The 72,089-nt window shown below is 43.5% G+C and overlaps 2 protein-coding genes across 3 annotated transcripts in view; both read right to left on the reverse strand.

Annotated features, from left to right (window-relative positions):
- The window catches only part of LOC124003202 (deoxynucleotidyltransferase terminal-interacting protein 1-like), a 13,106-nt gene extending 10,961 nt beyond the window's left edge, over nucleotides 1-2,145 (reverse strand). The window contains exons 1-2 of one of the 2 annotated variants that reach the window (XM_046311279.1): nucleotides 1,752-2,145; nucleotides 1-45 (exon numbers count right to left, since the gene is read on the reverse strand). The exon at nucleotides 1-45 is cut by the window's left edge and continues 26 nt beyond it. In XM_046311279.1, the coding sequence (XP_046167235.1) occupies nucleotides 1-45; nucleotides 1,752-1,829 (123 nt within the window). In that variant the 5' untranslated portion in view covers nucleotides 1,830-2,145. Of the gene's footprint in view, nucleotides 46-680; nucleotides 739-1,751 lie in introns of those variants that run through there. The other variant, XM_046311280.1, reaches the window with a different exon arrangement.
- A 2,123-nt stretch (nucleotides 2,146-4,268) lies between these two features.
- LOC124003468 (mRNA (2'-O-methyladenosine-N(6)-)-methyltransferase-like) lies at nucleotides 4,269-57,850 on the reverse strand. Its single transcript, XM_046311747.1, is given in 17 exon segments — nucleotides 4,269-6,908; nucleotides 14,101-14,276; nucleotides 22,698-22,791; nucleotides 23,110-23,294; nucleotides 23,538-23,624; nucleotides 25,958-26,127; nucleotides 28,860-29,022; nucleotides 29,361-29,460; nucleotides 30,008-30,091; nucleotides 30,537-30,669; nucleotides 30,672-30,683; nucleotides 31,196-31,350; nucleotides 40,784-40,926; nucleotides 41,194-41,325; nucleotides 41,535-41,659; nucleotides 44,385-44,528; nucleotides 57,699-57,850. Coding segments are annotated over 16 exon segments (2,235 nt in total). The 5' UTR covers nucleotides 44,509-44,528; nucleotides 57,699-57,850; the 3' UTR covers nucleotides 4,269-6,556.
- Between the last annotated feature and the right edge of the window lie 14,239 nt (nucleotides 57,851-72,089).

Here is a 72,089-nt window from a genome sequence, read left to right on the forward strand (position 1 = left end):
CCTGCGATGGACCTGTCTGTGTTTTATCATGATGTTCCATGGATTCTGGAAGAAGAGGCAAAGGATGCACAGAGTCAGCAATAAAACACCATAATAGAGACATTTTAATTGAGTGAGGCGTCAACAAGCACAACTGGCCCGCCCGGCTTCAGTTGTGTTATAATTCAAAACACTGAACACTAATTAAGCAATAAGGCACCTCAGGGGTTTGTGGTATATCCCCGAGGTGCCTTATTGCTGAATTAGAACAGCCATTAGCTGTGGTATATTGCGAATATACCACAAACCCCGTTGTGCCTTATCGCTATTATAAACTGGTTACAATGTAATTAGAGCAGTAAAAAAAATCAAATGTTTTGTCATACCCGTGGTATATAGTCTATTATAAACTGTGTGGTTCGAACCCTGAATGCTGATTGGCTGACAGCCGTGGTATATCAGACTGTATACCAAGGGTTATGACAAAACATTTTTACTGCTCTAATTACATTGGTAACCAGTTTATAATAGCAACAAGGCACGCGTTACGTCGTGCCTCTGAACAGCCACACCCCCTTGTGTCTTATTGCTTAAATATACAACAGCTTTCAGACAAAACGCCCAGTTTATAAATACATTTGACAACCAACAACTACTGCTGTGCACTACACCACTTAAAATCTTAACTTTGACGTGCTCACATTTTCTGATTTCCTTCACCCAAATCTTTCATTCCGTCCATTCTCAACCGGACGTGGGTGCTAACGTTACACGATTATGAATTCCCTCGTTGTTCCTGCCCTGAGTTTGTTGGTTGTAAGGAAAAATATGCCGACACTGAACCAGTGAGCTGCATTATGTGCAGATGTATACTTTTTGTAAAAAAAAAAATATTAAAAAAGGACACGGAGACGCAGACTTAATATGAAATAACAATATGAAATTATATTTTTGGTTTATGTCATGGCAGGACGCAGATGTAGGCCAATGTTGAAGGATTTAGTTTAGCATAGCCCGGTGCACCGAGTGAGGACAGATTTCACTTAAGGACCAATGAAATGGTCTAAACAAAAACAACGATCCACTCAACAGCGGCACCGGGCCATGTAAAACGAACTTGCACATTGCGAAGGCAGCCGCGTTCTCTCCACAACTCCACCCACGTTGATGCCTTCCTCTTCGCCATCATGGTTTTGGTCTCACGTGCGGAATGCTCATTGCCTAATTCTACAGTAGTCCTTTCCCAATCGCTTCGTAGCACTGCTCATACTACAAGATGCACGACCAACATTTCTGAAATGTCAGAAAATTATCGGGACATCCGACAGGGGTCTGGAGAACGGAACACTCATCATTGGTGCGTCCTTGACCCACTCAAAACTACGCTAGTCCCGATGTACTGATCCTAGCCCAAATTCATAGGATTTCACCCAAATTATGAAAATTCGTCTGGGACGGCAAAAACGTATAGCGTACGCCCGGCCTATAGACTGTTGAAATGACAATCGCAAAACACAATTGCCTCGCTTCCACGCAAAAATTAAGGAATGAGCTCAAACTGTCAATCTGCGATAGCTAGCTGTCATTGACAGATGAGAGATGCTAATTTAAGGACTATCAATTGTCCACTTTCACTGACAAATACAAAACTATTTAAAAGGACTATCAGTTGTGCACTTTATCGTAACATGACTGTGTAATCACAGTTCGTAAGCAATCACAGTTCGTAAGAAAGTATTATGTTATGGAATTTTTAGATGCTTAGCGCTCACCATAGTTTGTATGGGCGGCTGTTCAACAGCATCTTGTTGAAGCCAATCCCTCCGTCCCTCACTTCGATGAGCACCCATTTAGCAAGTATTAATTTGAAGACAACAGTCTGGGGTGTGATGATTGAATAGATCCTCGCGGTAGCTCGCGACCAGGAAAACTATGTTCCGTCTCGACGCTTTTGCAGAAGTGGGCAATGGTCAAATTGCGAATAGATCTTAAATAGATTTGTACAAAATAAGACTTGGTTTTCTAAATGCGTGCTGTCAAATTACTTCCTTGAGTAACTTTACAGAATATTCCAGCAATCAAAAGCAACAGTCTCATTTTCTAACCACACAATTGTTCTTTGACAGACGATGTTGTTTCTAGAAACCAAAACGAACATATTACTGCCATCTATTGTACGGGAGGTACCAAAATGTATTCAGCGCACGCGTAAACGCGTCTCCGTGTGACGAAACCTTATGAACCATTGCAGCCGCCATCTTTGTAGGGGCTTTCAGCAGCAATTTGACCATCAACAAACATTTTGGAATATACTGACTATTCCGCGCTGCTATCAGCATACTGGGTTGTAGTTACTAGCATGACAGTATACGTTTTTATTTCCCCAAAGTAATATCACAGAATGAGCCAGATGTTTCCCCGAATATATAAATATGAAGCATCCCTTTGGCGTTTCCACTCACCACCAAATATGGTGATGAGAGGAAGCCCGGTAGTGGGAGAAGATCGCGCGAGGTGGATTTTGGCCGACACTATGCACATTTTCTCATCGTTGAATCTCTACAGTTTTCTGTTCCTAAAACAAAAAATTGACTTTACCCTTAGCCAACGTGTAAAAATTGCATTGTTTAGGAGTATAAGGCCGGATTGAGTTATTGCACTTATTTCACTGCATCTCAGTGCTAGAGGCATCACTACAGACCCTGGTTCGATTTCAGGCTATATCTAAAACGTTCGTGTTTGGGAGTCCCCCCCCCTTATCAATCTACCAAAATGCAAAAACAGGTTTAGACATGTTTTCAAATTAGACATTTTTATTAATTTAACTAGGCAAGTCAGTTAAGAACACATTCTTATTTACAATGACAGCCCACCCCGCCAAACCCGGACAACGCTGGGCTAATTGTGCGCCGCCCTATGGGACTCCCATTCACGGCCAGATGTGGTTCAGCCTGGAATCAAACCAGGGACTGTAGTGACGCCTCCTGCTTTGAGATGCAGTGCCTTAGACCAAATCTTGTTTCTTATGATCAGTCTTTAAGTGTCTTGGTCAACTCCAAGTGGTCTGTTGTGCCTTTTGCTGAGGAGTGGCTTTCGTCTGGCCACTCTACCATAAAGGCTTGATTGATGGAGTTCTTCCAGAAGGACTCCACCATTCTCCACAGAGGAACTCTGGAGCTCCGTCAGAGTGTAGAAAAATCTCAAAGATGATCAATGGAAACAGGATGCACCTGAGCTCAATTTTAAGCATCTTAACATATTTGCATAATTATTTTCTATTAAAACAGTTTTTTTATGTTTACAAAAATGTTTAAAAAAAACCTTTGACATTGTCATTATGGGATATTGTGTGTAGAACAATTTTATTCAACTAGGAAAGTCAGTTAAGAGCAAATTCTTATTTATAATTACGGCTTACCCCAGCCAAACCCTAACGACGCTGAACCAATTGTGCGCCACCATATGGGACTCCCAATCACGGCTGGTTGTGATAGAGCCAAGGATCGAACCAGGGTCTGTAGTGACGCCTCTAGCACGGAGATGCAGTGCCTTAGACCGCTGTACCACTCGGAAGGAAAACCAGTAATTTAATCAGTTTTAGAATAAGGCTGTAACAAACAAAATGTGGAAAAAGTAAAAGGGTCTGAATAGTTTCCAAATGCTCTGTAAGAGGAATGGAAAAACTATGGCAAAATGTATCTAATATTTTAAAGTCTGTGAGAGCTGTTCAAATTATGGTTCAAAGCCCAAAACATGTGGTATCAGCAGATAAGTAAGCATCTTGAAGAGAGCCTGAAAACTTACTATGGTGTTTTAGTTTATTAGAAATCCAAGACACATTTTACTGGGAGCAAATGTGATTCGGCGCATCTCTATGCTGGTTCCAATGGAGATCATGTCACAACATTGATCATTTACTCAGAGGGAACTAGGAAAAATAATGAATTCAGCATTTACATTCTCCTGATTCTTGCCCATAGGAATCACATTGAGAAAAACATTTATGGTATTAGATGCTCTACAGACAATAAATGGCCATAAGAGTAAACCGATAGGGATAAATTAATGTATTCATACTCATCCTTTATGTAAAAAAGTCTATGAACGGATTAAAGAATACAAATATATTTCTTATGATTTAAGGTGTGAGAAATGTCATGCAAAATCAATTCCAAACATAAAATATGCTCTTACCAGAACAAAAAAAGAGAATTATACACATAAAACTCTAGTAATTTTGCTGGTTACACCTTAAGCATTAATAACGCAATCATAGACACGTCTACTTTTACATACAATATATATATTTATTTTAATAACACTTTGGTTTAGTTTAAAACAATGTATATGTAATAAACTGTATAATACAAACAGATTTCTTAAATTATGTTAAATTAACTCAAATAAAAAAAATAGGGATAAACAGACAGCACAATTATTATTTTTGCTATCAGAGTTCAATACAATTGTGTAGCAGAGAAAAATAACATACTTCATACCAATTTTCTCTACAATATCTACACTTTGTTTTGCTGGTGACAGAAACATACTAGGATGAGGGTATGTGACTGGTGCTTCATGCTCAAATGACAAAGAACGAATGGCTAGTTTATGTCCAGGTTCTTGGGCACGATGCCAGACTTACTGTAGTAAGTATTATGTTCAAAGAGCAAGACAACCATCATACATTTGCAACAGCATAAACAGAACCTTGCCTTAACCTCCAGCCCCATGCCTAATTAATTCTCTATAAAAACCAAAATCCTAAGTATATACAAATGGGGCAAAGGCAATTGAAGATTTCTAGTAAGAAACTTATGCCTAAACCCATTGTACAAGCATTCAGGCTATAGATAAGAATATATGCTGAGATGGCATAGTAGTGCGTGAGGATCATAGTTTACAAGGACAGAGACAATTAGTCATATAATGACGAATTGTATAATAAACATTTGTATCTTCTCGTTTATTTCTCCATTTATTCTCTCGGCTAGATGACTGAGGCCGAGGTGAGTCGCTTTGGCTGCATCCCTAATGGCATCGCTTTGGATGCATCCCTAATGGCACCGTATTCCCTATATAGTGCACTACTTTTGACCAGAGCCCTATAAGCCCTAGTCAAAAGTAGTGCACTACATAGGGAAGATAGTGCCATGTGGCACGCATCTGAGACCTTCCATTTTGTCATTTAAAAATGTACATTCATTGTGCTGCCCAGTGATGCGTTCTAATGTCATACTGGTGTAAACATGTAAAAATTGAGATCGGAGGGGTTAAAAACAACATAACTATTTTATGTTTCCATGCCATACCACACACTACAATGTGAAAATAAAGCAACCAGGTTGAACACAATCACAGAATATGTTTAACGAGGGTATAATTTACATCAGGTATTATTACATTTAGTACTTTACCATATTTTAGAGACGTGGATAGGTTTATAAGCAAAGGCACGTACTGTATTTTGCTCAACAAGCCAGGTCAACAAACACAGCGCAGGGGGAAAGGCATAGTAATTCAGCTGTTGCTCGAGCCAACGCTTACCAATGGTTTATAACATTTTGCCATTGTAAGATGTATTAATGGCCTGTATTTGCATTTATTGATTTTTGTATTTATTTACTTTTTACAAAATTCCTCTAACTGCAGATATGGAAATGGTGTATTGGCCGATATGCAACTACTACTCTGTGGTATGTGTGACCTGCATAAAAATTGTCCACAAAGAAATGCAATGTCTTCAAAGCCCTCAATCTCTCTCGTTCAGTACCCTGAGGGTTTCCCAAACTCGATCCTGGGGCCCCCCTGGGTGCCCATTTTAGTTTTCCCCCTAGCACTACACAGCTGATTTAAAACATCCAACTCCTCATCATGCTTTGGTTATTTGAATCACTGTGTACTGCTAGGGCAAAAACCTATCTTGGGAAACCCTGCTCTAACTTACTGATGGCTGTCCTATGTATAATGATTGCCTCTAAATTATTTGTAGGCTTAAGGGGGTTAGAAACATAGCTGCCTTATCACCCAATGACACATCTCCCTTCTGTACCTATTAAAGGATAGAAAGGATTTTGGACAAACAAAACAAATATTTTCCAAGGACCCACTTTTCAAATCCACACGTCAAAACCGACAACGAAATCCTGCTGTCCGGGAGCAGATCACAATGTATGTCCCAAATGGTACCCTATTCTCAGGGTCCCATTTTGTACGCACACTGCGGCAAAAGGCCAATGAACAAGGTATAGAATTACCCAATAATTACTGACAATGACAGCAACAATGATGGAAAAATAAATCCTAGTAAACCGCTACCACCAGCTACATTGATAAAAAGCAACGAGAGATACTATAGTAAATAACGACCAGAATCATAAAAACCTAGTAGAACTAATATTAAATAGTCGAGCCAGAGAAAGTAAACCTATTTTAGGGGAGAGGCCCTCCTTCGTAGGCTACCCAAGCCCCTGAGTAGTCCAGGGCCAAATCCTCACCCCACACTCTCTCAGCACCAGTTGTAGGGTCCCCATCCCCAAAACGCACCTTACTCTCACCCATGTCCCCTCCCTTGCTTTTAAAGGCTGGCTGCCTCGGAAGGTGGTGTAGTATTTTCCAGAGGACTACAAGAACTACTGCTGTTTTCCTGGCTAGCGGGTGATGTGTCCAAACTGGCCGATCGCTCAGGTGCCGTCTTGGCGGCAGTAGAGTCTGTGTTGCCCGACAACCCCGCACTGGCTGGGGAGGGCATAGTGGGCGCAGAGGAGGTGGAGGAGGGAACTGGGGAGCCGAATGTTCGCTGGGAGACCTGATAGGCTGCTAGCAGCTCCTGGATACGCTCCGGCGTGGGCTCCCACTTAGTGAAGCCGGCGTCATTTTGCAGGAAGATGATCACCGTGCCGTGAACTGCCTTGTAGTACATCTCCTCCCTGAGAGAGGAAGTGAGAAAGACATTTAAACTCCCTTCATACAGTGGAATTAGACTGCAACTATGCTAGTGTCCTATTCAGGGTGCATCCTGGAGTCCTTTTCGAAAGGGTACTGGGGCAGTGCCAAGTATAAAATGTGACTCATTTACCCAGCACAGGACAACGATTTAAGATCAAAGGCCTGATTACCTGCATGTCCACCAATGTTCTTTACATGTTGAAATGTCCCCGCGGCCTGTGTTACATAGGGAAAACCCGTCGAAGCCTTAAGACCCGGATCAGTGAGCACTGCAGCAATATACGGACAGGTGAGACAAAAAAACTACACTACAGGCTGATCCAACTTTGATGTAATGTCCTTAAAACAAGTCAAAATTATGCTCAGTAGTGTGTTTGGCCTCCACGTGCCTGTATGACCTCCCTCCACGCCTGGGCATGCTCCTGATGAGGTGGCGGATGGTCTCCTGAGGGATCTCCTCCCAGACCTGGATTAAAGCATCCGCCAACTCCTGGACAGTTTGTGGTGCAACGTGGCGTTGGTGGATGGCGCGAGACATGATGTCCCAGATGTGCTCAATTGGATTCAGGTCTGGGGAACGGGCGGGCCAGTCCATATCATCAATGCCTTCCTCTTGCAGGAACTGCTGACACACTCCAGCCACATGAGGTCTAGCATTGTCTTGCATTAGGAGGAACCCAGGGCCAACCGCACAAGCATATGGTCTCACAAGGGGTCTGAGGATCTCATCTCGGTACCTAATGGCAGTCAGGCTACCTCTGGCGAGCACATGGAGGCCCCCCAAAGAAATGCCACCCCACACCATGACTGACCCACCGCCAAACCGGTCATGCTGGAGGATGTTGCAGGCAGCAGAGCGTTCTCCTCGGCATCTCCAGACTGTCACATGTGCTCAGTGTGAACCTGCTTTCATCTGTGAAGAGCACAGGTCACCAGTGGCGAATTTGCCCATCTTGGTGTTCTCTGGAAAATGCCAAACGTCCTGCACGGTGTTGGGCTGTAAGCACAACCCCCACCTGTTGACGTCGGGCCCTCATACCACCCTCATGGAGTCTGTTTCTGATTGATTGAGCAGACACATGCACATTTGTGGCTTGCTGGAGGTAATTTTGCAGGGCTCTGGCAATGCTCTTCCTGCTCCTCCTTGCACAAAGGCGGAGGTAGTGGTCCTGCTGCTGGGTTGTTGCCATCCTACGGCCTCCTCCATGTCTCCTGATGTACTGGCCTGTCTCCTGGTAGCGCCTCCATGCTCTGGACACTACGCTGACAGACACAGCAAACCTTCTTGCCAGAGCTCGCATTGATGTGCCATCCTGGATGAGCTGCACTACCTGAGCCACTTGTGTGGGTTGTAGACTCCGTCTCCACTAGAGTGAAAGCACCTCCAGCATTCAAAAGTGACCAAAACATCAGCCAGGAAACATAGGAACTGAGAAGTGGTTTGTGGTCACCACCTGCAGAACCACTCCTTTATTGGGGGTGTCTTGCTAATTGCCTATAATTTCCACCTGTTGTCTATTCCATTTGCACAACAGCATGTGAAATTTATTGTCAATCAGTGTTGCTTCCTAAGTGCACAGTTTGATTTCACAGAAGTGTGGTTGACTTGGAGTTACATTGTGTTGTTTAAGTGTTCCCTTAATTTTTTTGAGCAGTGTATACACACACACACACACACACACACACACACACACACACACACACACACACACACACACACACACACACACACACACACACACACACACACACACACACACACACACACACACACACACACACACACACACACACACACACAGTTGAAGTCGGAAGGTTACATACACCACATTCTTTTGGAGAGATTGGAAACCCATATTGGTCTACACGGACAAGTTCTGGCCTGGTTTAGATCTTATCTGTCGGAAAGATATCAGTTTGTCTCTGTGAATGGTTTGTCCTCTGACAAATCAACTGTAAATTTCGGTGTTCCTCAAGTTTCCGTTTTAGGACCACTATTGTTTTCACTATATATTTTACCTCTTGGGGATGTCATTCGAAAACATAATGTTAACTTTCACTGCTATGCGGATGACACACAGCTGTACATTTCAATGAAACATGGTGAAGCCCCAAAATTGCCCTCGCTAGAAGCATGTGTTTCAGACATAAGGAAGTGGATGGCTGCAAACGTTCTACTTTTAAACTCGGACAAAACAGAGATGCTGATCTAGGTCCCAAGAAACAAAGAGATATTCTATTGAATCTGACAATTAATATTAATGGTTGTACAGTCGTGTCATATAAAACTGTGAAGGACCTCGGCGTTACTCTGGACCCTGATCTCTCTTTTGAAGAACATATCAAGACTGTTTCAAGGACAGCTTTTTTCCATCTACGCGCTCTCACCACTGGTGTCCCCCAGGGCTCTGTTCTAGGCCCTCTCCTATTCTCGCTATACACCAAGTCACTTGGCTCTGTCATAACCTCACATGGTCTCTCCTATCATTGCTATGCAGACGACACACAATTAATCTTCTCCTTTCCCCCTTCTGATGACCAGGTGGCGAATCGCATCTCTGCATGTCTGGCAGACATATCAGTGTGGATGACGGATCACCACCTCAAGCTGAACTTCGGCAAGACGGAGCTGCTCTTCCTCCCGGGGAAGGACTGCCCGTTCCATGATCTCGCCATCACGGTTGACAACTCCATTGTGTCCTCCTCCCAGAGCGCTAAGAACCTTGGCGTGATCCTGGACAACAAACTGTCGTTCTCAACTAACATCAAGGCGGTGGCCCGTTCCTGTAGGTTCATGCTCTACAACATCCGCAGAGTACGACCCTGCCTCACACAGGAAGCGGCGCAGGTCCTAATCCAGGCACTTGTCATCTCCCGTCTGGATTACTGCAACTCGTTGTTGGCTGGGCTCCCTGCCTGTGCCATTAAACCCCTACAACTCATCCAGAACGCCGCAGCCCGTCTAGTGTTCAACCTTCCCAAGTTCTCTCACGTCACCCCGCTCCTCCGCTCTCTCCACTGGCTTCCAGTTGAAGCTCGCATCCGCTACAAGACCATGGTGCTTGCCTACGGAGCTGTGAGGGGAACGGCACCTCAGTACCTCCAGGCTCTGATCAGGCCCTACACCCAAATAAGGGCACTGCGTTCATCCACCTCTGGCCTGCTCGCCTCCCTACCACTGAGGAAGTACAGTTCCCGCTCAGCTCAGTCAAAACTGTTCGCTGCTCTGGCTCCCCAATGGTGGAACAAACTCCCTCACGACGCCAGGACAGCGGAGTCAATCACCACCTTCCGGAGACACCTGAAACCCCACCTCTTTAAGGAATACCTAGGATAGGATAAAGTAATCCTTCTCACCCCCTCCCCCCTTAAAATATTTAGATGCACTATTGTAAAGTGGTTGTTCCACTGGATGTCATAAGGTGAATGCACCAATTTGTAAGTCGCTCTGGATAAGAGCGTCTGCTAAATGACTTAAATGTAAATGTAAATGTACGTAACATTGCAAAAATCAGAAACTTTCTGTCCAAAAATGATGCATAAAAATTAATCAATGATTTTGTCACTTCTAGGTTAGACTACTGCAATGCTCTACTTTCCGGATACCCGGATAAAGCACAAAATAAACTTCAGTTAGTGCTAAATACGGCTGCTAGAATCCTGACTAGAACCAAAAAATCTGATCATATTACTCCAGTGCTAGCCTCTCTACACTGGCTTCCTGTCAAGGCAAGTGCTGATTTCAAGGTTTTACTGCTAACCTACAAAGCATTACATGGGCTTGCTCCTACCTATCTCTCTGATTTGGTCCTGCCGTACATACCTACACGTACGCTAGTCACAAGACGCAGGCCTCCTAATTGTCCCTAGAATTTCTAAGCAAACAGCTGGAGGCAGGGCTTTCTCCTATAGAGCTCAATTGTTATGGAACGGTCTGCCTACCCATGTGAGAGACGCAAACTCTGTCTCAACCTTTAAGTCTTTACTGAAGACTCATCTCTTCAGTGGGTCATATGATTGAGTGTAGTCTGGCCCAGGAGTGTGAAGGTGAACGGAAAGGCTCTGGAGCAACGAACCGCCCTTGCTCTCTCTGCCTGGCCGGTTCCCCTCTTTCCACTGGAATTCTCTGCCTCTAACCCTGTTACAGGGGCTGAGTCACTGACTTACTAGGGCTCTTTCATACCATCCCTAGGAGGGGTGCGTCATTTGAGTGGGTTGAGTCACTGATGTGATCTTCCTGTCTGGGTTGTGCTGTGGCGGAGATCTTTGTGGGCTATACTCGGCCTGGTCTCAGTATGGTAAGTTGGTGGTTGAAGATATGCCTCTAGTGGTGTGGGGGCTGTGCTTTGGCAAAGTGGGTGGGGTTATATCCTTCCTGTTTGGCCCTGTCCGGGGGTGTCATCGGATGGGGCCACAGTGTCTCCTGACCCCTCCTGTCTCAGCCTCCAGTATTTATGCTACAGTAGTTTGTGTCGGGGGGATAGGGTCAGTTTGTTATATCTGGAGTATTTCTCCTGTTCTATCCGGTGTCGTGTGTTAATTTAAGTATGCTCTCTCTAATTCTCTCTTTCTCGCTCTCGGAGGACCTGAGCCCTAGGACCATGCCTCAGGACTACCTGGCATGATGACTCCTTGCTGTCCCCAGTCCACCTGGCCGTGCTGCTTCTCCAGTTTCAACTGTTCTGCATGTGATTATTATTATTTGACCATGCTGGTCATTTATGAACATTTGAACATCTTGGCCATGTTCTGTTATAATCTCCACCCAGCACAGCCAGAAGAGGACTGGCCACCCCACATAGCCTGGTTCCTCTCTAGGTTTCTTCCTAGGAAGTTTTTCCTAGCCACCGTGCTTCTACACCTGCATTGCTTGCTGATTGGGGTTTTAGGCTGGGTTTCTGTACAGCATTTTGAGATATCAGCTGATGTACGAAGGGCTATATAAATACATTTGATTTGACCTTCGCCAAATATATTTAAACTCAGTTTTTCACAATTCCTGACATTTAATCCTAGTTATAATTCAGGTCAGTCTCAGGTCAGTTAGGATCACCACTTCATTTTAAGAATGTGAAATGTCAATAGTAACGAAAATAATTTCTTTCTGCTTGTATTTCTTTCATCACATTCCCAGTGGATCAGAAGTTTACATACACTCAATTAGTATTTGGTAGCATTGCCTTTAAATTGTTTAACTTGGGCAAACATTTTGGTTAGCCTTCCACAAGCTTCCCACAATAAGTTGTGTGAATTTTGTCTCATTCCTTCTGATGGAGCTGGTGTAACTGAGTCAGGTTTGTTGGCCTCCTTGCTCACACACGCTTTTTCAGTTCCGCCCACAATTTTTCTATAGGATTGAGGTCAGGGCTTTGTGATGGCCACTCCAATACCTTGACTTTGTTGTCCTAAAGCCATTTTGTCCACAACTGTGGAAGTATGCTTGGGGTCATTGTCCATTTGGAAGACACATTTGCGACCAAGCTTTAACTTCCTGACCGATGTCTTGAGATGTTGCTTCAATATATCCACAATTTTCCTTCCTCATGTCATCTATTTTGTGAAGTGTACCAGTCCCTCCTGCAGCAAAGCAACCCCACACCATGATGCTTTCACCCCCATGCATCACGGTTGGGATGTTGTTCTTCAGTTTGCAAGCATCCCCCTTTTCAACCAAACATAACGATGGTCATTATGGCCAAACAGTTCTATTTTTTGATTCATCAGACCAGAGGACATTTCTCCAAATGTGCAGTTGAAAACTATAGTCTGGCTTTTTTAATGGCGGTTTTGGACCAGTGGCTTCTTCCTTGCTGAGTGACCTTTCAGGTTATGTCGATATAGGACTCGTCTTACTGTGGATATAGATACTTTTGTACCGGTTTCCTCCAGCATCTTCACAAGGTCCTTTGCTCTTGTTCTGGGATTGATTTTCACTTTTCACACCAAAGTACGTTCATCTCTAGGAGACAGAACACGTCTCGTTCCTGAGCAGTATGACGGCTGCGTGGTCCCATGGTGTTTATACTTGCATACTATTGTTTGTACAGATGAACGTGGTACCTTCAGGCATTTGGAATTTGCTCCCAAGGATGAACCAGACTTGTGGAGGTCTACAAAGTTCTTAGCTGATTTATTTGGATTTTCCCATGATGTCAAGCAAAGAGGCACTGAGTTTGAAGTTAGGCCTTGAAATACATCCACAGGTACACCCCCAACTGAGTCAAATGATGTAAATTAGCCTATCAGAAGCTTCTAAAGCCATTACATAATTTTCTGGAATTTTCCAAGCTGTTTAAAGGCACTTAGTGCATGTCAATTTCTGACCCACTGGAATTGTGATACAGTGAATTATAAGTGAAATAATCTGTCTAAACAATTGTTGGGAAAATTACTTGTGTCATGCACAAAGTAGATGTCCTAACTGACTTGCCAAAACTATAGTTTGTTAACAAGACATTTGTGGAGTGGTTGAAAAACGAGTTTTAATGACTCTAACCTAAGCGTATGTAAACTTCCGACTTCTACTGTATATTAGGACCTTCCCCCCGACTGGGATATGGATGCCTGATGAAGACCTGAAGGTCGAAATGTTATAATAAAATCACCTGGCCACATGACCAGCAGTGTGCAGCGTTTTCATTTTTATTTGTATAATAATATATAATATAATAATAATAATAATAATAAATAATAGTAATATAATAATATATGCCATTTAGCAGACGCTTTTATCCAAAGCGACTTACAGTCATGTGTGCATACATTCTACGTATGGGTGGTCCCGGGGATCGAACCCACTACCCTGGCGTTACAAGCGCCATGCTCTACCAACTGAGCTACAATTCCAGCACCTGCAAAAAGTACCTGGATGTACGCATGTTCTTCAGCTTATGTATCACAATACAACCATACTTGATTTTCCATGGCATAAAAAGAAGCCATGAAATAGACAACACCCTTTGGTTCTGTCAAATGTTGTGTGCTATAGGTTGGAAAATAAACAAACGTGACAACACAAGACTTTGTTTCCAGCATAAGGACAGTTTTCATCAAGAAATTAAGTCTGCTTCATATTTTGTTTCCTTGCCATGATACTTCTAAGTAGCACAATACTGGTATCTTGACAACCCTAGTCAGAACAATGGAAGTGACTCTACGGTGTTGGACACTCACTTCTTGCAGATGTGCTGCGAGCCGCTGCGGTACTCGTGCTCAAAGGCGGGCACCGACATATGATGGCGGAGGAAGGCGCTGGTCTCCATGCGGTTGAGGGCCGGGGTCAGCGGATCTCGCCACTCCGGGACAAAGATGATGAAGGACAGGGGCTCACTGGACTTCTCCAGTAGTTCCTACAGGACACAGTACATTATTCAATAAAATCTGTCCCTGGTATTTAAAAGGAAACTGGAAAATGAACGTCCTGCAGATTTTCTCCTTATACATAGTGGGATCTAAACAGATGGCGTGGTTCATGGACTCAACACTTTTGAAGTACACACATATTGGAAAACTTTGAGCGGTGAATGTTCAGTTTAAATGCGTTTCAAGTTCTAATGTCACATGCACAAGCACAGTGAAATAACTTTCTTACAAGCGCTAACTTCAACAATGCAGCATTCAATAACAATGTAATACTACATTATAACAAGGTGGAACAAAAAATACACGAGCTAAAAATAAAGAACAAGATCAAGTCAGGTCAAGACCCTTGTGAGGACAATGAGCATGCAGAAGAGCTTCCCTGAGACGGTTTCTTGAGAGTTTGCGCAAAAATTGTTAAGTTTCAAACCCACAGTTTCATCAGCTGTCCAGGTGGCTGGTCTCAGATGATCCCGCAGGTGAAGAAGCCAGATGTGGAGGTCCTGGGCTGGCATGGTTAAATGTGGTCTGTGGTTATGAGGCCGGTTGGAAATACTGCCAAATTCTTTTAAACGATGTTGGAGGCAGCATATGGTAGAGAAATTTACATAAAATTCTGGCAACAGCTCTGGTGGACCTTCCTGCAGTCAGCATGCAAACTCCACGCTCTGTCAAAACTTGAGTCATCTGTGGCATTGTGTTGTGTGACAAAACTGCACATTTTAGAGTGGCCTTTTATTGTCCCCAGCACAAGGTGCACCTGTGTAATGAGCGTGCTGTTTAATCAGCTTCTTGATATGCCACACCTGTCAGGGGAATGCTCCCTAACAGCGATGTAAACAAATTTGTTCCAAAAATTGGAGAGGAATAATATTTTTGTGCATGTGGAACATTTCTGAGATCTTTAATGTCAGCTTACGAAACCAACACTTTACATGTTGCGTTTATATTTATAAAATAAACAGTAGTTGCAGTGTATATGATGATTGCATGTCAGTGGGTGTGTGCAGAGTCAGTATAATTGTATCTGCATATTATGTGTGTGAACACATTATGGAGTGAGTGTTTGTATGTGTGTTGGAGTATTAGTGTGTGTCGTGTGCATGGAGACAGTGCAAAAATAAGACTAAAACACAAAAGGTCAACTCAGATAGCCAATGTATACATTCTGTTAGCTATTTAGCAATGTTATGGCATGGGGATAAAAAAAAGCCGTTCAGGAGCCTGTTGTCAGACTTGATGGACGGGTACCGCTTGCTGTGTGGAAGCAGAGAGAACAGTCTATGGCTTGGGTGGTTGGAGTCTAACGATTTTCTGGGCTTTCCTTGATGGCAGGGAGCTCAGCCACAGTGATGCGATCGAGGGCAGTGCTATTGCCATACCAAGCAGTGATGCAGCTAGTCAAGATGGTACAGCTGTAGAACTTTGAGGGCCCATGGCAAACCTTTTCAACCTCCTGAGGGAGTTGACTGTGCGAGTGGGCCATTTTAAGCTCTTAGCGATTAGGACAGAGGAACTTAAAGCTCTCGACCTGCTCCACTGCAGTCCCGTCGATGTGGTAGAAGCGTGCTCTCCCCCCCTTTCCAGTAGTCCACGATCAGCTCCTTGGTCTTACTGATGTTGAGGGAGAGGTTGTTGTTCCGGCTCCACACTGCCAGGTCACTGACCACCTCTCTGTAGGTTGTATCGTCTGCGCCAGTCACAAAACCGGTGATTGTCAAGCAAATAACCGTCGGTCTCAGAGTAATTGGCCGTCAATTAAATACATTTAGCATCTCCTTGCTTCCACACAGCCTACAAGCCACTGATGCAGACCTTTGAAACATCTACATTTTAAAGTCTAATACATCCATATAATATAGCCTACACCTTCACAATAAATCCATTATTTATTTTAGACCAGTCTAAAGAAGCATGATATGAAGAAAATGTAGTCTATTTCAGAAGAACAGAATAGCATAATCTGAGTTGTCCTTATGTTAGGTCCTGATCTGGCAATGCCATGTGGCTGTGGACTACACTAGTTCATTTAGCAGACACAATTTGGTTAGAATTCCGTGGCATTATTTTTATAGTATGAAGAATACAATTGAACAAAGCTGAATAAAATAGAAAGGATATTTTCTCCAAAGGAAATGAGGGAGTGTGCACATACGGCTATTCTGTGTTGAGCGGTTAACAAAGAAATAGCTATTACAATATACTCAATTTAGAGTTATTAATGTAACTTTAGTTGTTCTGCAACTGTTGGACTATATGTTTGGATTTTTAATACATCGTAAGGCTGCATGATGCGACTGAATGTTTGAAAAAAGTTGCTTGAAAAGGTATGAGCTATGCTTTGTTTTTTTACGCAGGCTGTACACACTACATCAGTCTCTCATTCACAATTTGACAAGCACATGATAATTCATAGAATTTCACTGTGACATCCTGTGTGTGGCAGTAATGCACCCTAAAAAAAGTGACCAGTGGCCGTTGTGCCCTTCTCCCCGAGTGCTCCGAATCACCTCTCACTCACATGGCTCTCCACCATGGGATCGAGTCAGCCAACAAGATGAGTAGGCCTAATGAACAGCAAAGCACTTGCCTATGTCAATCTACCATCGCCCATAATACAAAAGTCAACCTATTCTATTCTGTGCGAGAAATAAATATTCCAAACATAGTCTGGGACAGTTGTGGGATGCGATAGATCCAAAATGAATACAACCACTTGCATCAAAATACCTTTTTTACGCAATGTGGCTGACGCAACAGATCAGCACGTTTAGCTTAAAATGTTGATAAACTATTAGGCTATTTCTTCAAATTATAATTGCAGCATTGCGCACATGGCAGTAGGCTAAAAGCGCAAATCTTCCACTGACGGAAAACATCCATTATCTAAAGTTACTGCAAATGTAATCATGCATGTACAGTGGTTGCTCCACTAAAAGATTTGTGATTATGCTGCGGGACTTAGACGTAATTTGTGGTTTGCGTCACAACTTCATTGCTCCAGACCAGCGCAAGGGGGAGTTAGAGCACTGACTATGCTTTTGGATCCTACTGTGTCTCTGACAACGAATGCATTTAAATAGAAACTGACAATTGTGCATGACTTCAGTATTACTTACTAAAACGGTTGTTACACTAAGTTAAACATTTTTTTATTTTGTTAGGATTATTCTGCTCTTACTGTAGTATTGAAGCCCACTCCCGACCGGTCACGTTGTACAGCGCCTGAGTGGTGCAACGGTCCAAGACACAGCATCACAGTGCAAGCTGTGTTGCTACAGATGCTGGTTCTATAACAGTGCCGGTCTCGACTTGGAGACCCATGAGATGACTGTAGGTTTTGGATTCTCTCCATCTAAAAGCACCAGTGACTAGATCAATAAAAAAGTGGTCAGATGAAGCAGATGCTAAGCTACAAGACTGTTTTGCTAGCACAGACTGGAATATGTTCCGGCATTCCTCCAATGACATTGAGGAGTACACCAAATCGGTCATTGGCTTCATCAATAAGTGCATCGATGATGTCATCCCCACAGTGACCCCACAGTACGTACATACCCCAACTAGAAGCCATGGATTACAGGCAACATCCGCACTGAGCTAAAGGCTAGAGCTGCCACTTTCAAGGAGCGGGACTCTAACCCAAGAGCTTATAAGAAATCCTGCTATGCCCTCCGATGAACCATCAAACAGGCAAAGCATCAATACAGGACTAACACTGAGACGTACTACACCGGCTCTGATGCCCGTCGGATGTGGCAGGGCCTGCAAACAATTACAGACTACAGAGGGAAGCACAGCCAAGAGCTGCCCAGTGACACGAGCCTACCGGACGAGCTAAACTACTTCTATGCTCGCGTCAAGGCAAATAACACTGAAACAGGCATGACAGCACCAGCTGTTCCGGAAGACTGCGGAGAGCGTGACCACACAGTTGATGTGAGTAAGACCTTTAGTCAGGTCAACATTCACAAGGCCACAGGGCCAGACAGATTACCAGGACATGTACTGTGAGCATGCGCTGACCAACTAGCAAGTGTCTTCACTGACATTTTCAACCTCTCCCTGTCCGAGTCTGTAGTACCAACATGTTTAAAGCAGACCACCATAGTGCCTGTGCCCAAGAACACTAAGGTAACCTGTCTAAATGACTACCGACCCATAACACTCACGTCTGTAGCCTGAAGTGCTTTGAAAGGCTCACATCAACACCATCATCCCAGAAACAAGCAGGTTGAGAGCTTCAAGTTACTTGGTGTCCACATCGCCAACAAACTAAAATGGTGCAAGCACACCATGACAGTCATGAAGTGGGCACGACAAAACCTATTCCCCCTCAGGAGACAATATTTGGCATCGGTCCTCAGATCCTCAAAAGATTCTACAGCTGCACCATCGAGAGCATCCTGACTGGTTGTATCACTGCCTGGTATGGCAACTGCTCGGCCTCCGACCACAAAAGCTCTACAGAGGGTAGTGCAAATGGTCCAGTACATCACTGGGGCCAAGCTTCCTGCCATCCAGGATCTCTATACCAGGCGGTGTCAGAGGAAGGCCCTACAAATTGTCAAAAGACTCCAGCCACCCTAGTCATAGACTGCTCTCCCTGATACCATGCGGCAAGCGGTATCGGAGCACCAGGTCTAGGTCCAAGAGGCTTCCAAACAGCATCTACCCCCAAGCCATAAGACTCATGAACATCTAATCTAATGGCTACCCAGACAATTCGCATTGCTGTCCCCACCCCCTCCACACCACTCTCAGATGTCATCTACGCACAGTCACTTTAATAAACTCTACCTACATGTACATACTACCTTAACTAACCTGTGCCTCCACACTCTGTACCGGCACCCCCCTGCATATGTTGTTATTTTTTTACTGCTGCTCTTTAATTGCTTGTTACTTGTATTTATTATTCTTATCCATTTTTTGAAACTGCACCGTCGGTTAGAGGCTCGGAAGTAGGCATTTCACTGTAAGGGCTACACCTGCTCTATTCGGCGCATGTGACTACTAAAAATATATTTGATTTCTCCAAAATGTTATTTTTTAAACAAAGAGATTATTATTATTATTAGAATGATATAAAAGCCCCTTGGATATTGTCACAATAAGCCCACATGCCACTCTCCAAACATATGGAAGAAGGTACTCAGGTCAGGTGAGACTAAAATTAAGCTTTTTGGCCAACACCGCTCATCACCCCGAGAAAACCATCCCCAGTGAAGCATGGTAGTGGCAGCATCATGCTGTGTGGATGTTTTTCCATCGGCAGAGACTGGGAAACTGGTCAGAATAGAAGGAATGATGGATGGCGATAAATACAGGGTAATTCTTGAGGGAAACCGGTTTCAGTCTTCCAGAGATTTGAGACTGGGGTGGAGGTTCACCCTCCAGCAGGACAATGACCCTAAGCATACCGCTAAAACAACACTCGAGTGGTTTAAGGGGAAACATTTAAATGTCTTGGAATGGCCTAGTCAAAGCCCAGACCTCAATCCAATTGAAAATCTGTGGTATGACTTAAAGATTGCTGTAAACCAGCGGAACCCATCCAACTTGAAGGACAGCTTGACATCATGGGAAAATCAAAAGAAATCAGCCAAGACCTCAAGAAAAAAAAACTGTAGACCTCCCTTCGTCTGGTTCATCCTTGGGAGCAATTTCCAAACACCTTAAGGTACCACGTTCATCTGTACAAACAATAGTACGCAAGTATAAACAACAAGGGACCACGCAGCCGTCATACCACTCAGGAAGGAGACGCATTCTGTCTCCTAGAGATGAACAAACTTTGGTGAGAAAAGTGCAAATCAATCCCAGAACAACAAAGGACCTTGTGAAGATGCTGAGGGAAACAGGTACAAAAGTATCTATATCCACAGTAAAAACGAGTCCTATAACGACATACATAACCTGAAAGGCCGCTCAGCAAGGAAGAAGTCAATTCTCAAAACCGCCATAAAAAAAGCCAGGCTACGGGTTGCAACTGCACATGGGGTCAACGATGGTACTTTTTAGAGAAATGTCCTCTGGTCTGATTAAACAAAAATATAACTGTTTGGCCATAATGACCATCGTTATGTTTGGAGAAAAAAAGGAGGCTTGCAAGCCGAAGAACACCATCCCAACCGTGAAGCATGGTGGTGGCAGCATCATGTTGCGGGGATGTTTTGCTGCAGGAGAGAATGGTGTATTTAAAAAAATAGATGCCATCATGATACAGGAAAATGTATGTGGACATATTGTGGCCATCACAAAGCCCTGACCTCAATCCCATAGAAAATTTGTGGGCAGAACTGAAAAAACGTGTGCGAGTAAGGATGTCTACAAATCTGACTCAGTTACACCAGCTCTGTCAAGAAGAATGGGCCAAAATTCACCCAACTTATTGTGGGAAGCTTGTGGAAGGCTACCCGAAACCTTTGACCTAAGTTAAATAATTTAAAGGCAATGCTACCAAATACTAATTGAGTGTATGTGTTAATTTGCTAAATTGTAATTATTTCGCTATTATGTCCTATTTATTGCCTTACCTCCATTTGCACACACTGTATATAGACTTTATTTTTCTATTGTGTTACATTTACATTTAAGTCATTTAGCAGACGCTCTTATCCAGAGCGACTTACAAATTGGTGCATTCACCTTATGACATCCAGTGGAACAGTCACTTTACAATAGTGCATCTAAATCTTAAAGGGGGGGGTGAGAAGGATTACTTATCCTATCCTAGGTATTCCTTAAAGAGGTGGGGTTTCAGGTGTCTCCGGAAGGTGGTGATTGACTCCGCTGTCCTGGCGTCGTGAGGGAGTTTGTTCCACCATTGGGGGGCCAGAGCAGCGAACAGTTTTGACTGGGCTGAGCGGGAACTGTACGTCCTCAGTGGTAGGGAGGCGAGCAGGCCACTGTTTATTTAATGTGTAATCTGTGTTGTTGTCTGTTACACTGCTTTGCTTTATCGTGGCCAGGTCGCAGTTGTAAATGAGAACTTGTTTTCAACTAGCCTACCTGTTTAAATATAGGTGAAATAAAAAAAAAAATTTAAAGGCCCCTAGGCCTTGACCTGATTAAAGACTTTACTTACATAGGCCTCCGCGAGTAAGATCACCAAATCTTCTGTGTTGTTGGCAGCCCTCACACCCGGCAGAATGTTATTGTCAAAGCGTGCATAAAATGCATCGAGTTCGTCTGGTAGTGAGTGATGCATCTTTGGGGAGATCACTGCTGTGTCTCCCTTTGTAATCCACAATGGACGGTAGCCCCTGCTACATGCAGAGTGTGTCGGAGCCTGTGTAACATGACACCTTATTCCTATATTATCCTTTTGCTCGTTTGAAGACTCTGTGGAGGTCATAACGGGACTTATTGTACTTGTTCCTGTCCTCAGCCGTAGCCTCAGGGTTGTTTGCGGTAGCCCTATTATTTAGTTTAGCGCCAACCTCTGTGTTAATTCAGGGCATTTGATTGGGGAAGCAGCGAACCATAACTGTGAAAACATCAAAGATGCATTTCCTTATAACGCCGGTGACGGAGGTGGTTAGCTTGTTGATGTTATCAGCGGAGTACCGGAACATATTCCAGTCTGTAGCATCAACTCTGATTCTGGAGACCATTTTCTCAGAGCGAGCCAATGGTAATTCCTATTAGAGCTTCTGCTTGTAAATGTATGGATTTAAGTTTTCCTGCTTGGCTATAGCCTAGTACAGTTTGTTAAGTGCCAGGTTGTTATTTTTCTAGTCCTGAGGTGGAATGTAATACAACAGTCAAAATAACAGCAGAAATCTCCCTCAGGAGGCAAAAGGGTCAGCATTTGACCATCAGGTATTCCAAGACGAGTGAACAATGGGTTGAGACTTCTACCGCGGTCGAGTAAGCACACCAGTTGTTGTTTATGAAGAGGCTAACCTCTTCCCCCCCTCGATTTCCCAACTCCACTGTCCTGTCGGCACAGTGAATGGAGAACATTTGTCCGAGAGCCATGTTTCAGAGAAGCTGAGAATATTGCAGTTTTGAGAGTCCCGTTGCTAGCAAAGCAGCTATCGGAGGTAATCCATCTTATTATCAAGTAGAATGGAGGGAAGAGGTGGTCGGTTCTCCCTTCACCTTTATCTCGCCAGGATCCCCCTTCTCTTGCCTTTAATGTCAGCATTTCCTATTGGGTAGCCCGAAAATTTTGTCAGATTTACAGAAGGAGCCCAGGGCAGAAGAGTCGAGGTTAAGCGGGAATTGAGATAAGTAACTGCCGATCAGCTGTTCAAAAGTTATAGTCGGTTGTAAGAAATGATAGCGGATACATTAATAAAATTAAGTAAAAACAAATAAAAAATTGCCATGTTAGGTCGGAGATCCAGTACGGCGCCATCTTTTCAACTAGTGATGAGGAAGAAATGACTAAGGAGGAGCACCTCAAAGTGTGTCACCATGGCATCCATCAGCTCCTCACAGAAGGGAGGGTTGGCCTCGAAGGAGCCACTAGCCGGTGAGAAGTTCAGGAAGGGCCTTGGAGGCAAAGAGAATATTTTAGAACAGTCAAACTAGAAACCCATAGATTTTAACAAATTACTAAAAGTAAACGGCCCATGCCTCAGTGGTTTCTGTTAAGTTGAGATGAGGTAGACCAGTGTTTCTCAATCCTTTTTTGTGTCAGGAACTGGTATGCTATAGTGTCAGGGACCTTATATTGAAACAAGCATTGTAAATCTGACCGAATTTGACTCTCTGGGAATGTTCAGCAACATGGACTGGAGGTTGAGAAACACTGGCGTAGACCACATATAATGATGTATTGTTTGTGATGAGAAGTAAACCTAAACCTACCCCCTGGACCCAAAGAAACCGTCGGTGTCAGGGAAAGCCGAGCAGAACTGCTTGAAGTAGGAGTTGAGCGGCGAGGCGAAACACTCAAAGCTCACCCCAAACTGTTTGTTGAGTACCTCGAAGACAGGCACAGGGAGGGCCCCCTGTAAGCCCATCCCCTCATTCACCCCAGCGCCAAACATCACCTGAACAAAAAACAGTGACATCATCAGCACAATAAACGATGACATCAGCACAACAAACATCAGATGTAGCCAGATGCAGAGGAAAGAGCAACAAGAAGTTGAAGGGGATGGTGGACTATAAGAGCATTGCCTCCCAACAGATTCATAACAATGTTACTACTTTGGCAGTGAAAACAGAGGATAAGACAAAGAAAAATAGAAAGAGGCATCGTAGAAAGTGGGGGAGGGGGGAGTCCGATTTACCTGGTATCTCTTGATAAGGCACCATATTCGTGACAGGAACTTTTCGAACCTGGGATCATCGATGCAGCTGTATCGGTATAAGAGCTCCTGGATAGACAGGTGAGTAATTACGCAGAGATGCTAGTCAATTATATCCACCACACCTTCCAGGAGTAGTTCCTGGCAGTTTCTCAGACAGTGCAAGTATCAACGCACCTAAAAATGGTATGAGTGTGAGTGTATACTTAACGTCTCGGGACATTTTACTGATATCGATTATTACGATAAGTAGAATACATTAAAGAAATGTGAAGTTTGAAATGAAATAATGCTGCTAATATGGGCAATTTCTAATGGGGAAATCTATAGCTACAATGTTCAAAGTAATAGTAGTAGTTTGAAGGGTAATGTAAAAAAGTAACTTGTCATGATGATGTTTCCCTGTTGGTGAGGTTTATGACCTCCATAAATACCTTTGCCTCTTTATGCTCTCTACTCTATAGATTGGACTCAGAGAGAGTCTGGTAACATCAAAAGTTTGGGGAACGGAACCATATTTCGGTAATTCAACCAGTTGAAAATCGTTGGTGGAACAAACTCCCTCACGACGCCAGGACAGCGGAGTCAATCACCACCTTCCGGAGACGCCTGAAACCCCACCTCTTTAAGCAATACCTAGGATAGGATAAGTAATCCTTCTCACCCCCCCCCCCCCTTAAGATTTAAATGCACTATTGTAAAGTGACTGTTCCACTGGATGTCATAAGGTGAATGCACCAATTTGTAAGTCGCTCTGGATAAGAGCGTCTGCTAAATGACTTAAATGTAAAATGTAAAAAAAATCTCCGTTGGTACTTAAAGAATTTGTCAGATCAGTTATCGTCTGAGACATTATTACTGATGATAGGATGACAAACTGTATCTTGTAAAGTCTACACATCCTAGTTATCAGATTCACATGGAATTGTTGTGCAATTTAAATGTTTAAATATAAAACTATTTGTGAAAAGATTAAATATAATTTTAGCTTCTATATGAAATAATTATTTTCATAAGTGAACTATGCCCACTCAGTGGCCCCACCCACGTGAAACGACATTGGTTGTGAACTATGAAACACGCCCTTCTCTCCACCACCACAAAAGCCCATTGACGAAAGTCAACCTTGTGTTCCCGATGACGTGAGGACTGCTGTCCATACGTTTAAAAGAGCTAATATCAACTACAGAACTAAGTCAACCTCAGCGTGAGCTCTGGTTGCGAATGGTTGACTGACTACAACCTAACGAAATTAACATTGTGTTCCCAGTGACGTGAGGACTGATGTCCATACATTTAGATTGGAGAATTTAAACTTGGAGGTGACAATCGACATGCTGGAAGGATGAATTTCGACGATACCAGCCAGAATATAGCATAAGCTTATAGAATGGCAACTTGGTATGAACTTTGAAATCTTATTCACTAAGGAAGTGATACATCCTAGACGTTTACAGCTGCTGCTAACTCGACGTGGGCTAGGAAAAGACGGACAATCTCTTCAGAAAGACAGGGTACCACAACATCCTTCTTCAAAGGACCAGGGAGATCTCTGCTGGGCAACCCAGCCTTCCATCTACAATCAATCTATCGAAGCACAGCTCAGAGTAAATATTTCTTGCATTTTCCTTTTCCAAATGGGCGGTTATTTAGAATGCATAAGATTCTGTATTTACGATAGCATATCATCATAAGGTCCGATAGAGACCCAATCCTTTTGTTCCTCATTCTTCCCGCGCTTTCATTCAAACCCAACCCCCTTTCTTTGTGTAATCAGCCGTCAAATCGGTTCCGTCCGCCAGGGACGTTTTCCTCGATGACATAATCAATGTATGATTCATCCTGTGTATATGTAATTCTGTGTGATTATTTAGGTATTTAGTGAAAAAATAATTAAACCAAATGTTATATTGCTGATTCAATTTGTTAGCCAAGGTTCGTGAAGATAACCAAGAATTTTACGGCATTCAGATGAGACTGAAAAAGGTGACGATTAATAATTGATATAAAAGATTCTTTAAGAGTTTATTTAAGACGTCTTTAAGAGTTTGTTCAGAAGACAAACATTCTTCCGTGGTGCCCCAATTTTCTAGTTAATTACATTTATATGACTAGTTTATTCCGGTAATATTAATAAGATAAATTATTTTATAAACTAGCATGTCATATCACTTAATCCGGCATGGCAAAGACACGACAAACTGATGCACATTAAAGTTATACATTTATCCTTAAACTTTTTTGACCATATTGCCCAGCTCTACTCACTACACAGAACCGATTTCATGTAATATAGTTATTACATTCAGGGGCACAATCAATGACACCCCATTGCACCAACATATATTGGTATTTATAATACTATACTACACATAATATCACTGCTACAACATATTCCTCACCAGTTTGGCGAAGTAGCCGCGGTTGACCTTGACCATCTCTCCCTTGTAGCGTAGGCAGGAGATGTCATTCTCAAAGTGCAGCTCAACGCGGAGCTGGTTCGGTGAGGGCAAGTCCAGCCGGACGGGGTAGCAGTATACCAGCCTGTCCTGCACCTCGGCTGCCTCTGGGTCTAAGAAGGGAGGGGGAAAACAATGGGTAACCGTAAAACAATAGTAAGAAGAAAAAAACAACATATGGCTTTAATTTGGGGTAAAATCAAAAATAATTTTGGATATTCAAGTAACGAAATTTGTTGGGCACATATATAGAATGACAAGAACAGACATTCCCATTCAGAGTCAATATATATTTCTATGTTTGAACACCAAAAATAAAGACTAGGTAGCATTGCCTTTAAATTGTTTAACTTGGGTCAAACGTTTCAGGTAGCCTTCCACAGGCTTCCCACAATAAATTGGGTGAATTTTGGCCCATTCCTCCTGACAGAGCTGGTGTAACTGAGTCAGGTTCGTGGGCTTCCTTGCTCTCACACGCTTTTTCATTTCTGCCCACAAATCTTCTATACGATTGAGGTCAGGGCTTTGTGATGACCACTCCCATACATTGACTTTGTTGTCCTTAAGCCATTTTGCCACAACTTTGAAAGTATGCTTGGGGTCATTGTCCATTTGGAAGACCCATTTGCGACCAAGCCTCAACTTCCTGACTGATGTTTTGAGATGTTGCTTCAATATGTCCATATAATGTTCCTTCCTCATGTAATTTATTTTGTGAAGTGCACCAGTCCCTCCTGCAGCAAAGCACCCCCACAATATGATGCTGCCACCCCTTTGCTTCACAGTTGGGATGGCGTTCTTCAGCTTGCAAGCATCCTCCATTTTTCCTCCAAATATAATAATGGTCATTATAGCCAAACAGTTATATTTTTGTTTCACCCGACCAGAGAACATTTCTCCAAAAAGTACAATCTTTGTCCCCATGTGAAGTTGCAAACCGTAGTCTGGCTTTTATATGGCGGTTTTGGAGCAGTGATTTCTTCCTTGCTGAGCGGCCATTCAGGTTATGCCGATATAGGACTCATTTTACTCTGGATATAGATACTTTTGTTTCCTCCAGCATCTTCACAAGGTCCTTTGCTGCTGTTCTAGGATTCATTTGCACTTTTCGCACCAAAGTACGTTTATCACTAGGAGACAGAACGCATCTCCTTCCTGAGTAGTATGACGGCTGTGTGGTCCCATGGTGTTTATACTTGCGTACTATTGTTTGTACAGATGAACATGGTACCTTCATGCGTTTGGAAATTGCTCCTAAGAATGAACCAGACTTGTGGAGGCTGATTTTCCCATGATGTCAAGCAAAGAGGCACGGAGTTTGAAGGTAGGCCTTGAAATACATCCACAGGTACACCTTCAATTGATTCAAATGAGGTAAATTAGCAGAAGCTTCTAAAGCCAATAAATAATTTTCTGGAATTTTCCAAGCAGTTTAAAAGCACAGTCAACTTAGTGTATTTAAACATCTGACCCACTGGAATTTTGATCCAGTGAATTATAAGTGAAATAATCTGTCTAAACAATTGCTGGAAAAATTACTTGTGTCATGCACAAAGTAAATGTCCTAAGCGACTTGCCAAAACTATAGTTTGTTAACAAGAAATTTGTGGAGTGGTTGAAAAACAAGTTAATGACTGCAACCTAAGTGTATGTAAACTTCCGACTTCAACTGTATCTAGATACAGTGCCTTCGTCAAGTATTCAGACCCCTTGACCTTAAATTGTATTTTATTCAGCAATCGACACACAATACCCCATAATGACGAAGCAAAAACAGGTTGACATTTTTGCAAATGCATTAAAAATAAAAAACTGAAAAACCTTATTTACACAAGTATTCAGACCCTTTGCTATGAGACTCGAAATTGAACTCGAAAGTGCATCTTGGTTTCCATTGATCATCCTTGAGATGTTTCTACAACTTGGAGTCCACCTGTGGACATGATTTGGAAAGGCACACACCTGTCTAAATAAGGTCCCATCATTGTAACTTTCTGAAGGCACTGTAAATGGGCTCAGACACGGTATGTTTTAGTTTGAAACAATGCGATTCTGTGCGATGCGGCTAACATTTGTTGCATTAAAACATACATTTTCTATTCAAAATTTAAATCTGCTGGTGATGGAGCTCATGAGCTGGGACTCTGAGCTGGTTCTGTCTGAGCTGACTTCTGTGTGGGTGTGTTGTGTCGTGACATTGTGTTTGACTTATTTTATCAAATAATTACAAACCATGTCCTATTATTACACGATTAAATTAAACATATAACAATTAATTAAGTGGTAATCTGGGGCACCACGGGAAATGTTGTTAGTATTGAATCCTTTTTCCAATTTTCGCCTAAAATGAAATACCCAAATCTAACTGCCTGTAGCTCTGTACCTGAAGCAAGGATATGCATATTCTTGACACCATTTGAAAGGAAAGTGAAGTTTGTGGAAATGTCTAGTCTACTGATATTGCCTGGGGTTGTTCAGCATGCAAAATTAATGACTGTCAATGTAGTTCGATACTGAAGGAGAGGAGGTATCCGTTTTCAGAAAAGATGAAATGTATTAGGTAAAAAAAATGCAAAAAATGAACAAAACAATGTAGTGAACAGGCGATTCGTAATGTTTGAATGTTTTTTCTGACAGGCGAATACTACATTTGGATCAGTTTGGGGTCCGCGGACCAATGCACTTGTATAAATGAATCGTTACAAAGCTATAGATTATACTTTCATATTCACCCCCTGCATTTTAAAAAAATATCATGTCACAGAGACCGTGGGTGGGGCTAAATGGATGGCGTCTAGCCTAGTGTGCAAAGTCTAAGGCGATTTATCTAGCTAGCACGTCTCACCCGTGATGTTGCAGTCCTTCAGCAGGGTCTGGTGGGCCTGGCGAATACGTCGCACGTACTCTACTGAGATGTGGTAGATCTTTGTACAAATTCCCTCCACGGAGTCTTTGGCTACTGCCGTTACATGGGGACCACACTGTTTCCGCAAGTGCTCCAGACGATCCTGAGGGAAAAACTAGTTTTAGGATCTGCTTTTCAACAGATACATGTCAGTGTACTTTCCATTGAGGTTAATTTATACAGAAATGGATATATTCTTTTGCCACAAACATACAGTTCGCCACACTTCTAAACCACACAATCTACTACTCAACTACACACACACACACACACACACACACACACACACACACACACACACACACACACACACACACACACACACACACACACACACACACACACACACACACACACACACACACACACACACACACACACACACACACACACACACACACTACTCCTTGACCACACACATACACACATGCACACACATACCATGTAGTCTTCTTTACTGGCTGAGTGGTCTCTCCGTAGCCAGTTCATGGTGTCCTCCGCATTCCATTTCACAACCTTCCGGCTGTCTGGTGTGGCGTTTCTAACAGGACATAAAACACACCGGTCATTCTCCAAGCAAGACAAAGCATTTCAAACCAGAGAGACACTCAACTAGCCCAATCAATCTTCCATTTAAATGCTTTTATTTCATCTTCAGTTTTTCTCCAATCTATCGAAGCTGCCACTCAGTCAAGACAGTTGGGGAAAGAGAAAGGACAGTTTTGGTTTAGCATTCAAGTGCAACCCAGAAGCTGCGGGTTTCTGCTTCAGGTCTATAAAAGCTTTCTATGTAGGATGCTCGAAATACTGAGACATTGTGTTGCTGCATGTTTTATAAGCTGAATCTAGCAGTCAAAGCGGTGGTTTAAAAAAAATGCTGAGCCATCACTTGAGTTATATAACGTATCGGCTATATAGATTCTAAATTGTCATGGTGCTTTATGTAGTGATGTGCCAGAACATATTAGTGGCTCGAATTTTTTAAGACAGCTTCTATAATGTCATACTTGGGAGCGACATCAAAGAATATCAGGCCATATAAAAAAGGGAATTTGTCAAATTAATTGTAGTGTGCCAGAAACACCTACCTCGAGTCAATCATTTTCTTGGCAGCTTCAGCGTATTTGAATAAGAGCTTTCGGGCCTCCTCTTTGTACTTGATGCGGGACAACCTGGTATAAGAAATGACAAAATAGTAGTAAATTAAAAAGTGTTGAGAGGAGACACTGTTGTCTAAATTAACCATAAATTGAATGAATTGCCAAGACGACATTTCAATGTATTGACATTTCACATGCAACAAAATTGCACCAGACTGATGCACGCATTTTTCACTAGCTCCTTGTGCAACATCAGACAACTTAATTTACTGTATTGAAACAAGCCAAACAGACGTTAATTAAAGAATATAGTATAATTGGTATGTACAGGTCTTCGTTCAAATATTATATTTGACATCTTTCAAATACTTTGAGCGTTTTGATTGAGCCAGCATGGTGTGTCCGATGGGCGGGGTTTGCAGTTGTGGGTCTATTCCATTGGTTCCTTTGCGCCAGGAAGGATCAATCAAGCACAGATTTGAAGCCAGGACGGGTACATATTCCCTTTCCCACTGACCTGATGGGTATGTCGTTCATGACCTCTCTGAACATGGACCGGGAGATGATGGGGTCACAATCGCTGGGCAGTAGGGGGTCAGGCCCTTTGTCCAGCACCTTGCGCTCCAGCAGCCAGCGGTTGAAAGACTCCGTGGGGGCTCGATACCTATTAGAGGGGGGGAAAGGCCATTTATCACCAAGGTTGACGTCAGCCGAGTATAGGAACACCGGAGTTGTGTTCACCAGGGCATAAATTAGGGAAAACATTTGAATGCATTTCACAACGTAAAATGAAAAGAGCGTTGCTTATTAGAAAAGTTCAGCAAGGCCCACCATTTCAGTCCATTGTCTTCTGTTTGGTGCCTAATTATTATTATTATGACCCTGGGCTGGAGTAAAATTTTGCTCACCCTATGGCACTCCAGGACCAGGGGTGGTGAGTGACAACAATGGCTTAACAAAATGCTGAGCGTTATATATATATATATATTTTTTTTTTTTAAGTGACACCTCAGAACTGTTTTCAGACAGACAACTCAAGCTCATCTAGAAAGCAAACATCTGACAGCATAATGGGGAGGCACATTGAAAAGTAAGTAATTAAAAAGGTAAGAAAAGCAATAATTTTAATTTAAAGCTAAGTTTGACTTGACAACGCCAGTTGTGTGGGTAATTTACCTTCTCGTTGGTAGCAGAGCTCTTGGTAGTGCTGCCGTAGCTTGGTGGTGAGCTGGGCGCGTTGGAGCTCAATCTCCGGGTGGGGAGGTAGATGGTTGGCGGGGGCTCGCTCTCTGATCACTGCGTTAGTCTGAATGTCCAGGTCCCAGTATATTCTAAAATAGCAACAATGACAGACATACTCTGTATTCATATCCCAAAATAAATTAATTAACTCACAACAAATTTCAATAGAAAGTTGACAAAAATAGATATGATCTTGCTTACTACGGTGGAAAGATAAATATCTGTATTTGTAGAAAAATCACCATAATTAATTATTTAGTCATATGCCAGTTTACCCATTTTATGGCCCTGCCTTCGCCAAATGATTTGTTTATAAAATTATATGAGCAAAAATACATTTTCCTTTATTAAGAACGGCAAGCCAAACAAAATTAAACGTGCTAATTTATATAATGAATATGAGTTTGGGGGGCAGAAATTATTAAATATTCAAGCATTAAACCTCTCACTAAAAGCATCAGTCATACAAAAGATATACTTAAACTCAAACTAGTTCTCCAGTAGATTAGTAAGAATGGCTCACCCATTGTTCAAAAATGTCCCTTTCCCCTTTATCCAGATTACAACCTCTCACTTTCAGTCAATTGATAATGGAACCATTTTCAAAATTAAAAAAATTAAAAAGCAAAAAACAAGCCATACAAAGCTGGTTGCAATTCCAGTTTCATCCCAGAGAAAAGACAGAACAAATATTAAGGTTAAACTCAAACATACAAATTGATAAAAACATATATCTTTCTGGAATGTTTTTTTTAAATGAATTTTTGGTAAAATTATATTATGAACAGGAAAGGCGGAGTTGTCACGTGTAGTTAACAAAAATATATGGAAATGTTTGCTCTATACGAAATTACAACTAACTGACTGCAGCCTTTTTATTATTTTTTATATTTTTTATTTCACCTTTATTTAACCAGGTAGGCTAGTTGAGAACAAGTTCTTATTTGCAACTGCGACCTGGCCAAGACAAAGCAAAGCAGTGTGACACGGACAACAATACAGTTACACATGGAGTAAACAATAAACAAGCCAGTAACACAATAAACAAGTCAATGACACAGTAGAAAAATAAAGTCTATGTACAGTGTGTGCAAAAGGCATGAGGAGGTAGGCAATAAATAGGCCATAGGAGCGAATAATTACAATTTAGCAGATCAACACTGGAGTAATAAATGAGCAGATGATGATATGCAAGTAGAGATACCGGTGTGCAAAAGAGCAGAAAAGTAAATCAAATAAAAACAGTATGGGGATGAGGTAGGTAGATTGGGTGGGCTATTTACAGATGGACTATGTACAGCTGTAGTGATCGGTTAGCTGCTCAGATAGTTGATGTTTAAAGTTGGTGAGGGAAACAAAAGTATCCAATTTCAGCGATTTTTACAATTCGTTCCAGTCACTGGCAGCAGAGAACTGGAAGGAAAGGCGGCCAAATAAGGTGTTGGCTTTGGGGGTGATCAGCGAGGTATACCTGCTGGAACGTGTGCTACGAGTGAGTGGTTATTATCGTGACCAGTGAACTGAGATAAGGCAGAGCTTTACCTAGCATAGACTTATAGATAAGGTATTTATAGTTGTCCACATATTCTAGGTCGGAACCGTCCAGGGTGGTGATGCTAGTCGGGCGTGCGGGTTGCGGGCAGTGAACGGTTGAAAAGCATGCATTTGTTTTTACTAGCGTTTAAGAGCAGTTGGGGGCCATGGAAGGAGTGTTGTATGGGATTGAAGCTCGTTTAGAGGTTAGTTGGCACAGTGTCCAAGGAAGGGCCAGAAGTATACAGAATGGTGTCGTCTGGGTAGAGGTGGATCAGGGAATTGCCCGCAGCAAGAGCGATATCATTGATATATACAGAGAAAAGAGTCGGCCCGAGAATTGAACCCTGTGGTACCCCCATAGAGACTCGGCTCAAACGTTGTGGGTAGCCTTCCACAAGCTTCCCACAATAAGTTGGGTGAATTTTGGCCCTTTCCTCCTGACAGAACTGGCGTAACTGAGTCAGTTTTGTCGGCCTCCTTGCTCGCACACACTTTTTCAGTTCTGCCCACAAATTTTCTATGGGATTGATGTCAGGGCTTTGTGATGGCCAATCCAATACCTTGACTTTGTTGGCCTTAAGTCATTTTGACACAACGTTGGAAGTATGCTTGCAGTCATTGTCCATTTGGAAGACCCATTTGCGACCAAGCTAAGTTCCTGACTGATGTCTTGAAATGTTGCTTCAATATATCCACAATTTATCTTTCTCATGATGCCATCTATTTTGTGAAGTGCACCAGTCCCTCCAGTGCAGTTGCAAACCATAGTCTGGCTTTTTTATGGTGGTTTTGGAGCAGTGTCTTCTTCCTTGCTGAGCAGCCTTTTAGGTTATGTTGATATAGGATTCATTTTACTGTGGATAGATATACTTTTGTGCCCGTTTCCTCTAGCATCTTCACAAAGTCCTTTGCTGTTGTTCTGGGATTGATTTGCACTTTTCACACCAAAGTACGTTCATCTCTAGGAGACATAACATGTATTCTTCCTGAGCGGTATGACGGCTGCATGGTTCCATAGTGTTTATACTTGCGTACTATTTTTTTTGTACAGATAAATGTGGTACCTTCAGGCGTTTGGAAATTGCTCCCAAGGATGAACCAGACTTGTGGAGGTCTACAGTTCTTTTTCTGAGGTCTTGGCTGATTTCTTTTGATTTTCCCATGATGTCAAGCAAAGATGCACTGAGTTTGAAGGTAGGCCTTGAAATACATCCACAGATACACCTCCAATTGACTCAAATGATGTCAATTAGCCTATCAGAGGCTTCTAAAGCCATTACATCATTTTCTGGAATTTTCCACGCTGTTTAAAGGCACAGTCAACTTAGTGTATGTAAACTTCTGACCCGCTGGAATTGTGATAGTGAATTATAATTATGAAATATTCTGTCTGTAAACAATTGTTGGAAAAATTACTTGCGTCATGCACAAAGTAGATGTCCTAACCGACTTGCCAAAACCATAGTTTGTTAACAAGAAATTTGTGGAGTTGTTGAAAAACAGGTTTTAATGAATCCAACCTCAAGAGTATGTAAACTTCCGACTTAAACTGTACGTGTTAAGCAGATGTTATTGCACGTGTAGTGAAATGCTTGTGTTTCTAGCGCCAACAGTGTAGTAATATCTAACAAAACACACAAATCTAAAGTAAAGGAATTAGAATATGTTAAATATATGAACGAGCAATGTCAGAGCGGCATAGACTAAGATACAGTAGAATGGGATAGAATACAGTATATGCATATGAGATGAGCAATGCAAAATATGTAAACATTATTAAAGTGTCCAGTGATTTCAAGTCCATGTATATAGGGCAGCAGCCTCTAATTTAACAGTCTGGTCTTGCGATAGACTGCAAACAGCTTCTCGGTCCCAGCTTTGATGCACCTGTACTGACCTCACCTTCTGGATGATAGTGAGGTGAACAAGCAGTGGCTCGGGTGGTTGTTGTCCTTGATGATCTTTTTGGCTTTCCTGTGACATCGGGTGCTGTAGGTGTCCTGGAGGACAGGTAGTTTGTCCCCAATGATGAGTTGGGCAGACCGCACAGGGTGACTCTGGAGAGTCCTGCGGTTGTGGGTGGTGCAGTTTCCGTACCAGGCTGTGTTACAGCCCAACAGGATGCTCTCAACTGCATCTGTAACAGTTTGTGAGGGTTTTAGGTGACAAGCCAAATTTCTTCAGCCTCCTGTGGTTGAAGAGTCACTGATGCGCTTTCTTCACCACACTGTCTGTGTGGATGGATCATTTCAGTTTCTCAGTGTTGTGTACGCCGAGGAACTTAAAACTATCCACCTTGTCCACTGCGGTCCCATCGATGTGTAAGGGGGGGGTCCACAATCATCTCCTTTGTATGTTGACGTTGAGTGAGAGGTTATTTTCCTGGCAACACACTCCCAGGGCCCTCACCTCCACCCTATAGGCGGTCTCGTCATTGTTGGTAATCAGGCCGGAGTACATGAGGGGGCTGGGCATGCATCCTTAAGGGGCCCCAGTGTTGAGGATCAGCAAAGTGGAGGTGTTTTTTTTCCCTACCTCACCACCTGGGGGCGGCCATTCAGGAAGTCCAGGACCCAGTTTCACAGGGCGGGGTTCAGACCCAGGGACTCAAGCTTAATGATGAGCTTGGAGGGTACTATGGTGTTGAATGCTGAGCTTTTTTGCAAAGAACAATGCATGGCCATCATATTTCTAATGTTTAGGCCTATCATAGAAAGAATGTAGCCAGTTACATTTCTTAATGAAGATACAGTGGGGAGAACAAGTATTTGATAACCTGCAAAATCGGCAGTGTTTCCTACTTACAAAGCATGTAGAGGTCTGTCATTTTCATCATTGGTACACTTCAACTGTGAAAGGCGGAATCTAAAACAAAAATCCCGAAAATCACATTGTATGATTTTTAAGTAATTAATTTGCATTTTATTGCATGACATAAGTATTTGATCACCTACCAACCAGTAAGAATTCTGGCTCTCACAGACCTGTTAGTTTTTCTTAAAGAAGCCCTCCTGTTCTCCACTCATTACCTGTATTAACTGCACCTGTTTGAACTCATTACCTGTATAAAAGACACCTGTCCACACACTCAATCAAACAGACGCCAACCTTTCCACAATGGCCAAGACCAGAGAGTTGTGTAAAGACATCAGGGATAAAATTGTAGACCTGCACAAGGATGGGATGGGCTACAGGACAATAGGCAAGCAGCGTGGTGAGAAGGCAACAACTGTTGGCGCAATTATTAGAAAATGGGAGAAGTTCAAGATGAGGGTCAATCACCCTTGGTCTGGGGCTCCATGCAAGATCTCACCTTGTGGGGCATCAATGATAATGAGGAAGGTGAGGGATCACCCCAGAACTACACGGCAGGACCTGGTCAATGACCTGAAGAGCTGGGACCACAGTCTCCAAGAAAACCATTAGTAACACACTACGCCATCATGGATTAAAATCCTGCAGCACACGCAAGGTCCCCCTGCTCAAGCCAGCGCATGCCCAGGCCCGTCTGAAGTTTGACCATCTGGATGATCCAGAGGAGGAATGGGAGAAGGTCATGTGGTATGATGAGACAAAAATAGAGCTTTTTGGTCTAAACTCCACTCGCCGTGTTTGGAGGAAGAAGGATGAGTACAACCCCAAGAACACCATCCCTACCATGAAGCATGGAGGTGGAAACATCATTATTTGGGGATGCTTTTCTGCAAAGCGGACAGGATGACTGCACCGTATTGAGGGGAGGATGGATGGGGCCATGTATCGCAAGATCTTGGCCAACAACCTCCGTCCCTCCGTAAGAGCATTGAAGATGGGTCGTGGCTGAGTCTTCCAGCATGACAACGACCGGAAACACACAGCCAGGGCAACTAAAGAGTGGCTCCGTAAGAAGCATCTCAAGGTCCTGGAGTGGCCTAGCCAGTCTCCAGACCTGAACCCAATAGAAAATCTTTGGAGGGAGCTGAAAGTCTGTATTGCCCAGCAACAGCCCCGAAACCTGAAGGATCTGGAGAAGGTCTGTATGGACGAGTGGGCCAAAATCCCTGCTGCAGTGTGTGCAAACCTGGTCAAGAACTACAGGAAACGTATGATCTCTGTAATTGCACACAAAGGTTTCTGTACCAAATATTAAATTCTGCTTTTCTGATGTATCAAATACTTATGTCATGCAACAAAATGCTAATTAATTACTTAAAAATCATACAATGTGATTTTCTGGATTTTTGTTTTAGAGTTGAAGTGTACCTATGATAAAAATTACAGACCTCTACATGCTTTGTAAGTAGGAAAACCTGCAAAATCGGCAGTGTATCAAATACTTGTTCTCCCCACTGTATATGCAAGATATGCTAGATGAAAATCTGGATACCATCCAACCCTAATTGAAAGTATAGGAAGCGTTTTTTTCCCCTCCACCGTGACCGGTAATCAGAGTTCAACCAACTTTTTTATTTTACCACTACATCACTGGCTACAGGTAGGCTTATTTGAAGTTCATGGTAATAGGCCTACCTACACATTGCAGCCTAGTCTAGTAAACATTGACCATCCCATTTTTCCCGGGACAGTTTTATCCCCATTTCAGGCTACCAAAAAGGTAACTTTCTCAGGAAATTGTATCAATTAATTTAGGCCTAATCAAGAGCAACCACTGAATGTCATTAGGCACACTTTTTGGTGTTTTGTAACATATGTCTATTTCCATTCATCAAATTTACATTTACATTTACATTTAAGTCATTTAGCAGACGCTCTTATCCAGAGCGACTTACAAATTGGTGCATTCACCTTATGACATCCAGTGGAACAGCCACTTTACAATAGTGCATCTAAATATTTTAAGGGGGGGGGTGAGAAGGATTACTTCATCCTATCCTAGGTATTCCTTAAAGAGGTGGGGTTTCAGGTGTCTCCGGAAGGTGGTGATTGACTCCGCTGTCCTGGCGTCGTGAGGGAGTTTGTTCCACCATTGGGGAGCCAGAGCAGCGAACAGTTTTGACTGGGCTGAGCGGGAACTGTACTTCCTCAGTGGTAGGGAGGCGAGCAGGCCAGAGGTGGATGAACGCAGTGCCCTTATTTGGGTGTAGGGCCTGATCAGAGCCTGGAGGTACTGAGGTGCCGTTCCCCTCACAGCTCCATAGGCAAGCACCATGGTCTTGTAGCGGATGCGAGCTTCAACTGGAAGCCAGTGGAGAGAGCGGAGGAGCGGGGTGACGTGAGAGAACTTGGGAAGGTTGAACACTAGACGGGCTGCGGCGTTCTGGATGAGTTGTAGGGGTTTAATGGCACAGGCAGGGAGCCCAGCCAACAGCGAGTTGCAGTAATCCAGACGGGAGATGACAAGTGCCTGGATTAGGACCTGCGCCGCTTCCTGTGTGAGGCAGGGTCGTACTCTGCGGATGTTGTAGAGCATGAACCTACAGGAACGGGCCACCGCCTTGATGTTAGTTGAGAACGACAGGGTGTTGTCCAGGATCACGCCAAGGTTCTTAGCGCTCTGGGAGGAGGACACAATGGAGTTGTCAACCGTGATGGCGAGATCATGGAACGGGCAGTCCTTCCCCGGGAGGAAGAGCAGCTCCGTCTTGCCGAAGTTCAGCTTGAGGTGGTGATCCGTCATCCACACTGATATGTCTGCCAGACATGCAGAGATGCGATTCGTCACCTGGTCATCAGAAGGGGGAAAGGAGAAGATTAATTGTGTGTCGTCTGCATAGCAATGATAGGAGAGACCATGTGAGGTTATGACAGAGCCAAGTGACTTGGTGTATAGCGAGAATAGGAAAGGGCCTAGAACAGAGCCCTGGGGGACACCAGTGGTGAGAGCGCGTGCTGAGGAGACAGATTCTCGCCACGCCACCTGGTAGGAGCGACCTGTCAGGTAGGACGCAATCCAAGCGTGGGCCGCGCCGGAGATGCCCAACTCGGAGAGGGTGGAGAGGAGGATCTGATGGTTCACAGTATCGAAGGCAGCCGATAGGTCTAGAAGGATGAGAGCAGAAGAGAGAGTTAGCTTTAGCGGTGCGGAGCGCCTCCGTGATACAGAGAAGAGCAGTCTCAGTTGAATGACTAGTCTTGAAACCTGACTGATTTGGATCAAGAAGGTCATTCTGAGAGAGATAGCGGGAGAGCTGACCAAGGACGGCACGTTCAAGAGTTTTGGAGAGAAAAGAAAGAAGGGATACTGGTCTGTAGTTGTTGACATCGGAGGGATCGAGTGTAGGTTTTTTCAGAAGGGGTGCAACTCTCGCTCTCTTGAAGACGGAAGGGACGTAGCCAGCGGTCAGGGATAAGTTGATGAGCGAGGTGAGGTAAGGGAGAAGGTCTCCGGAAATGGTCTGGAGAAGAGAGGAGGGGATAGGGTCGAGCGGGCAGGTTGTTGGGCGGCCGGCCGTCACAAGACGCGAGATTTCATCTGGAGAGAGAGGGGAGAAAGAGGTCAGAGCACAGGGTAGGGCAGTGTGAGCAGAACCAGCGGTGTCGTTTGACTTAGCAAACGAGGATCGGATGTCGTCGACCTTCTTTTCAAAATGGTTGACGAAGTCATCTGCAGAGAGGGAGGAGGGGGGAGGGGGAGGAGGATTCAGGAGGGAGGAGAAGGTGGCAAAGATCTTCCTAGGGTTAGAGGCAGATGCTTGGAATTTAGAGTGGTAGAAAGTGGCTTTAGCAGCAGAGACAGAGGAGGAAAATGTAGAGAGGAGGGAGTGAAAGGATGCCAGGTCCGCAGGGAGGCGAGTTTTCCTCCATTTCCGCTCGGCTGCCCGGAGCCCTGTTCTGTGAGCTCGCAATGAGTCGTCAAGCCACGGAGCGGGAGGGGAGGACCGAGCCGGCCTGGAAGATAGGGGACATAGAGAGTCAAAGGATGCAGAAAGGGAGGAGAGGAGGGTTGAGGAGGCAGAATCAGGAGATAGGTTGGAGAAGGTTTGAGCAGTGGGAAGAGATGATAGGATGGAAGAGGAGAGAGTAGCGGGGGAGAGAGAGCGAAGGTTGGGATGGCGCGATACCATCCGAGTAGGGGCAGTGTGGGAAGTGTTGGATGAGAGCGAGAGGGAAAAGGATACAAGGTAGTGGTCGGAGACTTGGAGGGGAGTTGCAATGAGGTTAGTGGAAGAACAGCATCTAGTAAAGATGAGGTCGAGCGTATTGCCTGCCAAATGCCAAATCAAATGGCACGAGTATACATGCATTGCACTGTTTGGATTATTTTGGAGTGGACGAACATGCACAGGTAGCCTACGCTTTGAAGCTATTTGTCTGACAATCAGATGAAAGCATCATGACTGGTGATGTTCATGACACATTAAAAGGCAATACATTTTTACTGTTAAATTAAGTCTTCATTATTATGTCCATAACAAATGTGTTATGTCATGGTGTAATTCACACTCTGACTGTAGTGTACTATAGGCTACACAAATATTTATAGAAACACAAGCAGATCAGCATATAATTCTATAATAATAATAAATATAAAGCATGGTAATAAAAAGCATGGTCAGTGGAGAATCACCATCGAAATAGCTTTTTAACCCAGGACTACTAAACTTTGAGAAGCAGGTTAGCTTTTTTTGTCATTAATCTTGTTCTGGAGGGAGCTCTGCAGAGTGGTCACTAGCTGGCACAGCCACAAAGTCATACAATCTGACTTTAATCCAAACCCTGCCTAAACTTAAATTAAAACAATAATGTTGGTTTTCATGAATTTTTACATTATAGCCACATTTTGACATAGCAGTTGGTCCATCAAGCGGTGAAAAACATTTTTTTTTTGCTCAGTTCTGCCTTAAGGACAACACTCATCCCAATAAACGTCAACCTGCGTCCGCGAAACCGTACCAAAAACTGACAAATGACCTGTTGGGATGAAGATCTGAGTCCATACACCATGGTAGTAGTCATTTTAATTTACATTTTTATCAGTTGAAATGGACATGGGGCGATGGGATGTCTATATTTCGATTCCAGTGACTGATGTGTGGCTGTACTCACATGGTGGGACGGTATAGGGCCGATGCCGGCTGACCTGGCTTGTCCTCTGTGCCAGTGGTAGAGTTCCATGGCTTTGCCCTGGGGGTAACGGGTGAGATGGGCACTGTGGGGGTTGTTGGGGTTACAGGTATACCAATCTCAATCTGTCAATAACACAGTCACATATTGGATTAGAGTGACAGAGGAAATATTCCAATTTAAAAACAGTTTAAAACAATCTACAGAGACAAGGGGCACACCATATTATCCTGTTTAAACATTAATTTCCTGCTGTCAAATATAAGAGACAGCACAGTGTAGTCCAGGAGATAAGCTCACAAAAAGAATCACTGGTATAGAGGCATGAAAATTGTCACACTTGTAACATTTTGCGGCATTGACGAAGAAACGTGTCCTGCTCAATGACTCACCTTGGGCCTCTTGAAGCTGTTAAGACCACCCTGGGCGGCCTCCTCCGACAGGCGTCTCTTGCGCTGCCCGTTGCCCACGCCGGCGTCACCTGCCCCCTCCACCGAGGCAGCATTCAAACCCAGCGGGTCGGACTACAAAGACAGGAACAAACAGGGCAGCTGCCCCGTTAGAAAACTGCTGGAGAAGAGTGATGTTGATAAGGTTCAGACCAAGTTCCATCAAGAGACAGTTACTGGAAGAAAAAAAAAAAGAGAGCGTGAGGTACTAAGAACAGAAATAAAGAGAACAATTGTTTTTTCCTCTGTCCCAAATCAAGAAGCTATAACCATTTTGCACTCACAATGACATCATGCTGCCCCAGGACTGGCATCTCCCACATCGACTGATTGGTGAAGCGGTTGAACCAGTAGGGCCGATTCTCCCGCTTGCTCCAGCATTTCGACCAGCCGGCCTGGACGAGCTCGTCTGCACAGGAAAGGCGTCAGAAAGGTCACATCTATCTTCAGTCTGGTTCTTCTCACTTGTAAGTAGCAAGTCAACATAGACAAAGCCAGTATCCTTTCCTTCCTAAGCACTGATCTTAAGCCTCATGTATACCCTACGTATATGCCTTCAGAAAGTATTCACGCCCCTTGACATTTTCCACATTATGTTGCGTTACATCCTATATTTGAAATGGATTACATTTTGATATTTTTTTTGTCACTGGCGTACACACAATACCCCAAAAATCTCAAAGTGGAATTATGTTGGGGTCGAAATCCTGCACATAGCTTCCACCATGTGCTACCACTTTAAGAGCGCATCAGCAGTCAGAAAGGAGGAAACAAAGAGAGCTCTTCCGGCTTTCTGGGAGGGAGCTTTTGGTTGGCGAGGCAGTTTGATCAGGGTGTGCAATGCTGCAGAAGTCTTGTTTATTTTCAGCGTGCCGAGTTTGTAAAAGTGTTTAACTCGATCGTCGGTGTTACCGCTCTAAATCTTTTGGGACCGCACCAGTTATTGATCTCATGGATTAGTAGCAACATTGTTGGAAAGCTTTGACATACAAACAAACAAAAACCAGACAGACAGACAGCTGTTGACTTCAGGCTTGCCGTTGCACTAAGAACCCCCCTCTCTCTCCCCTCTATCATTCCAGTGCTTTACAATACAGCAGACCTTTTTTTTCTCCAATGCGCTTCCCTTTGATGTTCAGCGTCGCTGAACATCAAAATCTTTATCTTTACCCCTCTCTAACAACACCGCTACAATGTTTTTCAAATTAATACAAAATGAAAAGCTGAAACGTCTTGAGTCAATAAGTAATCAAAACACTTTGTTATGGGAACCCTAAATAAGTTCAGGAGTAAAAGTGTGCTTAACAAGTCACAAAATAAGTAGCATGGACTCACTCTGTGTGCAATAATAGTGTTTAAGATGATTTATGAATGACTACCTCATCTCTGTACCCCACACATACAGATACAGAATTGTAAGGTCCTTCAGTCGAGCAGTGAATTTCAAACACAGATTCAACCACAAAGGGAGGTTTTCCAATGCCTCACAAAGAAGGGCACCCATTGGTAGATTGGGTAAAAAAATATATATTAAAAAGCAGATATTAAATATCCCTTTGAGCATGGTGAAGTTATGAATTATTCTTTGGATGGTGTATCAATACACCCAGATACAGGCATCCTTCTTAAATCACTTGCCGGAGAGGAAGGAAACCCCTCAAGGATTTCACAAGGCCAATGGTGATTTTAAAACCGTTACCAAGTGTAATGGCTGTGACGGGAGACAACTGAGTATGGATCAAGACTGTAGTTGCTCCACAATACTAACCTAATTGACAGAGTGAAAAGAAGGAACCCTGTACAGAATACACATATTCTAAAACATGCATCCTATTTGCAACAAGGCACTAAAGTAATACAGCAAAGAAAATGTGGCAAAGCAATTAACTTCTTGTCCTGAATACAACGTGTCATGTTTGGGGCAAATCCAATACAACACATTAGAGTACCACTCTCCATATTTTCAAGCATAGTGGTGACTGCATCATGTTATATGTATGCTTGTAATCATTAAGGACTGTGGAGTTTTTCAGGATGCAAAAATACATGGAATAGAGCTAAGCACAGGCAAAATCCTAGAGGAAATCTTGGTTCAGTGTGTTTTCCACCAGAACTGGGAGATGAATTCACAGCAGGACAATAACCTAAAACAATCTACACTGGCATTGCTTACCAAGAAGACAGTGGCCGAGTTACAGTTTTGACTTAAATCTACTTGAAATTCTATGACCTGAAAATGGTTGTCTAGCAATGATCAACAACCAATTTGACAGCGCTTGAAGAATTTTGAAAAAAGGTTTGGAGTCTTATCCTGAAAGACTGACAGCTGTAATCGCTGCCAAAGGCGGTTCTGCAAAGTAATGACTCAGCGGTGTGAATACTTATGTAAATGAGATATTTCTATATTTATTTTTCAATAAATTAGCAAATTTTTTTTTTTAATTCACTTAGTTATTATGGGGTATTGTGTGTAGATGTGATATTTAAAAAAATAAAAATAAAAATGAATCAACTTTGTATTCAGGCTATAACAACAAAATATGGAATAAATCAAGAGATATTAATATTTTCTGAAGGCACTGTATGTATGTACGCATGGAAGAACTACATGTAGGGTCGCAAAATAGCAAAAGACATTTGCAGCCCTGCAAGTCATAACTTGGTGCAAGAACACATGATCCCCGTTTTGGGTAGGATTCTTGCATTGCATGCCAATGGTATACATTAGGCTTTAAAATAATTGTACAGGGGGGAATCCTCTTGGCAAGTGGGATTCTGGCATATTGCTTCACTTATCCTGTATTTTTTATCAGTGTAGAGAAAGAAAATGGCAGAATAGGAAGCTAATTTCAAACTATTGTGATGGTGAGGGTAATTTAAATACTGGCATAATATTTTTTTTTAAAGAGTGGGGCTGGTGAAGTGGTTGGAAAGACAGGGAAGATAGTGGTGGTGAGTCAAAGCGCAGTTCGCCAGATTCGAACCCATGCCAAGTCATGTGCCGGTGTCAGTGGCTCTAATCATTGGACCACACAGGCCAACGGCATTGTCATTTTACCTCACACTGACTGCTTAGACAGCAGATTTACGGGATATATGCACCACTTGATGTCATGTCACTAGAGCCATCTTACCTGGCAACTCTGGCATGGGCTTGCTAGTTGAAGGTGAGACCGGAGACCCCTGTGTGGCAGAGCCTGTTGGAGACATCACCAAAGCAGTGTCCCCCTTCACTGTTCCGTGGTTCTCACTTGACATCTCTCCTCATCTGTCCTGCCCTGAAAAAAAAGATTGTGCCAAATTAGTGAAGGAGATTTCACTTAACTTTGCCTTGTTAAGTACAGTTGAAGTCGGAAGTTTACATACACCTTAGCCAAATAAACTGAGTTTAAATGTTTCACAATTCCTGACATTTAATCAGAGTAAAAATGTTTTAGGTCAGTTAGGATCACCACTTTATTTAAAAAATGTGAATGTCAGAATAATAGGAGAGAGAATGATTTATTTCAGCTTTTATTTCTTTCATCACATTCTCAATGGGTCAGAACTTTACATACACTCAATTAGTATTTGGCAGAATTGCCTTTAAATTGTTTAACTTGGGTCAAACGTTTTGGGTAGCCTTCCACAAGCTTCCCACAATAAGTTGAGTGAATTTTGTCCTATTCCTCCTGACAGAGATGGTGTAACTGAGTCAGGTTTGTATGCCTCCTTGCTCGCACATGCTTTTTCAGTTCTGCCCACACATTTTCTATATGATTGAGGTCATGGCTTTGTGATGGCCAATCCAATACCTTGACTTTGTTGTCCTTTAAGCCATTTTGCCACAACTTTGGAAGTATGCTTGGGGTCATTGTCATTTGGAAGACCCCTTTGCGACCAAGCTTTAACTTCCTGACTAATGTCTTGAGATGTTGCTAAATTATGTGGATATATATGTGGATATATTGTTCTTTCCTCATTATGCCATCTATTTTGTGAAGTGCACCAGTCCCTCCTGCAGCAAAGCACCGCCACAACATGATGCTGCCACCCCTGTGCTTCACGGTTGGGATGGTGTTCTTCGGGCTTGCAAGCCTCCCCCTTTTTTCCGCCAAATATAAGGATGGTCATTATGGCAAAAAAGTTATATTTTTCGGACCAGAGGACATTTCTCCAAAAAGTACGATCTTTGTCCTCATGTGCTATTGCAAACCATAGTCTGGCTTTATGATGGCGGTTTTGGAGCAGTGGCTTCTTCCTTGCTGAGCGGCCTTCAGGTTACGTCGATAGATTACTTGTTTTACTGTGGATATAGATACTTTTGTTTCCTCCAGCATCTTCACAAGGTCCTTTGCTGTTGTTCTGGGATTGATTTGCACTTTTCACACCAAAGTACGTTCATCTCTAGGAGACAGAACACGTCTCCTTCCTGAGCGGTATGACGGCTGTGTGGTCACATGGTGTTTATACTTGCGTACTATTGTTTGTAGAGATGAACGTGATACCTTCAGACGTTTGGAAATTGCGCCCAAGGATGTTTGCTGTCTTCGTATCCAAGATAATTGTGTAGTTTAGAGCGTGTAGTCTTAGAGTGATTATCTTAATTTACCGAGGTTAGCTAGCCAGCTATTTGTCGTCCTTAACGTAGGAGACACTGCTAGCTAGCCAACAGCTAGCCAACGTCTACTGAATAGAACTTCCGCACTCAACAACCCGGTCGCATTCCGCTTCGCTCCACAGGTAGTATCACATTTTTCATTTAATTTCATTACAGCACAACGGTTTGATTTGTTTGATCGTAGCTAGCTACATAGCTAGCTACATAGCCGTCTGTGTATCAAAGATAATTGTGTAGTCTAGAGCGATTTTCTAGGTTAGCTAGCCAGCTATTGTCGTTCTTTTAACGCAACGTAACGTAATCAACACTGCTAGCTAGCCAGCTAGCCCCCGAATAGCAGCACTGTAGAAACTATTACACTCAACGGAACGACTTGATTAGTGTAGTGTCAACAACGCAGCCACTGCCAGCTAGCCTACAAAGTCAACAACGCAGCCACTGCCAGCTAGCCTACTTCAGCAGTACTGTATCATTTTAATCATTTTAGTCAATAAGATTCTTGCTACGTAAGCTTAACTTTCTGAACATTCGAGACGTGTAGTCAACTTGTCATTCCAATCTCCTTGCGTAGCCTCTTCTGTAGCCTGTCAACTATGTGTCTGTCTATCCCTGTTCTCTCCTCTCTGCACAGACCATACAAACGCTCCACACCGCGTGGCCGCGGCCACCCTAATCTGGTGGTCCCAGCGCGCACGACCCACGCACGACCCACGTGGAGTTCCAGGTCTCCGGTAGCCTCTGGAACTGTCGATCTGCAGCCAACAAGGCAGAGTTCATCTCAGCCTATGCCTCCCTCCAGTCCCTCGACTTATTGGCACTGACAGAAATATGGATCACCACAGATAACACTGCTACTCCTACTGCTCTCTCTTCGTCCGCCCACGTGTTCTCGCACACCCCGAGAGCTTCTGGTCAGCGGGGTGGTGGCACCGGGATCCTCATCTCTCCCAAGTGGTCATTCTCTCTTTCTCCCCTTACCCATCTGTCTATCGCCTCCTTTGAAATTCATGCTGTCACAGGTACCAGCCCTTTCAAGCTTAACATCCTTATCATTTATCGCCCTCCAGGTCCCCTCGGAGAGTTCATCAATGAGCTTGATGCCTTGATAAGCTCCTTTCCTGAGGACGGCTCACCTCTCACAGTTCTGGGCGACTTTAACCTCCCCACGTCTACCTTTGACTCATTCCTCTCTGCCTCCTTCTTTCCACTCCTCTCCTCTTTTGACCTCACCCTCTCACCTTCCCCCCCTACTCACAAGGCAGGCAATACGCTCGACCTCATCTTTACTAGATGCTGTTCTTCCACTAACCTCATTGCAACTCCCCTCCAAGTCTCCGACCACTACCTTGTATCCTTTTCCCTCTCGCTCTCATCCAACACTTCCCACACTGCCCCTACTCGGATGGTATCGCGCCGTCCCAACCTTCGCTCTCTCTCCCCCGCTACTCTCTCCTCTTCCATCCTATCATCTCTTCCCTCTGCTCAAACCTTCTCCAACCTATCTCCTGATTCTGCTTCCTCAACCCTCCTCTCCTCCCTTTCTGCATCCTTTGACTCTCTATGTCCCCTATCTTCCAGGCCGGCTCGGTCCTCCCCTCCCGCTCCGTGGCTTGACGACTCATTGCGAGCTCACAGAACAGGGCTCCGGGCAGCCGAGCGGAAATGGAGGAAAACTCGCCTCCCTGCGGACCTGGCATCCTTTCACTCCCTCCTCTCTACATTTTCCTCCTCTGTCTCTGCTGCTAAAGCCACTTTCTACCACTCTAAATTCCAAGCATCTGCCTCTAACCCTAGGAAGCTCTTTGCCACCTTCTCCTCCCTCCTGAATCCTCCTCCCCCTCCCCCCTCCTCCCTCTCTGCAGATGACTTCGTCAACCATTTTGAAAAGAAGGTCGACGACATCCGATCCTCGTTTGCTAAGTCAAACGACACCGCTGGTTCTGCTCACACTGCCCTACCCTGTGCTCTGACCTCTTTCTCCCCGCTCTCTCCAGATGAAATCTCACGTCTTGTGACGGCCAGCCGCCCAACAACCTGCCCGCTCGACCCTATCCCCTCCTCTCTTCTCCAGACCATTTCCGGAGACCTTCTCCCTTACCTCACCTCGCTCATCAACTTATCCCTGACCGCTGGCTACGTCCCTTCCGTCTTCAAGAGAGCGAGAGTTGCACCCCTTCTGAAAAAACCTACACTCGATCCCTCCGATGTCAACAACTACAGACCAGTATCCCTTCTTTCTTTTCTCTCCAAAACTCTTGAACGTGCCGTCCTTGGTCAGCTCTCCCGCTATCTCTCTCAGAATGACCTTCTTGATCCAAATCAGTCAGGTTTCAAGACTAGTCATTCAACTGAGACTGCTCTTCTCTGTATCACGGAGGCGCTCCGCACCGCTAAAGCTAACTCTCTCTCCTCTGCTCTCATCCTTCTAGACCTATCGGCTGCCTTCGATACTGTGAACCATCAGATCCTCCTCTCCACCCTCTCTGAGTTGGGCATCTCCGGCACGGCCCACGCTTGGATTGCGTCCTACCTGACAGGTCGCTCCTACCAGGTGGCGTGGCGAGAATCTGTCTCCTCACCACGCGCTCTCACCACTGGTGTCCCCAGGGCTCTGTTCTAGGCCCTCTCCTATTCTCGCTATACACCAAGTCACTTGGCTCTGTCATAACCTCACATGGTCTCTCCTATCATTGCTATGCAGACGACACACAATTAATCTTCTCCTTTCCCCCTTCTGATGACCAGGTGGCGAATCGCATCTCTGCATGTCTGGCAGACATATCAGTGTGGATGACGGATCACCACCTCAAGCTGAACTTCGGCAAGACGGAGCTGCTCTTCCTCCCGGGGAAGGACTGCCCGTTCCATGATCTCGCCATCACGGTTGACAACTCCATTGTGTCCTCCTCCCAGAGCGCTAAGAACCTTGGCGTGATCCTGGACAACACCCTGTCGTTCTCAACTAACATCAAGGCGGTGGCCCGTTCCTGTAGGTTCATGCTCTACAACATCCGCAGAGTACGACCCTGCCTCACACAGGAAGCGGCGCAGGTCCTAATCCAGGCACTTGTCATCTCCCGTCTGGATTACTGCAACTCGCTGTTGGCTGGGCTCCCTGCCTGTGCCATTAAACCCCTACAACTCATCCAGAACGCCGCAGCCCGTCTAGTGTTCAACCTTCCCAAGTTCTCTCACGTCACCCCGCTCCTCCGCTCTCTCCACTGGCTTCCAGTTGAAGCTCGCATCCGCTACAAGACCATGGTGCTTGCCTACGGAGCTGTGAGGGGAACGGCACCTCAGTACCTCCAGGCTCTGATCAGGCCCTACACCCAAATAAGGGCACTGCGTTCATCCACCTCTGGCCTGCTCGCCTCCCTACCACTGAGGAAGTACAGTTCCCGCTCAGCCCAGTCAAAACTGTTCGCTGCTCTGGCTCCCCAATGGTGGAACAAACTCCCTCACGACGCCAGGACAGCGGAGTCAATCACCACCTTCCGGAAACACCTGAAACCCCACCTCTTTAAGGAATACCTAGGATAGGATAAAGTAATCCTTCTCACCCCCCCCTCCTCCCCCTTAAAAGATTTAGATGCACTATTGTAAAGTGGCTGTTCCACTGGATGTCATAAGGTGAATGCACCAATTTGTAAGTCGCTCTGGATAGCCTCCAGTATTTATGCTGCAGTAGTTTATGTGTCGGGGGGCTAGGGTCAGTTTGTTTATCTGGAGTACTTCTCCTGTCCTATTCGGTGTCCTGTGTAAATCTAAGTGTGCGTTCTCTAATTCTCTCCTTCTCTCTTTCTTTCTCTCTCTCGGAGGACCTGAGCCCTAGAACCATGCCCCAGGACTACCTGACATGATGACTCCTTGCTGTCCCCAGTCCACCTGGCCATGCTGCTGCTCCAGTTTCAACTGGCCTGGGCCCTAGGACCATGTCCCAGGACTACCTGACATGAGGACTCCTTGCTGTCCCCAGTCCACCTGGCCATGCTCCTGCTCCAGTTTCAACTGTTCTGCCTTACTATTATTCAACCATGCTGGTCATTTATGAACATTTGAACATCTTGGCCACGTTCTGTTATAATCTCCACCTGGCACAGCCAGAAGAGGACTGGCCACCCCACATATGCTCTCTCTAATTCTCTCTTTCTTTCTCTCTCTCGGAGGACCTGAGCCCTAGGACCGTGCCCCAGGACTACCTGACATGATGGCTCCTTGCTGTCCCCAGTCCATCTGACTGTGCTGCTGCTCCAGTTTCAACTGTTCTGCCTTATTATTATTTGACCATGCTGGTCATTTATGAACATTTGAACATCTTGGTCATGTTCTGTTATAATCTCTACCCGGCACAGCCAGAAGAGGACTGGCCACCCCACATAGCCCGGTTCCTCTCTAGGTTTCTTCCTAGGTTTTGGCCTTTCTAGGGAGTTTTTCCTAGCCACCGTGCTTTTACACCTGCATTGTTTGCTGTTTGGGGTTTTAGGCTGGGTTTCTGTACAGCACTTTGAGATATCAGCTGATGTACGAAGGGCTATATAAATAAATTTGATTTGATTTGATTTGATTTGATAAGAGCGTCTGCTAAATGACTTAAATGTAATGTAAATGTATGTTTAAAAGGCACAGTCAACTTAGTGTATGTAAACTTCTGACCCACTGGAATTGTGATACAGTGAACTAAGTGAAATAATCTGTCTGTAAACAATTACTTGGAAAAATTACTTGTCATGCACAAAGTAGATGTCCTCACCGACTTGCCAAAACTATAGTTTGTTAACAAGAAATTTGTGGAGTGGTTGAAAAACGAGTTTTAATGACACCAACCTAAATGTATGAAAACTTCCGACTTCAACTGATATACTGTGTACTATTCAAATGACAGAGCAAAGAACCTAGCTGTTTACTATTATTAAATGTGATAAAATGTAAAGATGTTCCATAATCTCCAAGGTACCCAGGTGGTGATTTGACATGCTTTCCGAAATTCAAGGGATCAAGCAAGACCTTCTATGCTATAATGATGGTCCGCAAACAATCGTTTAAGGTGCATGCCGTCACCTGCTGTGCTGGAGTATGCGATCAATCATGTTTTGCTTAATTCTGTATTACTAAGAAAGAAATAAAACAAAAATCCCTACTAACAAACCCTCCCCCATACCGAAAAACCCATCAAAAATGTTATTCTTTCATGCTGAGACAATCCAGCTTTAGGATTATTCAGTATTTTTTTAAATCATGTTGACAGGAACATCTGTTACGCCTAAACTCTATTGCCGGCATTTCTGCTTTCAACAATTCAAGTAGCGTTGATAACCTTTCTAATGAGAGCTATGAAGTAAATTTTATTTCAAGTTAAGTTTTTACTCAGTGCACTGCACAAATACTGTGAAATGCCTTTCTTAATGGTCTTCCTCAGCGATGCAATAATCAATATCAGTAGTACTATAAAAATAAAACATTTTAAAATAAAAGTAGAACAAAAAACACACAAGAAACAGAAATAAGAACACCAGAAAATAAGTAAGCTATGTAACAGGGTTAGTTCCAGGGTCAGTGCCAATACCATATTTACAATGTGCAGGGATACTGGAGTGGTAGGGTATATATAAGGGTAAGTTGACTAGACGTCAAGAGATATAATAAACAGAGTAGCAGCAGCAGCATGTATGATGACTGTGTGTGTGTGTGTGTGTGTGTGTGTGTGTGTGTGTGTGTGTGTGTGTGTGTGTGTGTGTGTGTGTGTGTGTGTGTGTGTGTGTGTGTGTGTGTGTGTGTGTGTGTGTGTGTGTGTGTGTGTGTGTGTGTGTGTGTGTGTGTGTGTGTGTGTGTGTGTGTGTGTGTGTGTGTGTGTGTTGGAGTGTCAGTATACGTGTGGATAGAGAGCAAAACATTTAATAAAATAGAAGGGTCAATGCAGATAGTCCGTGTAGTCATTTGTTACAGCCTGAATTTAAAATGGATTTCATTGAGATTTTGTGTCACTTGCCTACACACACAATATCCCATACTGTCAAGGTGGAATTGTTTTTAGAAATGTTTACAAATTGATCCAAAATGAAAAGCTGAAATGTGTTGAGTCAACAAGTATTCAACCCTTTTGTTATAGCAAGACCAAAAAACGTTCAGGAATATCCCTTTGAGCAAGGTGAAGTTATTAATTACACTTTGGATGGTGTGTCAATACACCAAGTCTCTTGGGGGATTGACACAGGGATTTCACTATGAGGCTAATGGTGACTAAAACGGTTATAGTTTAATGGCTGTGATTGGAGAAAACTGAGGATAGATAAACAACATTGTAGTTACTCCAAAATACTAACCTTAATGACAGAGCGAAAAGAATAAATCCTGTACAGAATAAAAAATATTCCAAAACATGCATGTGTCCAGAATACAAAGCCTTATGTTTGAGACAAATTGAAAACAACATCACTGACTACCACTCTTCATATTTTCAAGCATGGTGGTGGCTGCATCATGTTACGGGTATGCTTGTCATCGGCAAGGACTAGGGAGTTTTAAAAAATATATTTAAAAAATTATCAGAGCTAAGCACAGGCAAAATCATAGAGGAAAACCTGGTTCGGAGATGTTTACCAAGAAGAAATTGAATGATCCTGTGAGGCCTAGCTGCAGTTTTGACTTAAACCGACTTGAAAATCTATGGCAAGACTTGAAAATATCTGTCTAGAAATGATTAACAACCAACTTGACAGAGATGGAAAAATTTTAAAAAGAATAATTGGCAAATATTGTACAATCCAGGTGTGCAAAGCTATTAGCGATTCAACCAGAAAGATTCACAGCTGTAATCGCTACCAAAGGTGATTCTAACATGTATTGCCTCAGGGTTATGCAAATTCAATATCTGTATTTCATTTTCAAGAAATGCGCAAGAAATTCTACAACATTGTTATCACTTTGTCATTATGGGGTAGTGTGTGTAGATAGGCGAGGAAAAAAATATATGAAACAATTTTGAATTCAGGCTGTAACAACTTTCTGAAGGGAGCAGCTGGGGTAGCTACATCACTCCACCTATTCATTTCACAAATCACTCTTACAGCGTCTGCATATGAGACATTGATTCTATATCTCTGGGCCTCTCTCTGCACCTAGCATCCATCAAATGATGCACTGTGTTCCCACCCACAATTACAACATTTAGCCTTTACCTTGTTCCCACAGTCACCGTAATCATGTTCCCTTCCACATTTGGCACATGTTATCTTTCCTTTACACTGGGCCACTGGGTAATCCAGGGGTATTCAACCGGGGGTCCAGGTACTGCAGGGGTCCACGAAAATGTACATAGAAAACAAAAAGGGGGAAAATTATACATTTTGTTTTTATGAATATAGCTAGTAACAAATTAATTTGTATTACATACCTACAGTATAAAAAGAGGAGAATAACTTCATTCTAATGATGTCAACTTCACTTCTCAACTCAAGGTGTCAACAGTCTTCAGTCTTGTGAGTGAAAACATCCGAAGATCAAAGGTAAACGATTAATTTGATTGCTTTTCTGATTTTCGTGACCAAGCTTCCTGATGCTAAGTGTACTTAACGTTTAGTCGTGCGATCGATAAACTAACACAAAAGCTTGGATTGCTTTCGCTGTAAAGCATAACTTCAAAATCTGACACGACAGGTGGATTAACAAAAGGCTAAACTGTGTTTTACTATATTGCACTTGTGATTTCATGAATATAAATATTTGTAGAAATATTTATTGAATGTAGCGCTATGCTATTCAGCGGTTGTTGATGACACTTATCCCCATAGGGGGGTTGCAGCCATAACAAGTTTTAAACCAGCTAAACAGCTGAAATTAGCAGAAATGTGTTAGGAGTTACCCATCTATCGAATAGGGCTGTGAATTGCGAGGGCCTGCACGATACTTAGGTGCCGATACGATGTGTACTGCGATTCTCACAATTCTAAATGTATTGCGATTCGATGTTCCCAAAATATTGCTCACTATATGTCTGCTGCAGAGGGATAAGAGAATCATGGGAAAACGAGTTAATTAGTCATCAAAATAAAAGTGCTGGGAAAAAAAGCGGCACCCTATTTACAAAGAAGATCGAGAACAACCTAAGATGGAAAAATACTGGAGTTTTGCGGCAGGTTACAGCAAATGGTGGCAAACATTTTTTGCGATGTTGTCAAAACGATACGCTACATCGTCAAAAACAATATACCAATACGTAACAATTGACCCCTCGCATCACTACTATCTAATAGGCTGTTAAGAGTTTACACTTCCTCTTCCAATTACAGTGCCTTCAGAAAGTATTCATACCCCTTGACTTATTCAACATTTTCTTGCGTTACAGCCTGAATTCAAAATGTGTTAAATATATATTTCTCTCACCCATCTACACTCAATACCCCATAATGACAAAGTGAAAATATGTTTTTAGAAATGTTTGCAAATTCATTGAAAATTAAATGCATAAATATCTCATTTACAGTGCCTTGCGAAAGTATTCGGCCCCCTTGAACTTTGCGACCTTTTGCCACATTTCAGGCTTCAAACATAAAGATATAAAACTGTATTTTTTTGTGAAGAATCAACAACAAGTGGGACACAATCATGAAGTGGAACGACATTTATTGGATATTTCAAACTTTTTTAACAAATCAAAAACTGAAAAATTGGGCATGCAAAATTATTCAGCCCCCTTAAGATAAACCTGTTAATCCTACCCCCTACTTTTTCGAACATTCTGTTAAAATCGCGCAACATTTCAGCGCCCTGCTACTCATGCCAGGAATATAGTATATGCATATGATTAGTATGTGTGGATAGAAAACACTCAGACGTTTATAAAACCGGTTAAATCACGGCTGTGACTATAACAGAACGTGCGTTTCATCGAAAAGCGCAGGAAAATCTGATCACTGAAAATGGAAATATATATCCATGCACGACTTGAACCCATTGATAAAGGTGAACCACATTTAATGGGGCTGAGGTTGCAATACCTACAGCTTCCACACGTTGTCTAGAGTCTTGTCATTTGCCTAGGCTTTGTTTCTTGGTCAAACAGACGCAAGGCAACGCATTTCCTCCGGTCTCCGACCGGATATTTTGGTTGAGAATTACACAGACATTTTTTCCAGACGGACAGCTAAAGAATATACTTTGCCTCGTGATCAATTTGATCGCTTATTAACGTTTAATAATACCTAAAGTTGCATTACAAAAGTATTTCGAAGTGTTTTGTGAAAGTTTATCGTCGACTTTTTTAATAAAAAAAAAAATGACGTTACGTTATAAGACGCTATTTTTTTCCGTTTATCACACAGTCTTCATAGATCGATATCTAGGCCATATATGGACCGATTTAATCGAAAAAAAGACCCAATAGTGATTATGGGACATCTAGGAGTGCCAACAAAGAAGATGGTCAAAGGTAATGAATGTTTTATATTTTATTTGTGCGGTTTGTGTAGCGACGACTATGCTAATTATTTTGTTTATGTCCCCTGCGGGTCTTTTGGGGTGTTACATGCTATCAGATAATAGCTTCTCATGCTTTCGCCGAAAAGCATTTTAAAAATCTGACTTGTTGCCTGGATTCACAACGAGTGTAGCTTTAATTCAATACCCTGCATGTGTATTTTAATGAACGTTTGAGTTTTAACTAGTACTATTAGCATTTAGCGTAGCGCATTTGCATTTCCAGATGTCTAGATGGGACGCCTGCGTGCCAGGTAGGACCAAGAGGTTAATACTTTGTAGCGCCACCTTTTGCTGCGATTACAGCTGTAAGTCAGTGGCAGTGATTGCAGCTGTGAGACTAAGAGCTTTCCACACCTGGATTGTGCAACAATTGCCAATTATTATTTTCTAAATTCTTTAAGTTCTGTCAAATTGGTTGTTAATCATTGCTAGACAACCATTTCCAGATCTTTCCATAGATTTATGGGGTACAGAGATGAGGTAATCATCCAAATATAGTAATGTCATGTTAAACACTGTTATTGCGAAAAGTGAGTCCATGCAATTTACATGATGTATTAAGCACATTTATTTAGGCTTGCCATACAACCACTGATTATTATCATCATCTGACCCTGATGGTCATCTATGAACACTTGAACATCTTGGCCATGTTCTGTTATAATCTCCACCCCTCATAGCCTGGTTCCTCTAGGTTTCTTCCAAGGAAGTTTTTCCTAGCCACCATGCTTCTACACCTGCATTGCTTGCTGTTTGGGGTTTTAAGCCGGGTTTCTGTACAGCACTTTGTGACATCAGCTGATGTAAGAAGGGCTGTATAAATACATTTGATTGATAACAAAGGGGTTGAATACGTAATGACTCAAGACATTTCAGCTTTTCATTTTTTATTAATTTGTGAGAAAAAAAAGAAAACAATTCCACTACGACATTTTGGGGTAGTGTGTGTAGACCAGTGACCGAAACAAATGTCAATTGAATCTATTCATTGTATTATGTTCATTACTTTTCCTTGTCATTCGCCTGATTTTTAAATGTTATTCTTATTGAACCTTTATTTAAATAGGCAAGTCAGTTGAGAACAAAATCTTATTTACAATGAGGGCCTACCCCAGCCAGACCCTAACGACGCTGTTTGCCGCCCTATGACAATACGTTAAAAACCTGTTTTTGCTAGCATATGACGGGGGTCGTCGGTTTGCAGGTCCCTAGGCAAGAATGGGTGTAGTCCTGTAAATGAGGCCCTGGGGTCACAAACATCATCATACATTTACACTCCCTTCACCAGAAGCACCACTGCTTTCAGTAAGTAGGATGGTCGCTTTTTCATCTTACTTTCCATTACAGACTATTCAGGTTCTTGACCATATCCTCAGAACGATCATCAATATTGATCGCATTACAGCACATATGTTGCTTCTCCAACCGCCGCATCCCCACTAGCCTACTCGCTGCCATCACAGCTTTCCAAGGATTTTCGCCTGGCCATATAATTTCATTGTGGTTACTATTCAACAAGCAAGACCTGTTGATCGTCCTGACAATTCTGCGGTTATAGTCTGGAGTGAATGGTAGCCTACTAGTGGTAATCGTTCAATGAATGAATGATAGAGCCCATTCATCCAGACCCGTAGCGAGCGCACAAGATAGTAATTAGCTAGACTAGTGCTTCAAGGTAGGTAATGTAAACAGCAGTTTGATATATTATGTTGTACTTCCACAATGTGCTATTGGCAACAGTGCACCGGCAAAATCTGCGTCAAATCCCTCCGAACGTGCTGTCTAGCTATACCTATGCATTTTAGTACCTCGTGATTCATTATTAATTTGATGTCCTTTTGATTAACATAACATTTCAAATTGACATCTTGCAGATGCGTGTTCTATCTTTACCGTTGATTACAGAATTTAGCAAAAGGACACGCATGCGCCTGCTACACCGCCCGAAAACAAACACGAATGAGGGGAGAACATCTGGTAGCTGCGCTACACAATGAAAGGCAACGGCAGTATCTCGGAACACAAGTAGGGAGATACGTGGAAAACAGATCAAATACGGTAGGATACTGTACGAAATGGGCTTAGTGTGACATATAAATGACGAGAATTAGTAAGGGTACCAGGTGTATATGCTGTCAATATAGGCGTATATGAACCCCTTTTACTTCAAACACATACAAATATTTAGGCGCGCACTTTGGTTGAGACCAAATAGCGCGCGATATCGAGTCATAGCAACCCTTGCAGACAACATTGTTTCTTTATTTCGTGCATTGACAATGCGTGTACATTTTGAGTGGATAATATGATACCCTGCATGTTCCGCCACCTTCCCATGGCATTCCTATAGCGCTATTGTGGTTATTCCCCTTACCTTATAGAGGTTTGTTGGGAAACTTGTATAGCCTTTGCTCTATTCAATCCGGACCTGCCTCCACCTCTTCCTCCCCACCTTCTCCGCCATCTTGTTTCGGGGACGCGGGCCTTGGTATTGCGCACGCGCCAGTTTAGTTGTCGTTCTAGGCCATGTTTGTCATTGAGAAGTAGCCATATGTGGAAGGGCATTTGTAAACGTTGACATGCTGCAGAATCTTAGTAGCTAGTTCTTCAGAACTTTGCTTGTGAAAGTGGTCAGGCCAAAACACATTTGCGAACTCGTCTGAACAATTTAACCAGTAACACTCCGATGGCATGGTTGGGATTACGAAATAATATCGAATTATATTCACTTTTGTGTAGTTTTGTTTTGTGCAGTGTCTACATTTTCAATTGATACAACTCATTATTAGTGACATGCTCAGTAGTCTATGTATTTAGTATAATGTTATTAGAAGATGTTGCATTTTGCCTATGTGATGATACCATATCAACCAGATGTATGTACTCATGTCTTTATGTTGACTAATAAATTAACAACTTTAAATTCATGTTGATATTCTCTCTTTATTTGTATTGTTCCATTATGTGTGCACTGAATGCTAAATATTATAAACTGTATAACATATTTTGGTTATTTGTCAAATAAAAGTTGCAGTCCTGGTAATAGGCTGGGGGAATTTCAGACATTTATAAAAAATCTATACCATCTGTTCCCTGCACATGATCTCAATAAATCGTTTTTATTGCTGTGATTACTGTGCCTCGGGTGTGTCTGGGTTGTTTGAAACGTGCATGCCAACAGTGTTACATCTGGGGAGTAATCATTAGTCCAAACGGTTGCAAAACTGAACAACTAAAATTAGAGTTTCAATTGGCAAATTGAGGTAGGGCCCTCCCAGTTTCGTTCTGTTTGCCGTTTAAGAAACGTTTTACAACATAATCAGTGTAATGAGTATGCCCCTGATATTTTATCCCAGACATACAGGTCAGGAGAAAAATCGTCCCACTTTCACCAAACATTGTCAACACTGACATCTGGTGGTGTACGGATGTTCTGTTCTACTATGGCCATTAAAATTATTAAACATGATGAACCTATTACGTCTGACCCCTTTTGAGCACATTTGAATTCACCATTCAATTTGATGCGGTAGCCTACAATTGATGCAGAACCCCATTTAGCTCATTATAAATACCCTCCCACTTCTCAGAATGGCTGTTTTATGTTCAAATATACATAAATGAAATGAGCTGAGCCGCCATTATGGTGAGGAGCTGGGAACCATTAGGATATGTTTGCTCCAGAGACTTAAATGGCAACAGCTTAACACTGAACCAACCCTGCCCATGTGGCTCCCAATTTGTTCAGCATTCCTGCACAGTTCAGTTGTTTGTGCAACAGAACTTGACGGCATAAAAGTGACCTAAATCGACATGACATACACCAAACTTACCTAACATTACACCAGGTCAATAAAACTGGTAAAAATATATGATATAGGTCTCCAATGGCAACCTTATTGGGAAATTCTCACTTTCTTAAGAGTATGCTACAGTATGCTACAGAGTGCTACATTCCACTGGTTTAGCACAATCTATCCAATGGTTGGTACTAGTCAGTTTTTGTATTTTACCTCTGTCAGAAGACTGGTTTTCCAAATGTCAAGGCTACTGTTATTTAATTGACCTTGTGGCATGGAGTACCTCAAATAACCTTTGAATCATCAAAAGCAAAACATCAATTCTTAAGAGAAGACAGGTTCTCTCACAAATTATAGACAGAATTGCACAAATAAAGCTGTCTGTAAACTGGGCCCCTCAAGGATGTTTCAGGTCTTTAAAATGAATCATCATTTGGGATTTTGCATATACACTTACATGTATTCTAAAATTGGTATGATGTCCGATTATATTCGCTGCTCAAGCAAAATTAGGGAAATGAGGGGTGTGAGTAAAAGAGATTAAGATGATGTAGACCGCTGGTTCTCAAACCTGGTCCTGGGGACCCAAAGGGGTGCACATTTTTGTTTTTGCCCTAGCACTACACAACTGATTCAAATGATCAAATCAAATTTATTTATATAGCCCTTCGTACATCAGCTGATATCTCAAAGTGCTGTACAGAAACCCAGCCTAAAACCCCAAACAGCAAACAATGCAGGTGTAAAAGCACGGTGGCTAGGAAAAACTCCCTAGAAAGGCCAAAACCTAGGAAGAAACCTAGAGAGGAACCGGGCTATGTGGGGTGGCCAGTCCTCTTCTGGCTGTGCCGGGTAGAGATTATAACAGAACATGACCAAGATGTTCAAATGTTCATAAATGACCAGCATGGTCAAATAATAATAAGGCAGAACAGTTGAAACTGGAGCAGCAGCACAGTCAGGTGGACTGGGGACAGCAAGGAGCCATCATGTCAGGTAGTCCTGGGGCACGGTCCTAGGGCTCAGGTCCTCCGAGAGAGAGAAAGAAAGAGAGAATTAGAGAGAGCATATGTGGGGTGGCCAGTCCTCTTCTGGCTGTGCCGGGTGGAGATTATAACAGAACGTGGCCAAGATGTTCAAATGTTCATAAATGACCAGCATGGTTGAATAATAGTAAGGCAGAACAGTTGAAACTGGAGCAGGAGCATGGCCAGGTGGACTGGGGACAGCAAGGAGTCCTCATGTCAGGTAGTCCTGGGACATGGTCCTAGGGCCCAGGCCAGTTGAAACTGGAGCAGCAGCATGGCCAGGTGGACTGGGGACAGCAAGGAGTCATCATGTCAGGTAGTCCTGGGGCATGGTCCTAGGGCTCAGGTCCTCTGAGAGAGAGAAAGAAAGAGAGAAGGAGAGAATTAGAGAACGCACACTTAGATTTACACAGGACACCGAATAGGACAGGAGAAGTACTCCAGATAAACAAACTGACCCTAGCCCCCCGACACATAAACTACTGCAGCATAAATACTGGAGGCTGAGACAGGAGGGGTCAGGAGACACTGTGGCCCCATCCGAGGACACCCCCGGACAGGGCCAAACAGGAAGGATATAACCCCACCCACTTTGCCAAAGCACAGCCCCCACACCACTAGAGGGAAATCTTCAACCACCAACTTACCATCCTGAGACAAGGCCGAGTATAGCCCACAAAGATCTGTGCCCTCTCAACTCATGATGATTTGAATCAGGTGTGTAGTGCTAGGGCTAAAACAAAAATGTCCACCCCTGTTGGTCCCCAGGAGCAGGGTTGAGAACCACTGATGTAGACAGACCAGGCAGCTCAGAATTCAATGTTCCCACGAGGTGATGAGTTGAGAGGGCACAGAAAAGTATTTGTCATCTCCACAATGGCACAAGCAGAGGTGAGTATGGGTGTATGACTTTCAGGTATTGTTGAATGTGTTTATTAAATTAAAGTTAGAAACTAATATCCTAAGATTCGTGCTGAGATGCTGCACAGAATGTATTTTTCCAGACTGGTTTGGATTTGTGTTTTATGATGTGGGATGATTCAACAGAGTGAACTATAGGAAGGCTTCACCCAATTAGGGGTTTACAAATGGGTTGTTACCATTATCAATTCAAAATGTATTAAGTGGATGTGGAAAATGCTGTTTATGTACACAGTTTAAGCGGTCTCTATTTAAATCCTGTGTTTACTGTAATTATGTTAGATCATATCACTTGGATGAATTCCAACACTGAGATTAGAGATTTGATCGAATCTCAATACATTCTTCTGTTTCAAACTGGTGTGTGTGACTGTGTAAGTTAAAGCTTAATTGATGAGGACACCTTTCAGTGGAATTTAAGGTGCTGTGTTTTAGTAATGATAAAATGCTAACTTTGAGAGTCTCTGAAAGATGTTGAAAGTAGAAAAAAAAGTGATCACATGAAAATAATGAACCAAAGACGGCAGTATTGCAGCTCATCTTCACTCAATGAAAGTAATACTTTGACTTGCAAATATAGGCCCTGGGGTCCTAAAATTAAGCCATAGGCCTATTGAAATAGGGCCTGAGGCTATGACAAATATTTATATAGAGATGTAGCAGTGGCTCTGCATAATCTTATTTCTGAGATCAAGTGAGGAAACTTGATGCAAAGCCTCAACACGCATAACATCACTAGTTTGCTAGTTACTTGACTGGGATTGAGCAGGGTTGTGGTCAATTCGTAATTTCTCAATTTAATTCCATTGAATTTAATTGAATTTGAGTTGGCCACACCCCACAGGAAGCAGAATTTTAATTGAAATTGAATGGAAGGAAATATTTAATTCAAACCATTTCAACTGAGACATGAAACATATCATTCATTTGACAAATCTTTTATCAGATTTGTATCTGACACTTATAAATGAAAGCATACACATACCATTTTATTAAAGATTTCTAACAGTATTTTTCATTGTCATGAGATCATTGTTCCCTTTCATACTCCAGTGTTTGATCTAATGCATTCTGGGAAATGTATATTTCCTGATATTTAAAACATTAAGGGAATTAAGGGAATAAATTATTATAGACAATTTACAATATGTTCTTAGAATAAGCCACTGTAATGAGTTAATATAGTTTCAGGAAAATGTTTTTAAAATGACATGTTTCAACCATATGTTACATGTGTTACGGGATTCTTCTGTCGAAGGAGAGGCGGACCAATACGCAGCGTGGTTGAAGTTCATAGTTTTTTAATAAGAAAAAACTATACATGAACAAACTACAAAACAATAAATGTGAAAACCCGAAACCAGTCCCGTGTGGTACAAACACAGACACAGGAGACAAGCACCCACAAAACCCAACACCAAACAGGCTACCTAAATATGGTTCCCAATCAGAGACAATCACTAACACCTGCCTCTGATTGAGAACCATATCAGGCCAAACAAAGAAACAGACAAACTAGACACACAACATAGAATGCCCACTCAGATCACACCCTGACCTAACAAATCGTAGAAACATACAAAGCAAACTATGGTCAGGGTGTGACAACATGGAATTTGTGCGGACTCCGGCCGCAAAACCTGAACCTATTGGGGAGGGTCTGGGTGGCGGCTATTGGGGAGGGTCCGCGGTGGCGGCTCTGGTGCTGGACGTGGCCCCCACTTCACCATAGACTTAGTCCGCCACATTGTCCGCTTCCGTGGCCTCCTAACCACGGCGACCCTTCTAAATGACCCCACTGGACTGAGGGGCAGGTCGGTACAGAGGGGCAGCTCGGGACAGAGGGGCAGCTCGGGACAGAGGGGCAGCTCCGTACTGGCTGACGACTCTGGCAGATCCTGGCTGACTGGCGGCTCTGGCTGCTCCATGCTGACTGCCTGCTCCATGCTGACTGGCGGCTCTGGCTGCTCCATGCTGACTGGCGGCTCTGGCTGCTCCATGCTGACTGGCGCCTCTGGCTGCTCCATGCTGACTGGCGGCTCTGACTGTTCCATGCTGACTGGCGGCTCTGGCTGCTCCATGCAGACTGGTGGCTCCATGCAGACTGGCGGCTCTGGCTGCTCCATGCAGACTGGCGGCTCTGGCTGCTCCATGCAGACTGGCGGCTCTGGCTGCTCCATGCAGACTGGCGGCTCTGGCTGCTCCATGCAGACTGGCGGCTCTGGCTGCTCCATGCAGACTGGCGGCTCTGGCTGCCCCATGCCCATGCCTCTAACCACGGCGACCCTTCTAAATGACCCCACTGGACTGAGGGGCAGGTCGGTACAAAGGGGCAGCTCGGGACAGAGGGGCAGCTCGGGACAGAGGGGCAGCTCCGTCCTGGCTGACGACTCTGGCAGATCCTGGCTGACTGGCGGCTCTGGCTGCTCCATGCCGACTGCCTGCTCCATGCTGACTGGCGGCTCTGGCTGCTCCATGCTGACTGGCGGCTCTGGCTGCTCCATGCTGACTGGTGCCTCTGGCTGCTCCATGCTGACTGGCGGCTCTGGCTGTTCCATGCTGACTGGCGGCTCTGGCTGCTCCATGCAGACTGGTGGCTTCATGCAGACTGGCGGCTCTGGCTGCTCCATGCAGACTGGCGGCTCTGGCTGCTCCATGCAGACTGGCGGCTCTGGCTGCTCCATGCAGACTGGCGGCTCTGGCTGCTCCATGCAGACTGGCAGCTCTGGCTGCCCCATGCAGACTGGCGGCTCTGGCTGCCCCATGCCTCCTAACCACGGCGACCCTTCTAAATGACCCCACTGGACTGAGGGGCAGGTCGGTACAAAGGGGCAGCTCGGGACAGAGGGGCAGCTCGGGACAGAGGGGCAGCTCCGTCCTGGCTGACGACTCTGGCAGATCCTGGCTGACTGGCGGCTCTGGCTGCTCCATGCCGACTGCCTGCTCCATGCTGACTGGTGGCTCTGGCTGCTCCATGCTGACTGGCGGCTCTGGCTGCTCCATGCTGACTGGTGCCTCTGGCTGCTCCATGCTGACTGGCGGCTCTGGCTGTTCCATGCTGACTGGCGGCTCTGGCTGCTCCATGCAGACTGGTGGCTTCATGCAGACTGGCGGCTCTGGCTGCTCCATGCAGACTGGCGGCTCTGGCTGCTCCATGCAGACTGGCGGCTCTGGCTGCTCCATGCAGACTGGCAGCTCTGGCTGCCCCATGCAGACTGGCGGCTCTGGCTGCTCCATGCAGACTGGCGGCTCTGGCTGCTCCATGCAGACTGGTGGCTCTGGCTGCTCCATGCAGACTGGCAGTGCTGGAGAGGCGGGAGACTCCGGCAGCGCTGGAGAGGCGGGAGACTCCGGCAGCGCTGGAGAGGCGGGAGACTCTGGCAGCGCTGGAGAGGCGGGAGACTCCGGCAGCGCTGGACAGGAGAAAGGCTTCTGCAGCGCTGGACAGGCGAAGCGCACTGTAAGTGTGGTGCTGGCACTGGTGGCACTGGGCCGAGGACACGCACAGGAAGCCTGGTGCGGGGAGCTGCCACCAGAGGGCTGGTGCGTGGAGGTGGTACTGGATAGACCGGACCGTGCAGGCGCACTGGAGCTCTTGAGCACTGAGCCTGCCCAACCTTACCTGGTTGAATGCTCCCGGACGCCCTGCCAGTGCGGTGAGGTGGAATAGCCCGCACTGGGCTATGCAGGCAAACTGGGGACACCATGCGCAAGGCTGATGCCATGTAAGCCGGCCCAAGGAGACGCACTGGAGACCAGATGCGTAGAGCCAGTTTCATGGCACTTGGCTCAATGCTCACTCTAGCCCGGCCGATACGCAGAGCTGGAATGTACCGCACCGGGCTATGCACCCGCACTGGGGACACCGTGCGCTCCAAAGCATAACACGGTGCCTGCCCGGTCTCTCTAGCCCCCCGGTAAGCACAGGAAGTTGGCGCAGGTCTCCTACCTGGCTTCGCCATACTCCCTGTGTGCCACCCTCCAATACATTTTTGGGGCTGACTCTCGGGCTTCCGTCCGCGTCGCCGTGCTCGTCTCTCCAACTCCATTCTCCTATAACCCTCCTCGCACTGCTCCAGCGAATCCCAGGCGGGCTCCGGCACTCTCCCTGGGTCGACCGCCCACCTGTCTATTTCCTCCCAAGTAGTATGTCCATACTTCGCTGCTCCTGCTGCCGCTGCCTGTCACCACGCCGCTTGGTCCTGTTGTGGTGGGTGATTCTGTTACGGGATTCTTCCGTCGAAAGAGATGCGGACCAATACGCAGTGTGGTTGAAGTTCATGATTTTTTTATAAGAAAAACTATACATGAACAAACTACAAAACAATAAATGTGAAAACCCGAAACCAGTCCGTGTGGTACAAACACTGACACAGGAGACAATCACCCACAAAACCCAACACCAAAAAGGCTACCTAAATTTGGTTCCCAATCAGAGACAATGACTAACACCAGCCTCTGATTGAGAACCATATCAGGCCAAACAAAGAAACAGACAAACTAGACACACGACATAGAATGCCCACTCAGATCACACCCTGACCAAACAAAACATAGAAACATACAATGCAAACTATGGTCAGGGTGTGGCAACATGGAATTTGTATCCATACATGATGTCAAAATAAACATTTGTATAGTGATGTGTAGAATAAATAAGCCATTTGAATTTCATTGAATTAAATTGTACATCCTTTAATTCAAATTCAATTCAAATTCTGCCTCCTGTGTGGTGTGGCCAATTCAAATTAAATTCAAGAATTGAATTGGAATTAAAGAGCAATTCACAACTCAATTCAAAATGGACCTCAATCATGGTATCTAGCAAGTTTGTTGTTTAGTTTTTTGGGGGGCTGCTCTTTTTTGGGGCTACTCACCTATGTGTCTCCTGAGATGTTTGTTATTTAAAATTGAAATTATTTTGCACACACATAATAATAAACCTTACGTACCACTGCAAATTACCTATATTATGTACTACATGAGTTCATGAGTTACTAAACACAAGATCGCATCAATACAAGCTCATACAAACACACCCTTTTCCCAGATCTCTTCACTCATGAGTTCTCTATCGGTCAATGGCCTGAATACCACAGCACACATGTGTGTTTAAACTGGAGTACCCTCACTCTACTCCATTGCAAAACACTTGTTTCCTATCAGCCAAAATAGTTATCTGGAGAAAGACTCCCATAACTGGGGGATGGAGGATGATATTCAATGGTATAGTTTATTAGGATCCCCATTAGCTACTGCATATGTAGCAGCTACTCTTCCTTGGGTCCACATAAAACATACAAATACATGACAAAGTACAGAACCGTAACAGACAAGAACAACAAGATATTTTATTAAATCAATAAATGTATAATAATAATAACAGGTATACAGTGTATTCGGTAAGTAAGTATTCAGACTCCTTGACTTTTTCCACAATTTGTTACATTAAGTTACAGCCTTATTCTAAAATTGATTAAATGCTTTTTCCCCCCACATCAATCTATGCAGAATACCCCATAATGACAAAGCAAAAACAGTTTGTTAATTTTTTATTGTTGCTAATTTATTACAAATGTATAAAACGAAAATATTACATTTACATAGGTATTCAGACCCTTTACTCAGTACTTTGTTGAAGCACCTTTGGCAGTGATCACAGCATTGAGTCTTCTTAGGTATGAGACTACAAGCTTGGCAGATCCTCTCAAGCTCTGTCAGGTTGGAAGGGGAGCGTTGCTGCACAGCTATTTTCAGGTCTCTAGAGATGTTTCGATCGGGTCCAAGTCCGGGCTCTGTTCTTGAGTAACCAGCCATTCAGAGACATGTCCCAAAGACACTCCTGTGTTCTCTTGGCTGTGTGCTTAGGGTCATTGTCCTGTTGAAAGGTGAACCTTCGCCCCAGTCAGAGGTCCTGAGCACTCTGGAGCAGGCTTACCAACATGCTTCACTGTAGGGATGGTGCCAGGTTTCCTCCAGATGTGATACTTGCCTTTCATACAAAGAGTTCAATCTTGGTTTTATCAGACCTTTCTCATGGTCTGAGAGTCTTTAGGTGCCTTTTGGAAAACTCCAAGCGGGCTGTCATGTGCCTTTTACTGAGGAGTGGCTTCTGTCTGACCACTCTATCATAAAGGCCTGATTAGTGGAGTGCTGCAGAGATGGTGTCCTTCTGAAAAGTTCTCCCATCTCCACAGAGGAACTCCAGAGCTCTGTCAGAGTGACCATCAGGTTCTTGGTCACCTCCCACCTCATGGCCCTTCTCCCCCAATTGCTCAGTTTGGCCAGGCGGCCAGCTCTAGGAAGAGTCTTGGTGGTTCCTCACATCTTCCATTTAAGAATGATTGAGGCCACTGTGTTCTTGGGGACCTTCAATTCTGCAGACATTGTTTGTACCCTTCCCTAGATCTGTGCCTCGACACAATCCTGTCTCAAAGCTCTAAGAACAATTTCTTTGACTTCATGGCTTGGTTTTTGCTGTGACTTGCACTGTCAACTGTGGGAACTTATAGTGGCAAGAAAAAAGTATGCGAACCCTTTGGAATTACCTGGATTTCTGCATAAATTAGGCAAAGTTTGATCTGATCTTCATCTTAGTCACAACAACAGACGAACACAGTGTGCTTAAACTGATAACACAGATTATAGTATTTTTCTTTTCGATATTGAATACATAATTTAAACATTTAGTGTTGGTTTGGAAAAGTATGTGAACTCCTAGGCTAATGACTTTTCCAAAAGCTAATTGGAGTCAGGAGTCGGCTAACCTGGAGTCCAATCAATGAGACGAGATTGGAGATATTGGTTAGAGCTGCCTTGCCCTATAAAAAACACTCACAATATTTGTGTTTGCTATTCACAAGAAGCATTTCCTGATGTGAATCATGCCTCCAACAAAAGAGATCTCAGAAGACCTAAGATTAAGAATTGTTGACTTGCATAAAGCTGGAAAGGGTTACAAAAGTTTCTCTAAAAGCCTTGATGTTTCAGTCCACAGTAAGACAAATTGTCTATAAATGGAGAAAGTTCAGCACTGTTGCTACTCTCCATACGAGTGGCCATCCTGTAAAGATGACTGCAAGAGCACAGTGCAGAATGCTAAGAGGTTAAGAAGAATCCAATAGAGTGTCAGCTAAAGACTTACATAAATCTCTGGAACATGCTAACATCTCTGTTGACAAGTCTACGATAAACAAGAATGGTATTCATGGGACGACACCACGGAAGAAGCTACTCCTGTACAAAAAAAAACATTGGTGCACGTCTGAAGTTCGCAAAAGAGCATCCTGGATGTTCCACAGCGCTTCTGGCAAAATATTCTGTGGACAGATTAAACTGAAGTTGAGTTGTTTGGAAGGAACACAACATTGTGTGTGGTGAAAAAAAAGGCACAGCACACCAACATCAAGACCTCATCCCAACTGTAAAGTATGGTGGAGGGAGCATCATGGTTTGGGGCTGCTTTGCTGCCTCAGGGCCTGGACAGCTTGCTATCATCGACTGAGAAATGAATTTCCACGTTTATCAAGACATTTTGCAAGAGAATGTTAGGCTATCTTTCTGCCAATTGAAGCTCAACAGAAGTTGGGTGACGCAACAGGACATCGACCCAAAACACAGAAGTAAATCAATAACAGAATGGCTTCAACAGAAGAAAATAGTCCTTCTGGAGTGGCCCAGTCAGAGTCCTGGCCTCAACCTGATGTAAAATGCTGTGGCATGACCTCGAGAGTGGTTCACACCAGACATCCTAAGAATATTGTCGAACTGAAACAGTTTTGTGAAGGTGAATGGTTCAAAATTCCTCCTGACCGTTCTGCAGGTCTGATCCGCAACTACAGAAAGTTTGGTTGAGGTTGTTGCTTCCAAAGGTGGGTCAACTAGTTATTAAATGCAAGGGTTTACATACTTTTTCCACCCTACACTGTGAATCTTTACATGATGCATTCAATAAAGACATGAAAACGTATAATTGTTTGTGTGTTATTAGTTTAAGCAGACTGTGTTTGTCTATTGTTGTGACTTAGATGAAAATCCGATCAAATTTTATAACGAATTTATGCAGAAATCCAGGTAATTCCAAAGGGTTCACATACTTATTCTTGCCACTGTATGGACAGGTGTGTCTTTCCAAATCATGTCCAATCAATTGAATTTACCACAGGTGGACGCCAATCAAGTTGTAGAAACATCTCAAGGAAGATTCATGGAAACAGAATGCACATCAGCTCAATTTTGAGTCTCGTAGTAAAGGGTCTGAATACTTATGTAAATAAAGTATTTCTGTTCTATTTTTAATACATTTGCAAAAACTCTAAAAACCTGTTTTCACTTTGTCATTATGGGGTATTGTGTGTAGATTGCTGAGGATTTTCCTTTATTTAATCAATTTTAGGATATGGCTGTAACGTAACAAAATGTGGAAAAAGTCAAGGGTTCTGAATACCTTTCGAAGGTACTTATGCATATAGGAAAGACAACAAAAATACTATTTACACACATTCATATATCCACATTCTTATATGCAGTACATTTAAATTAGATATGTAGAAAGAGGAGAGGCGCTGTGATAAAAAACATTGTATCTAGTTTTTAAAGCTAAACTTGCTTTTTGCCTGAGTAACCTCTGGTGGCAGAGCATTCCACGATGATATGGCTCTATACATAACTGAGCCACGCATTAAATCTGTTTTTGATTTGGTAGTGTGAAGAAACCCATAGTGCCATGTCTAGTGGGGTATGTATGTCTGTTTAAAGTTCATGGAAATAGATTATATAAGTTTGTTAGGCATTTTTAACATAAATGTTTCTTAAAATTACTAGAATAGAAGTAATCAATTTCTCCTCAACCCTCCACCATGAAAGACTATCATGCATGTTGTTGATGTTGGTTCTGTGTGTGTGCAGTTAAGGCCAAGGCATGCTGCTTTTTTGAGCCAGCTGCAGCTTTGCTAGGTCTTTCTTTGCTGTACCTAACCATATTACTGGACAGTAATCAAGATGGGACAATATCAAAACCTGAACAACGAGTACAGTTGTTCTTGGTGTCAAAAACGCAGAACATATTTTTACAATAGACATACTGAACCTCTCCCCATCTTCACAACTTTGTCAATATGACTTGACCATGATAACTGACCATCCAATGTAACTCCTAGGAGTTCAGCTTCTTCAACTTGTTCAATGGTCACACCATTTATACACAACTCCAGTTGAGGTTTAGGTCTAAGAGAATGCTTTGAACCGAATACAAAGCTTTTGGTTTTAGATCTACAGTTGAAGTCGGAAGTTTACATACACCTTAGCCAAATACATTTAAACTCCGTTTTTCACAATTCCTGACATTTAATCCTAGTAAAAAAAAATCCCTGTCTTAGGTCAGTTAGGATCACCACTTTATTTTAAGAATGTGAAATGTCAGAATAATAGTAGAGGGATTTAATTTCAGCTTTAATTTCTTTCATTTCATTCCCAGTGGGTCAGAAGTTTACATACACTCAATTAGTATTTGGTAGCATTGCCTTTAAATTGTTTAACTTGGGGGAAACGTTTTGGGTAGCCTTCCACAAGCTTCCCACAATAAGTTGGGTGAATTTTGGCCCATTCCTCCTGACAGAGCTGGTGTAACTGAGTCAAGTTTATAGGCCTCCTTGCTCGCACAAGCTTTTTCAGTTCTTCCCACAAATTTTCTATAGGATTGAGGTCAGGGCTTTGTGATGGCCACTCCAATGCCTTGTCTTTGTTGTCCATAAGCCATTTTGCCTCAACTTTGGATGTATGCTTGGGATCATTGTCCATTTGGAAGACCCATTTGCGACCAAGCTTTAACTTCCTGACTGATGTCTTGAGATGTTGCTTCAATATATCCACGTAATTTTCCTACCTCATTATGCCATCTATTTTGGGAAGTGCACCAGTCCCTCCTTCAGCAAAGCACTCCCACAACATGATTCTGTCACCCCTGTGCCTCACGGTTGGGATGGTGTTCTTCGGCTTGCAAGCCTTCCCCGTTTTCCTCCAAACATAACGATGGTCATTATGGCATTTCTCCAAAAGAGGACATTTCTCCAAAAAGTAGAATCTGTGTCCCCATGTGCAGTTGCAAACCGTAGTCTGGCTTTTTTATATCGGTTTTGGAGCAGTGGCTTCTTCCTTCCTGAGCGGCCTTTCAGGTTATGTTGATGTAGGACTCGTTTTACTGTGGATATAGATACTTTTGTACCTGTTTGCTCCAGCATCTTCACAAGGTCCTTTGCTGTTGTTCTGGGATTGATCTGATGGCTACGTGGTCCCATGGTGTTTATACTTGCGTACTATTGTTTGTACAGATGAATGTGGTACCTTCAGGCGTTTGGAAATTGCTCCCAAGGTTGAACCAGACTTGTGGAGGTCTCCAATTATTTTTCTGAGGTCTTGGCTGATTTCTTTTGACTTTCCCATGATGTCAAGCAAAGGGGTGCTGAGTTTGAAGGTAGGCCTTGAAATACATCCACAGGTACACCTCCAATTTACTCAAATTATGTCAGTTAGTCGATTAGAAGCTTCTAAAGCTATTACATAATTTTCTGGAATATTCCAAGCTGTGCCAGTCAACTTAGTGTATGTAACCTGACCGACTGGAATTGTGATACAGATAATTCTAAGTGAAATAATCTGTCTGTAAACAATTGTTAGAAAAATCACTTGTGTCATCCACAAAGTAGATGTCCTAACTGACTTGCCAAAACTGTAGTTTGTTAACAAGAAATTTGTGGAGTGGTTGAAAAACTAGTTTTAATGACTCCAACCTAAGTGTATGACTTTAACTGTATTTAAGACCGGTTTATTATTAATTACCCATTATTACACTGACTGCAAGTTATTGCTAAAAGTCTCAGTGAGCTCACTGGCTGTTGGTGCTGATGTTTAGAGTGTGCAAACATCAGCCTACTTAGTCATTTTAGAGTCTTGTAAGACAAGTGGAAAATCATTTGTAAAAAATAGAGAAGAGTAACGGCCCAAGGCAAATGCCACACT

This window comes from Oncorhynchus gorbuscha, linkage group LG18 (assembly GCF_021184085.1).
Source record: "Oncorhynchus gorbuscha isolate QuinsamMale2020 ecotype Even-year linkage group LG18, OgorEven_v1.0, whole genome shotgun sequence".
NCBI lineage: Eukaryota > Metazoa > Chordata > Actinopteri > Salmoniformes > Salmonidae > Oncorhynchus > Oncorhynchus gorbuscha.